Genomic DNA, 72089 nt, shown 5'->3' on the forward strand with positions numbered 1-72089 from the left:
TTGTGTTGTTCAAGGGTCAACTGTGTTACTGAGTGGAAGAAACAAATTCAGTTTTTTCTACCGTGCACTCACAACATGTTTCTGACACCAGATGGACCTTGGGGGGCATTTCTCACACATCGAGCAAGTAATCATTTCTGCTGCAGACACCAGATGTGTGTCCTCTAATTCAGCCCAATTCTGCCACTATCTACCTGGAAATAGCGTCAGATCCCATAGGTCGAGGGCTCAGTCTCACAACACTGCTCCCTAATTTTGGTGCCAATAGCAAGCTCCAGGGTTTTTTCACCTGTGCTTCTGGCCTAGGAGCTGTAAATCAGGGTTCCCAGGACCTCCTCCTTGGGTTCAATTAATTTGCTAGAGCTGCTCACAGAGCTTAGAAAAACACTTTCTGTTTACTGTAAAGGATGTTACAAAAGAGAGATATGAAGACGTGTTTAAGGTGAGGTCAGGGGAGAGGCTTGTGGAGCTTCCATGCTCTCCCTGGGTGTGTCACCCTCCAGAAACCTTCACATGTTCAGCTTTCTGGAAGCTCCTAAACTCTGTTCTTTTGGGATTACATGGAGGTTTCATTACATAGACATAATTGATTCAATCATTGACCACCGGCAACCAACTTAACCTTCAGCACTAGTGATGGGTGGTGAGGCCTCAACCCTCAAATCATGCCTTGGTCTTTCCAGTGACCAGCCCCCATCTTGAAGCCATCTAGGAGCTGACAGCCACTAGCCAACTCATTAGCATACAAAAAAGCAGTTAACATTTTGGAGACTGCAAGGATTTTAAAAGTTGTATGCAGGGAGACGGGGATGCAGAACAAATATATATTTCACAATATCACAATTACCTAAAGTGTTCAGTTTTCAGCATAAAATGTGAGGCATACAGAGAAACAGGAAAGCATAACCTGTACACCAGGAGAAAAAGCAAACAAATAGCCTGTGAGAGGGCCCAGATTTCAGATTTAATAGCAAAGACTTCCAAGCAGCCATTATCAATTTGTTCAGTTTACTAGAGGAAAACATGTTTAAAGAAGTACAGGAAGGTCTGATGACAATGTCTCATCCAATAGAGAAATATCAATGCAGAGATAAAAGAGAATCATATGGAAATCATGGAGGTGAAAATATAATAGCCCAAATGAAAAATTTAGTTTTTTGACACTAAATTTGAACTAAAGAATCAGAGTTTGAAGAGAGATCAATACAGATCATATGATCTGGAAAAAGAAAAAGAATGAATGAAAAGAAGCAGAGCCACAGACAAATGCTAGATTCACTAAGTACACCAGTATGTGTAGTGGGAGTAGCAGAAGAAGAGAGGAAAAAGAGATGAAAAAGTATTTGAAGATAAATGGCTGAAAACTTCTTAAATGTGCTGAAAACATGAATCTACACTTTCAAGAAATTCATCAAACTCCATGAAGTACATACGCAAAGAGATCCATAACCAGATGTGTCATGGCAAAGATGCTAAGAGCCAAAAACAAAGAGAAAATATGGAATACAGCACAAGAAAAATGACCCAGGACTTTTGACAAGCTAGCAACTCTGTACAGAGCATCCCTCATCCAGTGGACATCCTGGCTTCCTCAGACACTTCCCTGACACCCACCACCTACCCAAGATTAGATGAACTCCTTTAATGCCATCAAAGCTCCACCTTTTATAACACTCCCTTCACTTGTTGTCAGGATTGGCTGCATAACTCATGGGGGCCCATGCAAAATAAAAATGAGGGCTCCCTCTTTAAAAATTATTAAAAATTTCAAGATGATGTTCTCAGAGCACTAAAGTCAGGCTCAGGGACTAGCTGAGTGAGAGGCTCTGTGTGACTGGACAAGTCACATGATGTCCATGAAGTTGCCCTGAGCACAGTTTCTCATTAAAACCATCCAGGCAGGGGACAAGCCTCATGTTCCTTGCTCTCTGCTAATCTGGTGTCTCTTTCATGGTGCCTAACACAGTAGCCACTGAATGAGTTTGTCAGTGTATGGAAGCTCCTTAATCTAAACTACTTACAGTAAGTCCTCACTTAACATTGTATATAGGTATTTGGAAACTGTGACTTTAAGCAAAACAAGGTAACACAAAACCAATTTCACTGTAGGTAAATTAATAAAAACAGCAGTTAAGTTCCTAGGGTATATTTCTGGTCACGAAAACACCACTAAATCTCTAAAGACCGCAAACACTTCTAATACTAAACATTTCAATAAATGTGATCTATACATACATCTAAGATTAACAAAAACCATTTAAAGTAATTATATACCCAATGATTCTGGTTCAGGGTTGCGAGTGGCTGGAGCCCATGCCAGCAGCTCAGGGCACAAGGTGGAATCAACCCCATTCTATGGCAGGGCACACTCACACACACACACTCACACTCTCACACTCACACAATTGAGACACACCAGTTAACCTGGCATGAATGTCTTTGGGTTGTGGGAGGAAACCAGAGTCCCCTGAGAAAACCCACACAGACATGGGGAGAAAGTGCACACCCCACAGACAGCAGCCCCAGCTGGGAATCAATTTTTCTTCCTCATTAATATTATAACAAAATGACATTGAAGGAAACAATGTTATGTGTGGACCTGCTATATTTTGCTTGGTCGTAAAAACAATAGCTAGTTTTTGTTCCACTCTATGGTACCGATTGCATTGTTTCATTCACAAATACTTCATCTTTCACTATGTTTCAGCATGTTGATCTTTCCAGAAGTAAAAAATAGAGACAGCTTAAGCCCAATTAAATTATTTTATGTGTCTATTGCAGTTCTTACATAATTTCACCATATTTATTGTCTTAGTCCATCTGGGCTGTTATAACAAAATAACATAAAGTAGGTGGCTTCTAAACAACACACATTTATTGCTCACAGTTCTGGAGGCTGGGAAGTCCAAGATGAAGGTGCTGGCAGACTCTGTGTCTGCTGTGGGCCTGTTTCCTAGTGTATATATAGCAACTTCTCACTGTGTCCTCACATGGTGTAAGGGGAAAACAGGTTCTTTCAGGCCTCTTTTAAAACGGCATTAACCCCATTCATGAGAATTCATGGTCTAATCACCACCCACCTCTTAATTCCAAAACTTTGAGGGTTAGGATTTCAACATAGGAATTTTGAGGGACATATTCAGAACATGGCATTTATGAACCTATTGAACGGATTACCTCATTTCTCTGAGTTGATCTATCAGATATGCATATTTTACTCCTTTCTATTGCATTTTACACTTACTTAGTAAGTTTTCCATTGTATAAACTGTTGTTAGCTAATATAGTGTTTCATTTTTAAATAAGTACTGTGAAAGTTAATAATACAAATTGGGTAATTCTTGCCATACATACTCAATTAAATCAGAGTTGAGGGGCCAGGGAGGAAAACACACTTGGGGGACATAGCACCTACTCCACGAATTTATTTTCTACAAGCACAGTGGCTGAAATGGCCTGCTGTCACCCCAGGGCCAGTTTTACCCAGTAGCTGCTGAAGCAACCAGTTGTGACTCTAAGACTTGTTTGACTCCTGCCGTCACTCACCAACCAGAGCTTGCCAGAGTCCAAAAGCTTCTCTAGTGCCAATGAGCTTTGTTTCAAAACAGTATGTAACAATTCTCTAATAAAACTCCCAACTGACTCTTTGTTCTTTGGACATACTGAAGATTGCCTGGTCTGTGTGTATGCCCTGAATTGCAATTCTTGCTTCCTAAATAAAACATTTCAAATTTCAGTATTCATCTCTATATCTTATTTGACTTCAACAGTACTCATACATTTTTAGATTTCTTAACTTTTTGATGAGAGAGAAACTGCCTTAGCTTTAGATAACATTTACAAAGCTCATTCGCAAGTTGTCCTCATCTTCTACACCATGCTTACAACTATTAACCACAGGTATGAACAGGCAGATGGTGATCATTTGACTCAGACTGGGTCTTTAGAAATTTACCAAACCTTTCTGTGTCTGTTTCATATCTAATGAAATAGGAGTAGTGTTACTTATCTCATTTTTGCTTGTTTGTTGGTTTGTTTGCGTTTTTGTTTTGAGGCAAAGTCTCGCTCTGTCACCAGGCTGGAGTGCAGTGGCGCGATCCCGGATCACTGCAACCGCCACTTCCCAGGTTCAAGCGATTCTTCTGCCTCAGACTCCTGAGTAACTGGGATTACAGGCACACGCCATCACGCCAGGCTAATTTTTTCCATTTTTAAGAGAGATGGGGTTTCACCACGTTGGCCAGGATGGACTCAATCTCTTGACTTCTCGATCCACCCGCCTCGGCCTCCCAAAGTGCTGGGATTACAGGCGTGAGCCAGTGTGCCCGGCCTTATCTCACAATTTTTAATAAAGATAATTACAGGAGGTGTCTTCTATAGCCATCTAGGAGGGTTCCCCATACTTAGCAGATATTCAATGCATGTTACGTTTCGCTCCCTCCCATATGGTGGGGTAATGCTATGATCTGCACGAAGTCCTGTGATCTGCTTTCCTCATTCACTCAAGCTTTTATCACTTAGTAAGAATTTCTACATGTTAGGTGGTGTTCGAAATTCTTGATTTAAATATAAAAGTAAACAATAAAATCAGCATGTCTCATTAATCACTGAGAATTTTTTCACATCCTAATTTCACTGTGCAAAAGTGTGTCTTCTGAAAAGCTGCACTTGCAAAAGGCTCACCGTGAAATACAACCTTTCAATGCATATGTAAACCAAAAAAATTTTAAATAAAACATTTCATTCTACCTTTTTTGATGTATTTAATTGAATGACTCATTTAGTGATTTTCAATCTAATAAATTTAGCAGGTTAATACCTGGCTTATTAAACAATAATCTTTATTAACATAATTTTTCTTATTGAATACAAAATAAACCATTGCAAACTATAGTCACAATAATCAGATGATCAAAGCTACTGAGCAAATAGACCAGCTATAAAAGTTTATTAAAAAAATAGACAACATATGTAAACATATTTTTCAGTCACAAGGCTTCATAATACAGCACATTAGGCCCAGGCCTTAAATCTCTGCAGTGGGAGCACCTTAATTTTTTACTAACAGTAATTGGCTTATCTTTCAGTGAACATTAAGCCTACGCAAAAATAAATAACCAGATTCTGCTAAGTTTACTAACACAGAAAATTGCAAATGTACAATAGATTGCAGCAAAAGTGAACTATCTGCAGTAACATGAGAGATTGAATTGTTATACTGCAATTATTTTAATACAGCTTCATTTTGAAATTCATCATAACGTAGAGTTGACTAAAATAAAGCTAAAGAGGAATGACAGAGATAAACACCCAGATCACATACACTCCCCAACACACACGTGCAAATACACATTTACTAATATGCACACACATCCAAACACACATGCACACACATACAGGAGATATTTTGGTAGAAGCAAAACTGAGGACATAGTTTCTATCCTTTTTCTTTCATGTATTGATCATTTTAGGTATATATTTCCTCTACCCTTGAGCTGGAAGCTACGTGCTCCAAAAGGACTGAATACAAAGCAATCATAGTTTCAAACGTGATAACATGTTGGGAAAACCAAATCTCTGTTACATAATTCAATAACCACCCAAAGTGAAGCCGAATCATAGAATGGTTGATAAAATAAGAAAATGTATTAAGTACCTGAAACTTTACTGCAAGAATCCAGAATGCTACGTAGTTTTGCTAGGGGCAAAACTCACCATGTTAATACAATCCTTTCATACTGTTTCTCGTCTGCTGGATATACCTGTTAGGCAACCACAATGCTTCAAAATTGCCAACTAATATGATTTTCCTTTTCTTCTATTATAGGTGATATTTTATCACATATGATTGAATTTATTTTAAATTGCTGACATATCAGTTATTCAGTAAACCTTTAGCAAGGTGTAAGTTTGAATGAAACATCAAGCGATGTTTTTAATTTAGTTTTTCATTGTTTGGAAAAACTTAAATATCGATTGTCCGTCTTCTAAAGAGCCATATTCTAGAGGCAGAAGGGAAGCACAATACATTTAACGTAAGAAACCCAGGCAAATTTACCGAGCCCTTGGCTAGCCATTTCTGCACCAGTAACTCCAGGTTTGTGTCATATATGTATGACCATAAAAGTGATTCATAAATAATTTTATTATTTAAATCCTAATCTGCTATTCAAAGGTCCATTTCTGAAAATAATTCATAATATAGTTGCCATTTCCACCATATAAGCTTATTTCAACAGATGTCTAACATTTATCAACAATGAAATGAAATGTGAAATAACAACAACATATTTAACTTCTAACAGTACTGTACTGCTATTCCTTGAGTTGTCAGTGTCTTTGGGATTATTAGGATAATTATGCATTTAATAGAGAAAAATAAAATTAAAACACACGACTGTTTACAATACATGATATCTGTGAAGAGCTAGGTATCTGTAACAATTTTTAAAAGTCCTACTGGAGAATGAAAAAGCTTTCCACTTCTGAATGTCAAATAAATGGCTACGGATGAAGGAAAAATGTTTTCTATAGGAAAAATGGAAAGATTAGCCTCGCTCAGGGGCACACCATGTGGTCTCAGCCAAATGGCAAGGATTGAACTTTGAACATCTATTTTGGAGTTCTAATGAATAAAATATTTATAACTTAAATTCAGTAAAGCTTTTATAAGTTACATTCCATATCATTTCCTCAGGGAGAAATATCATTGCATAATGTAAGTTAGAACTGGACATATTTATGCATTGTCGGCCCACAGCCAAGGTTAGGTAGTTTAAACAGGACTCTATACCTATTCCAGTCATCAGACTTTTAAAAACCTTTACTTACTAATATCACATTATTCTTACCAAGAAACTAAAGCTCTTTCTTGGCTTTTTGTTGCACAAATGACAATTAAGAAAAGAAACTAAAAGAAAAGAAAAAAACAAGAAACAAGACACGAAAAAGGAAAGAAAGGGAAAAAGAAAAAAAGGAAGGAAAGAAGCAACAATAGTGAAGCTCATTACAATTTCTGTTGTGTACAAACGGACAAAGACACAAATGAGAACAAAAACATTAACATTGTGCTGAAGGTAATTCCACCCAGCATAGTTTTCACTGGTGCACATCTCTTGTTTTACACTTTTGTATATTCCAAGTTATAAGAAAAGAATCCAGAGGAAAAACAATAGACATGGCTAACAGCAATCATATACATTTTTTGAGAAGTTGGATATACCTTATTAATTTAGTAACATGGCCACAGCTTTTGAAAACACAGCAGCATGAAACAGTTCAAAGGTAGATACATTGTGTTCATTTGATCACCTTAAAAAAAATGCTTAAACAACAGTAAGGCACTCAATTTAAGACAGGAATTCTTTCTCCAGTTCATATATAGATGGCCGGCTGGTTTTGCTCCTCATTCTGCACAGAGGTACAGTGTGGTCCCTGCTCTGACCTTCCACGTCAGCATCCAGTAATGAAGGCACATGGGATTTAGTCCTCTCCTTGGTAGCAAGGAACTGGGTGGGATGTGGTCCTGGGCAACCCACTACACAGGCAGCCTGTGCCAGCTGAGACACTGCTGCCTGTGGGTGAGCCTGAGGCAGATCTGAGCAGCTTCTCAGGGAGGCAGGGCGAGGCTGAGGCACGATATGGACAGTGCTGTGCTTCTTGGGTGAGACCTCCCTTGGCAGGTGACTGTGAGGAGCAGGTGAGGGGCACAGTGGCAGTGCAGAGGCTCCAGTGATTGAGATAATAGCTGCACCAGCTGGTTGAGAAAGCCAAGACAGTATGCAGTTAGAAAGAAACTTGATCGTCAACATGATTATAAACTTCACTGTAGATTATGATTTGACAAAACTGATGAAAATGGAAAAGTGGTTGGACTTTTACATGTTGCCTCTTTTCTTGTTTGTACTGAAGAACTGACTAATGTCATTACCACTTTAGCAAATAATTATTGGCTTATAAGTTAGAGAAAAATACGCTTTCATATGGGATTACTGTGCTAGAATTTTTCCTTGTGCAATTATAAATTACCAATACTTACCGACCTACAGAAAGATAATAAACCAATTTATCTAAAGGTGATGAACAATAATATGGCAAACATAATATCCAGATGTAATAATATTTAAAAAGAAGAGAACAATAAAAAGAATGGAAGCAGTTTGTCTTAATATAGCTTTATAACCAATGCTAGCATAGCATTTTAAAATTTAAAAAGCATTTTTTGTATATATTACCTCACTTAATATTCATGACAAGTATATAAGGTTATTGTAATTATGTTCACCTACAAAATAAATAATACTCAAGCTCTACAGAGCACTTAGTGTGCCATTTGACTTTTACCACAATCTCAATTGTAGAGATTAGGTAAGTATAGTATTAGATAGATACATTGTTGTTATTGTCCCCATTTTATAAATGAAGAAACTGAGGCACAAAATGTTTAAGTGATTTGACCAAATTCACTCAGCATATAAGTGGCAGAGCAGAGATCTGAGCCCAGATAGCTTCCATACCATTAACCATGGCACTACAAAGTTTTTTAAGACATTCAAACAAGAAAGCAGCCTACATAACTTTCCCAGCATCACAAACTTACCAAATGGTACAACTAGAACTTGAACCTTTGTCCTATGACTCAAAATCCCACATTCTTCCAAAGTACCCATATTATCTCCTCAAATGTCGTGTTTAAGTGCCACTTAACCCCAGAAATCTCAAAGCTGAATACGTTCTAGCACACGATGGCATGATCCAGTCACGTCAATACTCAATGAATTTTAGGAATGGAAAAAACAGTGCATTGAGGAGGAGTGAGACACTGTGATACAGCAGAAAGACCCCGGGTTTAAATTCTGACACCACTACTTCCTAATTGTGTGATCTTGAATAACATTAATTTTCCATAAGTTTGAATTCTCTTGCATATAATAGAGTTGCCATAAAAACTAAGAGACAATTTATGTCCAAGGGCTTTAACATCTATAAAGTGCTGTGGAAATACCACTGGTTGCCTTCTGCCCAAGCCCCTCTTGTTGAATAGACTAAAAAAACTATTTAAAAATTTGATTTTCTTTTCTTTCAGAGCTTCCATATCTGGACATACACCTCATGGAACTGTCTGGTGTAACATACATCAACAGGGTAATACTTGCTGTCATGGGGTGAACTGTGTCCCCACAAAATTCCTAAGCAGAAGCCCTAACCCTTAGTCCCTCAGATGTGACTGTATGTGGAATAGGGTCTGTACAGAGGTGATTAAGGTAAAATGAGGTCATTAGAGTGGACCTTAATCCAGTGTGACTGATGTCCTAAGAAGAGATTAGGACACAGATGCACTCAGAGTGAAGACTGTGTGAGAACACAGGGAGAAGATGGCTGTCTAGAAGTCAAGAAGCCAGGCTGAGCTCAGAAGGAACCAACCTTGCAGACACCTTGATATGACTTCCAGCCTGCAGAACTATTGGACAATGAGTTTCTGCTGAACATCCCCCCAGGCTGTGGTACTCTGTTGTGGCAGCCCTAGCAAGCTGATACACCTGTTACGCGCAGTTCCAACAGAAACCGAGCGATGATGTGTGCAGCAGTGGAGCAGACAAGGCCTGTGGGAGGCGAGAGGCCAGTTTCAGTTCCAGCCCTCCCACTCACCCGTGGTTCTAACGGGGGCAGCTGGCTTGTCTTTTTCGTAATGCAAGGGGGCTGGGTGCTTATTCTCCATGTGCTCTTTCTGCTTTGATATGCTATTATAGGTTTCAGTTACTGAACTTCAATTATACTTTTCCCAGAATCCAAATCACAGTTAAATTAAAATCAAATAAGAGACGGGTAAGATTCTAAGATCTACATGAACAGTAAAAACAAATTATTAAATGTCATCCCCAGGAAAAGATAAAAATCATAAATCCATGCTGTTTCACATACTCATCTCTACAGCAGTGTTTTATGCTTTTACCTAATTCATGCAACCTACTTGGGGTCGGATTCCCATCAGACATGGTCCGTCTGTGATGTGATGGTCTATCTTTTGAAGAAGCCCAGTAAGGTACATTCCCACATGTCTGCTCTAGGAAGGAAGTGGGCAAGTTTCCTGATACACTACGAGTAGTGTCAAGTCTTGGCATGAGGGCTGGCTCACGACTACTTCCTGGAGCAGTGGGAGAAAAATCCGGAGTGAGCATCTCAGAGTCACAAGTGACAGGTGTACCGCCCCCCAGTGGATCTTCACTGTCTATCCGCAGCAGGCACTTTGTGGAGAGAGACGGCGTGGAGAGGATGCCCAGGGCACTTGTCCGTGGCAGGGACAGTGGGCTGCTGGCTTCCCTACCAGTGGGCGGCAGCCTTGTGGGAGGACTGGCGCTTCTGCGGGACTTGGAAGCCCGCTGGAAGATTCCCTCTCGTTTCTTCTTCTCTTCCTTGGGCAATGGTTCTTCAGCAGCCTGTGCTTTATGAAGCTCTCTGAGGTCCAGTCCCAGAGCCACTGATGCCAGCAGGACGGTGCACCCGTACAGAGCCAACTCCGTTTTCTTTCTCTGGGGGGATCTACTCAGATTATTCATAGGAGTCACCTCAGTGGAGACTGTGGCAGCATTCGCAGAGGCTGCCTCCTCCCAGCTTTCAGCTTCTGAAGGATTCTCTCTCTGAGCATCTTTCCCAAGAGGTAGATCAATGTAGGCCTGACTGGGCAATTTTATTTGCTTCGGTTTTCTGTGTTCTAATCCATCAGGGGAAAGTTTTGGCTCTTCACAGGACCCTAAATTAAGGTATAAGTACACACACTGTAGTATCATTTTACTGTAAAAGTCATTTAAACAAGATTGTAAAGTAAAGCTAAAATATAATAAATACAAATTTTAAATCAAAACACATGCAGCCCTTTTCATTTTTGCAAATGATTTATCTAGGAGGGCTCCACGGAACAAGTCTCCAGGGCCCTACAACTTAAGGTTCCCTGCAGAGGAACCAGCAAGCTAGCCATCTCCTGTTTCCTGTGCTTCGAGAAGCTGTTCTTCATCATTATCAATATTAGACACTATCGTAGAAACAGTCATCAAAACACAAAAATGCACAACCATAGGCACGTAATCACTAAATATGTCACCAAATGTGCTCTTTTCCTCACTTCACCTAAATACATGTGTCAGGCTCCATTATCTACAGCTTTCCTGCGTGTAAACTAACGGTTCTGTAGCAGATCGGCGGTTCTCAAAGTGTGTGGCCTGGACTGGCAGCATCTGCATCCCCTGGGAATTTGTAGAAATGTAAATCATTGGCCCACCCCAGACTATGGAATCAGAAATTCTGGAGAGTGGAGTCCAGCGGTCTGTGTTTCAGCAAGACTTTACTGAAGTTTGGGGACCATTAAAATAGAAGATTCTCCCAAGAAGTTACACAATCCCAAAGGTTACAAATTATACCCGCTTAAGAGGAAGCCAACATTCTTATCACATATGTGCTTAACAGTGCATAATTAAACAACAAACTCATTAATCTGATTTCCAAATAACATCTGTAATTTTTTCCAACATTACATCCTAGTATATCTAAACGTGCCTGATGATCTAGACCAGGGGTCCCTGAACCCCAGGCCATGGACTGATACCATGGCCTGTTAGGAACCAGACTGCACAGCAGGAAGTGAGCAGCAGGTGAGCGAGTGAAGCTTCTTCTGTGTTGACAGCCAATGCCTATTGCTCACATGACCACCTGAGCTCCACCCCATGTCAGTTCAGCAGTGGCATTAGAACCTCACAGGGCATGAACCCCACTGTGAACGGCACATACGAGGGATCTAGGTTGCTCCTTATGGGAATCTAGCGTCTGAAGATCTGTCGCCATCTCCCATCACTCCCAGATAGGACCATCTAGTTGCAGGAAAACAAGCTCAGGCCTCCCACTGATTCTACATTATGGAGAGTGGTAGAATTATTTAATTATGAATTACAATGTAATAATAATAGAAATAAAGTGCACAATAAATGTAATGCGCTTGAATCATCCTGAAACCGTCCCCACCCCACTGGTCCCTGGGAAAACTGTCTTCCACGAAACTGGTCTCTGGTGCCATAAAGGCTGGGGACTGCTGATCTAAACAATTTGAGATGCCAGCTTTCTTTCTCCAAAGAACCCTGTGCTCTTCCCTGTGGTACCTTTTGTTTGGGGTGCCCTCTTTTTCCTCCATTCCTACTCCTTCCACTCCCTGACGTTGCTGACCCAAGCTCCCTTTTCCTTCATAAAGGAGAACCTTCAGAAGGAGAAGCTGAACCCAGGTAGCGAGTGCAAAGGTGCTTCTGAAATTGAGCACAGTACCAATAACAAATTCAAGAAATTTACATTGTGTCTTGCTAAAGCATCCTTACTTTGATCAAAGTACCAAAGAGTCTGCCTAAATGATCAAGTATAAAGACCAATTTTATTTTCCGTGTTAGTAACTGTGCTTGAAGTTTTTCAATGATTTCCGTCCCTTCAATCTTTTTTTTTTTTTTTTTTTTTTTTTTGAGACGGAGTCTCGCTCTGTCGCCCAGGCTGGAGTGCAGTGGCCGGATCTCAGCTCGCTGCAAGCTCCGCCTCCCGGGTTTACGCCATTCTCCTGCCTCAGCCTCCTGAGTAGCTGGGACTACAGGCGCCCGCCACCTCGCCTGGCTAGTTTTTTGTATTTTTTAGTAGAGACGGGGTTTCACCGTGTTAGCCAGGATGGTCTCGATCTCCTGACCTCGTGATCTGCCCATCTCGGCCTCCCAAAGTGCTGGGATTACAGGCTTGAGACACCGCACCCGGCCCATCTCTTCAATCTTTTAATACTGAATACTGAATACAAATATTGAATATCGAAAGTAAATCATTATGATTCATTTAAATTAAATAGAAATTCCAATGTAAAACTCTCCAAGCAGTCGTTTTTCTTATATATTTATTTATTTATTTAGAGATGGAATCTCATTCACTCTATCACCCAGGCTGGTGTGCAGCGGTGCAATCTTAGCTCACTGCCACCTCTGGCTCCCAGGTGCAAATGATTCTCCTGCCTCAGCCTCCTGAGTAGCTGGGATTACAAGCAAGCACCACCATGCCGGCTAGTTTTTGTGAGTTTTTCATAGTTAACCTGCTTCATTGGATTTCATCATGTCAACAGGTGGCACTATAGTAAGGAGTGATACCCCTTAATCTCAGCAGAACTTTCACGGGGGGTCTGTATTTTTACATCTAATATTTCCTATACTAAATTAATTTGGTTTTACATAATTAATTATGATAATAACGTTTCTGGTAAGGAAGAGGAGTTACAAATTCCCAAAACCACGTGAAGCCTAATTGCTTCCTGCCATAAAGACTTGATGGAAAATAACTTCTGAATTTAAGTAAAGCTGTAAGAAATGCCATTACTTGCTAATCTCCCCTCTGCTACTTTAATGACCACATAAGACTATAAAAGCAAAGCTTCAGCGCAATCAGATGCCAAGGACGGCTCAAGCAAATCCTACCTCCTGAAACACATTTACCTGGCTGGTCCACAAACAATGAAGCCAAGGGCATGGGTTTCTGATTTTTTATTAAGATAGTTGACCAAGGACTGTTGCCGTCGGAGAGAGGTCTTATCCTACAAGAGAAAAATGTTTCTTTTCGTAAGACAGAAGCACACAGCACACCAATTAGGTTTTGGGGGATACAGGCCAACAATATTTTTAAGGTAGCAAAGAGAACACATTTGTACTCAGTTTTGAAGGGCTGACAAAGTACAAATAATACCTGAAAGTGAGACAGGAAAAAAAAATCTCAGAAATATTCTAACTGCTTAACTAAATACTAGTTAATGTGGCATGATAAATTCATCCTAGAAAATTAAGTTGATATTTGTAAATCTCTGTATTAATTTACTTGCTTTTTGAAAGTCTGGCTGATGTGATATTAACACAGGAATGGATTTGTCACATTATACAATGAATACCACCAGATACCACACACCCACCTTTCTTTGCAATCTGCTCTTTCTTTCATTTGAATGGAATTTGGTCCCCAGGTACAACCTTTTTTCTTAAAATTCCTTTTTACGTCCTCAAATTCTTCTTGTCGAAAGACTGTGTTCCTTCCCCAAGTTTTATTGCTTTCATCTGAAGTCACTAAAGAGAACATTATTAACAATATTAACCACAACTATCATATTAACCAATATTGGCTTTGTTAAAAAAGCTAAATTAATCATATCAGTTGTGAAACTACCTTACTCAAAACACGAAAACAATGAGAAATTATTTATTTCACGCAATCTCTGGTAAGTTTCTTTCTCTGATCATAAAAACACCAAGAAAAGTAGAGTAAGTTAACAGAAAAGATACAAATTCGAGATAAATTAGCAGCAAAGATTTGATTACCTTTTAATCTATTTATTTAGCATTTTGCAACAATTAGGATTTCATTGTAATGGGGGAGGCGACACCAAACTAAACGTGTAACTTAAAATGAACTTAGTACTCTAATTTTTTAACCAAATCAGTTAAAGTTTGGAACTAGAGACACAAACATCATATATTTTTAAATTGTAATTTCAACTAATTTTTCATTGGTCGTCACAATTTATTTATTTATTTTTTGGTCTTCACAATTCCACTCAGTCATGACAACACTTTGGTTACAGTTGTCTTTTAAAACTTGAAAATATTTAAGTTTTCCATGTCTTGCTTTTTTCACTACCTCACAGGATGATGTATATTCATTTTTAATATCCACATTTTACTAAACACTTACATACCACCCCTCTAATTTAAGTGCACTTGAAAGCAATTTGCAGTCGGGCACTGTGGCTCATACTTGTAATCCCAGCAGTTTGGGAGGCCAAGGCGGGCGAATCACAAGGTCAGGACTTCAAGACCAGCCTGGCCAACATGGTGAAACCCCGTCTCTACCACAAATACAAAAAATTAGCTGGGCGTGGTGGTGGGCACCTGTAATCCCAGCTACTCAGGAGGCTGAGGCAGGAGAATTGCTTGAACCCGGGCGGCAGAGGTTGCAGTGAGCCGAGATTGCACCATTGCACTCCAGCCCAGGGGCAGTGCCAGGCTCCGTTTCAAAAAAAAAAAAAAAAGTGATTTGGAAATCACTGGGGAAAATTGCTGTTATTACCACACACTTACGGGAAAAATATCTGAAACACACTAGATGTTCTAAAAACAGTTTGAAATATTTTGATATACAGTGGAATACTCTGTGACTATAATAAAAATGAGGTACAGATAATGATATATAATGTTTATATTATATTTAATATTACCTATAATCCACTTTCATTAAAAATTATGTGTTTATGGATGCCTGTATATACACACATACATACACAGAGGAGAAATTACTAAACACAGATACCAAACTTACTAAAGTATTTAAATTTAATAGAGAGGATTGCTATGTAGAGGGAAATTTAGCTCCTTTATATCACTTTGTAAAATTGGACACATTGTGGATGATGTTTGGTTACTTATGTGTGTTTCTATATTTTCCAAATTTTAAAATATACATATATGTGTGTATATACAAGTGTCTGTGCATATAAATGTGCTTAGGCCAGGCGCGGTGGCTCACGCCTGTAATCCCAGCACTTCAGGAGGCCGAGGCAGGTGGATCACCAGGTCAGGAGTTCAAGACCAGCCTGGCCAAGGTGGTGAAACCCTGTCTCTACTAAAAGTACAAAAATTAGCTGCGCGTAGTGGCAGGCACCTGTAATCCCAGCTACTCGGGAGGCTGAGGCAGGAGAATTGCTTGAACTCGGGAGGCAGAGGTTGCAGTGAGCCGAGATGGCACCACTCCAGCCTGGGTGACAGAGTGAGACTCCATCTCAAAGAAAAAAAAAAACGTGGATGCATGCCTAAATGTATATGTGTGTGTGTAACAATCTTGAATCAGTTGTTCATTCTTTTTATTAAAATAGTTTTACAGTAGAATGAGCGATAAACAGATGAGCAGTTTTCATTTAAGTGAAGGCAGCAGAACCGGAAAAGCTTTCAGCCGGGGGTTATTAGACCGGAGCTCATCTCAGCTGTAGGACTGACTGACCGATCTACGCTCCCAGAGCTATCTACACTCTCAGCTTTAGCCTCCTCACCTTCCTCCCACTTCCTATTTTCCTTCCCCTCTTGATTTGCTCCTCGTTTCTCTTTTGTTTCCATATTGATTGAACTTTTCCTGTACTAAGAGGCCGGAAATGTAGTAGCTACCAACTTGGGCCAGTTTAGTGGTAACTTCTATGTCCCTTATTTGGGGATCATAAAAGGGTCCACTCGATGAGGCTGTCAGAATTGAATGGGGGTGTGCACAGACACGAAGACAGTCCCAGTGAAGACGAGCAGCATCCGGGCTGGAGAACTTGAGCCAACGGCTGCCACACACAGAGCTGGTCCTGTGTGGAAGGCTGGATTAGAACCTTTCCACCATGTGACTTCTGAGAAGGAGCACCTAGGATGCACCTCCCTAAGCTGGCTGCATTTCAACTTTAGAGGATTGGAATTCATTTGAAATCCCGAATTATTTGCTTTAACTGGTACACATCTTGGGCCCAGCCTGGCCTGCCCAGTACCACTTCCTGGCTTCTGTGAGGTGGTTTTCCCCAGAGCAGGTGAAGACACAGGAAAGAGGGCAGAGGAGTGGCCACGCAAAAGCGGGGTTGGCACAGTGTCCCATCTGCTCGTCCCTTTGTGGAGCTGGGAGAACAGCCTGGGAGCCCTTTCTGCCTCCGTTAATTAGGCCTTTGCCTAGGCAAAGGCAAGGTTTGAGGTATGGCTTTATGCAAAATGCATTCTCAGAGAAACAAATCAGTTATAATAAATGACAGTCCTTTAAGTTCTAAAACTACAGCCTCATTTAGATCCTGTTTCTCTGTGGGGATCCTGGTGTCCAGGAACTTGCAAAAGAAATCTCTGCCAGTGCCAAGGTTTTCATTATCAAAAGAGGAAAAAAAAAAATGAGATTCCACGCAAGCCTCATTAGACAAAATTTTCTTTTGGATTTTTTTTCTCCAAATAAGGATGGGTAAACAGCAGGGAATTAAGTCTGGTGGAGAAAAGAGAGGATCTAAATGCATGGTTTAACACAAACTTAGGCTAATTACCACATTACTTACAGACACACGCATTAATCACATTCTTCTTTTGCTTAGCCTACTTTCAGGGGTTTATTTGGACTCACCTTTGAAAAAAATTAGTGATTTTATTTCATCCACTAAACTCTGATTCATAGCCTCACTGAAACTCTCACAATGCAAAGGTGCCAAGCACATCAGCTGTCTGTACTCTCCCCTCCAGGATGAATGCCTGTTCTAAAACCAAAATACTACCAGGAATTTTTAAGTATTAGGTTGGTCAAACCTAAAGTGAATTAAAGTTGAATCCTGAAAGGCAACAATTTTTTCCCCTCACAAAACAAAGAAAGAAATGGAAGTAATCCTGAAGTCCTGATTTCATTTTTCAAAGTATCCTGACACAAATGGCTGGTGATATAATCAGGCTATGCTAACGCTGCATGCAAGTATTTAACAAAATGTCTCGAGATGTGGTGTTTCACTTTCTACTCCAGGGCCAGGTCGCATCACCAACTGCCTAGCATCTAAAATTCATTTGTTGTGAGTAGAAATTAGACTAAGGAACCTATGCTCAAACTTGGTTTCTCTAATAGTCGTGGCACCTATGAAATGTCCCACGCTCATTTACAACCTGCTATGAAAACACATCTGCTCAATTTGAATCCAAGTCAAGTCAAAGGAGAGAAATCAACACAGGAGCCCCCGTGGCAGTGCAGAAAGCTTACACTGTATGGCTCGGAGCCGGGGCATCATTGTAGGACTGCTCGGGGGACTGGAACTGCTGCTGTTCAGGCTCCGCCGTTTGTCCAAGTTGGGAGAGGCCTGCACGGTTATCTTGTGCTGGAAATCTGTTGGATGCAAAAAGGGAAAACTGATATTTCATGGTTTTCCATTATCTTCATAGCCATGTCTTTGGCGCACAGCAATCAAAACAAAAATGGTCAGACCCTAACTGCAAAATATATTGCAGAATCGATTTCTTATTTTGGTTTCTTACTTCTCGGGATTTAAGTAATAAATAATGATTCAGAACTTATGTGTTGGGTATAGTCACACACACACAAACACACACACACAAACATAGGAAAATATGAAAGTCACGAATCATTGAAGAATTTATAACCTGGGAAAAAAGAGTTATCTGCATTCAGTCTGAGATAGTTAAAAATAAAATTAAGGCTGAGCGTGGTGGCTCACACCTGAAATCCCAATACTTTGGGAGGCTGAGGTGGGCAGATCACTTGAGGCTAGGAGTTTGAGACCAGTCTGTTCAACACGGCAAAACCCCATGTCTACTAAAACCACAAAAATTAGTCAGGCATGTTGGCACACACCTGTAATCCCAGCTACTCGGGAGGCTGAGACAGAAGAATCACTTGAACCTGGGAGATGGACATTGCAGTGAGCTGAGATCGCACCACTGCACTCCAGCCTGGGCAACAGAGCGAGACTCTGTCTCAAATAAATACATAAATAAATAAATTAAATTAAATTGAAATGGCCCTGGATTTAAATGAGTCCTGGTTCTCATAATATAACAAGCTATGGACCTCAAACCAGTAAGCAACTGCCCTGAGCCTGTTTCTTCACCTGCTAAAGTGAGCAACGATATTTCACATGGTTGTGGTGGTGGTGAATAAAACAGAAAATGTAAATTAAAAGCATTTTGTACTCTAGGCATTCTACAAATGCTGACTCTTATTATCTAGCTGTAGTACGGTAGAGATAGACCAAGATCTATAGGTTCATATGGAAGAGAAAGCAATATTGCCAGAGGAAAGAGGGGTGTGTCAGGGAAAACTTTATAAACTATCAGGAAAATCATTAACAACTTGGAAGGAGGTAAATGACATTACTGGATATTCTTTCAGTGCAGAGCTGAGCTTAACCTTTGATTGATTGTTTTTCTATTGACTGAGTTATTTTTATAACTAGGTGAGAGCAGAGGTTAACTTGTAGATTTTGTCTGGTGATGATGCAAATAACTTCTGTCTGGAGAAAAAGACAATCCCAAATGGTTTATTGCCATATTAGACCTCAGCCAGGTTTGCTTTTAACCCAGCAATCGAATCCTGCATTCCTCTATTAATTTGCCCATAAATACCTCACTCTTCAAATTCTCATTTGAATTGGTTTTACCTGGTTCCTCAATGATTAATGAGTTTAATAAAAATCTTTGACATATGCCCATTGCATATTTGCAAGAGACCTGTAACTTACCTTTTTGGAAGTTATACTTTAAAGAACTTTAATGCACGAAATGCTATTTGAGATGAAGAGGATTCGGAAGTTGGTAAGCAAAGACAGCTATCCAGTTATTCATACTAGAAATCTGAATACTTTTCTTGGTATTATCTTTTCCGTTACCCCACATATCCACCAAGCACAAAATATCAGGTAAATTCTGTGCTATATATTTTTCTTGTAGTAGAGGAATTTATATTCCAGGTTATGGAGTTAGCAAACGTGGATCTGAATCTCATTTCTACCACAGCCATATGAATTTTGAGAAAGTAACTGAAGGTCTTGAAGTCTCAGTATCTTTACTGACAAAAATGGAAAAGAACCAATTATTACTATTTCACAGGACTGGTATGAAAAATTCAGTGCAAAGAAGTATAAAAAGTACTTACCACAGGGCTTGGGACATAATAAATGCTAAATAAATGGTTTTTTTTTTTTTTCCTCTTCATCTGCACGGCCATCACCATGTCATGCCTAGCCTGCTACAATGCCTTGTGTCCATCTTCCTGCATCCACATTTGGCCCCCCAAGTCCACCTCACAGCAGCCAGATGCATTTTTAATATGCCTAACCGTCATTCCCCTGCTTAAAATCCTTCGAAGGCATCTCATGATTCTTAAGTTATAGATTAAAATTATAACACATTCTGTAAGTCCCTGCAAACCTGAGTCTGAGTTCTTCTTTCTGCTCCAGCCTCATCTTGCCCTTTTCTCCTCTCACTCGTCATGGTCTAGAAGAGGGGTCAGCACACTCCTTCTGCAAAATGCCCCATTTTAGGCTCTGTGAGCTGCACAGTCTCTGTAACAACTGCCTGACTCCGCCGACGTGAGGGAAAGCAGGCACAGTCAACACAAAGATGAATGTGTCCCAGTAAAACGATCTTTATGGATATTGAAATTTCATATCAGTTTCATATCACGTCAGGTACAATGATGTATTCTTCTTCCTCTTTGATTTTTTTCAAGCATTTAAAAGTGTAAAACCCATTCTGAGCTCATGGCTGTACAAAGCAGGTAGAGGTGGGATTGGGTCCATAGGGCAGTGTGCTGAGCCCTGTTCAAACTACACTGAACTTTTTTCAATTCCTGGAAGAAACCAAGTTTCTTCCACATGTGCTCTCAGCCTATTCTCTTTCTTCATGTTCTGTATTTGGTAAATTCCCGTATCGAGTCTCAATTTAAATGTTACTTCTTCTTTTGGAGATGGAGTCTTGCTCTGTCGCCCAAGCTGGAGTGCAATGGCACAGTCTAGGCACACTGCAACCTCCACCTCTCGGGTTCAAGCAATCCTCCTGCCTCAACCTCCTGAGTAGCTGAGATTACAGGCGCACACTGCCACATCTGGCTAATTTTTGTGTGTGTGTGTATTTTACTAGAGACAGGGTTTCACTGTGTTGCCCAGGCTGGTTTTCAACTCCGTTAGGAAGCCTTCTGTGATCACCTTAGACCAGGTTACATCTGCACTAATCACTGTCATGTGACTTTTCCCTCACAGCAGCTAATATTATAGAAAGCAAACAAGTATTTAATTATTAGCTTAAGTTCTGCCCCCTCCCTCAATGTAAGGTAAGTGCTCTATGGGCAGAGACCATGACGGTCTCCGTGACTTCAGACTGGCACGGTGCCTTGCACATTACAGGTACTTAGCAAACTTTGCTGAATGAATACTTTCTCTGTGAGAGACATGAGTGCAGAGACTGCATATATATTTTATCATCACCCCTAGTATTGGGGACACAGCAGATCCTCAAGTGTTTGTTGATGGAGAAAGTTATGCAGGGTTCATCTGCAGGATCACGCTGGTGCTTGAAGTGAGTTGCTGAGGAATACACAGCAGGATAGGGGAGATTTGGAAGACAAACCAAACAGAAAGGAAAGCCCAAATGGAAGGCTCCTCCATCTGCTGAGCCATACTTGTTTTTTTTAAGACAAGATTTCACTCTGTTGTCCAGACTGGAGGGCAGTGGTGCAATCTCAGTCCACTGCAGCCTTGACCTCCCCTGGATCAAGCAATTTCCCTGCCTCAGCCTTCTGAGTAGCTGGTCCTACAGGCACGCACCACCATTCCCAGCTAATTTTGGTATATTTTTGTACAAATGGGGTTTCACCTTGTTGCCCAGGCTGGTCTTGAACTCCTGGGCTCAAGCAATCCACCTGCCTTGGCCTCCCAAAGTGCTGGGGATGATAGGCGTGAGTCACTGCACCTGGCCCCGAGTCATTCCTTTTGAAAGATGTGACCAGGGCAGAGCAGTTGAGGTAAAGAATTGACTTGACTAGACTATGTGGTGGTAGTTAGGGGAAAGAGGTTGACAAAGAAAAAGATATTCTTAACCATAGAAAGGAAACAGTTTAGACTACAGTCATTTATAAATGTTCATCTAGCCACCTGATTGCTATAACACGATAGAAACAAATGCTGAGAACTTTTATAGCAAGAGGAGCCCTCCTGCCAATAGCAGAAGAAAAGCCAAGAACCAAGCCACAAGATTTGACTGACAAGTTATTTGGAACAAATGATGGCACAATAAATGCTAAGTACAGATCAGGAAATCAACATGGAACACGTGGAAAGCCACAAGTGAGCAGTAAAGATAAAAGGCTGCATTTTAACAACGCCTAACATTCAGAGTGCTTCCGAGCTTCCAAAAACACCTGAATACTTCCACTTAAAAAGCATGCTTTATGTTGTAACCAAAAAGAAAAAATTCTTTGTTGTTGTTGTTGTTGTTGTTGAGACAGAGTCTTGCTCTTGTCACCCAGGCTGGAGTGCAGTTGCGAGATCTTAGCTCACTGCAACCTCGCCTCCTGGGTTCAAGCAATTCTTCTGCCTCAGCCTCCTGAGTAGCTGGGATTACAGGTGTGAGCCACCACGCCCAGTCAACATTCTTTACCATAAACCTCCTTGTCCCTTTGAAGCAGGGAAAGGTTGAGTCTGTGCCAGCTACATTTAGGAAAACTAAAGCTGAATTGTTAAAATGCCTGTGGCCCATGCTCAGATTTTCTTTGTACTCACTAGAATAATGGTTCTAAAGGTGCCTGGTCATAGCAGCTATAGTTCAATCACAGGTTTGAGTAAAACCTATCCTAGTATTTTTGCTGGCAATATGAACATTTCACTAACAAAGCTAATACTGCCTCAGTGGGAGGCTTCCATTTGCAGATGAAAAGCAGTGTATTCTCTAAAGAATCCAGGTGAGGTTATATGCTCGCTCCCATCCACCCTTCTACTCACTCGCATACCTGTGAGGTGGATGGTTTTTGCAGGCTTTGGGCACTTCTGAAGCAAAGTTAGAATGCCACTGCTTTAGCGACATACCAACTTTTGGAGGCTTTAAAGTTTTGTCTTGTATTAACGTGTCCAAAAAACACAACTTCAGTTAAAAATAAATATAAACAGAAGAAGCAATCGATATAGAGTACTCACAAAATAAAAAGAGCCACTGTGACCATGCTTTTTTCTCTTGCAAATTCCAAGAAAAATACTACATAATCACAAAGTATTGTTTTAAAATTATTATCCTAGATTATTACTGTCTAACTTTTTAAGCATTAATCCTCCTTATTTGGTAGCTAGCCATGAAGAAATTCCAGGAGGAAAAAAAATCAAATTTGAGGTTTCCATCACTAAGTCACCATAGCTATAAATACCCATAAGATTAAAAATAATCAGCAGTAATTCTCAAGGACAAGGTTACAAGAGAACGTAATTATTCATATTTAATACCAAATTTGTGAAAGAGCTGCAGGCACAAATATTAAAGGTCAGCTTGGAGGACTCTTGAATATGTTTCGGAGAAATTCTCTAAGCTTGTTATGCAAAGGGAAAAATCCTGCAAAAGGGGTTCAAGAAGTTGGTAACTCCATGAAAGGACAGCATCGCTGTTCCATTTACCACTTATCAGATGTTTCTCCCTGAACAGTGTGCCATTTAACAGTATTAGAATTTGTTTCTCTTCGTCTTTTTGTTGACCCATAAAAATTATACATATTTATGGGGTACAGAGTGATACTTTGGTACTTGTTCACAACATATAATGATCAAGTCAGGGTAATTAGCATATGTATCACTTTGGGTATTGATCATTTCTTTGTGTTGTGAACATTCAATATCCTCTCTTCTGGCTTTTTGAAAATATACAATAAATTATAGTTAACTGTATTCACCCTACAAAGTTGCAGAATACCAGAACTCATTCCTCCTACCTAGCTGTAATTTGGTATCCATTAACTAACCTCTCTCCAACCTCCCCTCCCCTCAAGCCCTTCCCACCCCTAACAACCACAATTCTACTGTCTATTTCCATGGGCTCCATTTTTTTTCACTCCCACATATATGTGAGAACATGCAGTATTTATTTTCTTGTGCCTGACTTACTTCACTTAACATAATGTCATCCAGGCTCATCCATGTTGCCACAAAAGATAGAATTTGATTCTTTTTTATGGCTGAATAGTGTTCCATCAGATAAACACACCACATTTTCTTAATTCGTTCATCCACTGATGGACACCTAGGTTGATTCCTTGTCTTCGCCTTTGTGAACAGTGTTGCCATAAACATGGGATTGCAGATATTCCTTTGATATACAGATTTCCTCTCTTTTGAGGAAATACCTGGTAGTGGCATTCCTGAATCACACAGTAGTTCTATTTTTAGGGTTTTTTTGAGACCTCCATGCTGTTTTCCACAATGGCTGTACTAATTTACACTTCCAATAGCTATAAATAGCCATAAGATTTAAAATGATGAGTGACAACTCTCAAGGAAAAAATTACAAGAGAATGTGTATAGGAGTTCCCTTTTCTCCACATCCTCATGAACAATTAACTATTTTTCATCTTTTTGATAATAGCCATTCTAACTAAGGTGAAATAGCTCATTGTGATTTTCATTAACATTTCCCTGAAGATTAGTGATGCTAAGCATTTTTTCATATGCTTGCTGGCCATTTTTATGTCTTCTTTTGAGAAATGTCTATTCAGTTCCTTTGCCCAATTTTAAATCAAATTATTTGTGGTTTTGCCATTGAGTTATTCAAGTTCTTTGTATATTCTGCGCTAGTCCCTTGTCAGATGAATAATTTGCTAATATCTTCTCCCATTCTACAGGTTGTCTCTTCACTCTGTTGATTGTCTCCTTTGCTATGCAGAAGCTTTTGGGTTTAATATAGTCCCAATTGTCTATTTTTGTTTTTTGTTGCCTGAGCTTTTGAAGTCTTAGTCATAAAATTTTCGCCTAGGCCCATGTCCTGAATTGTTTGCCCTATTAAACAATACTAACTTAAAGAATTTTCTAGCAGATAATATTGAATGCAACTAACTCCGTTGATTTTAAGTTACATATGTTTGCTTTCTCTTCTATACTAAGGGGAATTCTTCAAGAAAAAAAATAATTATTTTTATAGTTATCATTTCCCTTTTTTGATATCTGTCCCATTCTAGGATATTGTACAGGTAAATATGTGTGCATGTGTGTGTGTTTAGGGTTGGAGCATTCTAAGGAAAGTTTCCATATTGGTACTAGTATTATTATTAAGATGAAATGTAGTGCCATCTTGTGGGCAGAAGAGGTAACTGTCATGCTAAAAATTCCAGAAACCAAATTTCATTCCTTTGTGTTGGGTCAGAATTATAGCAGATTTCTTGGTTATGTTTTAACTGGGAATCTTTCATTAAATGCCAAAAAGTAAATAAATGTGTAACTAAAGTTTCCCCTCTCTTCTCAGAAAAAGAAAAGCTAGATTTTACTAGATTTTTTAAAAATCTAGTAAAAATAGTCATATAATATTCAGTCTGCTTTGAATAATCCCAGGGTATTTGCCAAGGAACATTTGAGAAGAAAAGCAAGAGTGAAAATCTGACCTCAGAAATGCTAAGATTTTGATTTAATCATTTTACCACTGAAGAGTAAAGAATCACTGGAATGATTTTCATTTTTTCTTCCAAATTTACTTCCCTTTCCACCAGATTCTTAATCCTTTCCACCTCCCCCAAAGTTTCCCAAGGGAAACAATAAATATTAATTTTGATAACATAATCAAATCACAGCTAGAAGAAAACTGACATAGCTGAAAAATGGAGAAGAAAACTCACATCTAGCGCACCTATGGATTTTTCTTTCATCTATTGTGAAGGCGGAAGCCTCATCATAAATAAATAGTCTGTTCTCTAATTATGGCTGACTGACACATAAGACAGACCAGTCAGTGACCCTGCCAGCAACCCTCCAGCTAAGAGAAAACATCAGAAGACAGCCTGAAAAAGGACCTTCCCCGACCCCCAACCCCAAAGAGGTTGAAGGTAAAAGTGATAAGGATCCACAGTCTATTCTCACCTCATCAAACCAAATAATCAATAACATATACTGGATTCTCATCATGACCACCTCATACTAGCAATTTTCTTTCTTTCTTTTTTTCTTTTTTTTTTTTTTTTGAGACAGAGTCTCACTCTGTTGCCCAGACTGGAGTGCAATGGCACAATTTTGGCTTACCGCAACTTCCAGCTCTTGGGTTCAGGAGATTCCCCTGCCTCACCTCCCAAGTAGCTGGGATTACAGGCACCCGCCCCCACACCCAGCTAACTTTTTTTTTTTTTTTTTTTTTTTTTTTTTTGTATTTTAGTAGAGACAGGGTTTTACCATGTTGCCCAGTTTGGTTTCGAACTCCAGAGCTCAGGCAACCCGCCCCTTTAGGCCTCCCAAAGTGTTAGGATTACAGGTGTGAGCCACTACGCCCAGCCTTCTTTCTTTCTTTCTTTTTTTTTTTTTTTTTGAGACAGAGTTTCGCTCTCGTCACCCAGGCTGGAGTGCAATGGCGTGATCTCGGCTCACTGCAACTTCCATCTCCCAGGTTCAAGCGATTCTCCCGCCTCAGCCTCCCGAGTAGCTGGGACTACAGGCACCCACCACCATGTCCGACTAATTTTTGTATTTTTAGTAGAAATGGAGGGGGTTTCACCATGTTGGCCAGGCTAGTCTCCAACTCCTGACCTCAGGTGATCCACCCACCTCGGCCCCCCCAAAGTCCCGGGATTACAGGCGTGAGCCACTGCACCCAGCCATCTTACTAGCAATTTTCTGATCAACTGAGGACACCTGCAATAACCTAAATGAGTCACAGGATGCTGCAAGGTTTCCAGTGTTTCATAATATATATTTTATAAGACAATTTAAATCAAATTACCATGCCATTAACAAACATCTGAGGAAATGTTGTACTTTAAATCAAATTACCATGCCATTAACAAACATCTGAGGAAAACACTAGAATCCATCCGAGCACTCTAATACATAATACATATACCCATAGACAGGTATAGACATTGACATAGAGATATTTCATACAGATTCTATAAAAGTGAAATCTGCATTGCTCGGTCATCATCCCGCTCTGGCACTAGAAAGAATCACTAAATACCGTGGAGGTATTTGTTTTTTCCTTACAACAAGTAGGCTACATAATATTAAAGAACTTAATTTAGTGAATCAATATATGTCTGCTATTATTAATTGATATATTTTGATTATCAGTCAATATCCATATGTATTGATCGACATATTGATTGATTTTCTATTCCCTTTAGTTTCTCCTAACACATTACTAAAATGATTTAGTCATCCTTGTATGTTGTTATCACAATGTTTTAAAAAGCTTCCCTAGATTTACTGGGTGATTTTTGTGCCTGACGGATTTTAAACCTTCATGGGAAAGTATCTCAGGGGACTTGATACATTTTATTGAAAGTGCTGATAACAATATCAGTGTCCCAGATAGCGGATGACATCATAGATCCTTGTGGAAGCAATGAACTTAACGATGAAATATTAACAGTTTTGTTGTTTTGGATCTTCACAATGCCACGTGATGTTGGTTCAGGACGCTCAGCTAAAATATGACTCTGCCTCAATTTCAAAAGGAGTCAATCAGTTAATCCATCAATAAAGTACGCTGAGAGTTAGATCCTTGTGTGCTGTGACTACGATGTGCTCTTAACGTTGTTTTCTACATGGACTGTCATTAGGCCATTACATTAGAACCATGAATCTAAGCCCACAACTGAAGATACTCATTCATTCACTGTTTTACAAAGTTACTTCCCCATCTCTTTCCTGGTTCTGATAAACAAAGAAAACTGATTAACAAACCATCATTCTGAGCAAACTATCGCCAAAGGACAGAAAACCAAACACCGCATGTTCTCACTCATAGGTGGGAATTGAACAGTGAGAACACTCAGACACAGGGTGGGGAACATCACGCACCAGGGCCTGTTGTGGGATGGGGGGAAGGGGGAGGGATAGCATTAGGAGAAATGCCTAATGTAAATGACGAGCTAATGGGTGCAGCACACCAACAGGGCACATGTATACATACGTAACAAACCTGCACGTTGTGCACATGTACCCTAGAACTTAAAGTGTAATAAAAAAAAAAAAGAAAAAAGAAAAGGACACACAAAAATCTTTCAAAAACATGAAAACAAGATCATACCTGAAGGTAAACTGATTCGATGTCCATCTTTGAGCTTTAAACGACTTCTCTTAAACTTCCCCTTCCTCTTCTTCACTTTGGGCTTCTCCTGGTTCAGCTGGAATATCAGAATGTTAAGTTCCCGCTCCAGCACGTCGATCTCGCGCTCTGCCAGCTGCTGCTCACGCCGCTTTAGCAGCTCCTCCTGAGACTTCTGCTGCAGAGCCGCCCGAGTCAGCTCCTCTTCCCGGGATCGCAGCTCCTGCGACAAAGATTCACACCCATCGGACTCATTCCCAGTAGGAAGAATGGAATTCCGTCTATGACACTACACCGGCAACCCCTCGGCCACGGGCACCCCTATGCACAAGGAGAAGCTGAAATTCCCTCTTCCTCTGCTCAAGCCCTTGTCACTCAGGTCCTCATGGCAGGAAGGTCTTTGCAGTCAGGACAATCCCAGCTGAAACCTTTTCAGCGGATTATTCACTTAAATGAAAGCCCAAGCCTCTGCGCAAACGCCATCCTCCTCTGTTAGTTTTATGATCCTAAAAGAGGCATCATAAATGTTCTACACTTGGTTTTTAACATTTCTCCCTCTCCATCTCTCACCTGACCCACAAAATAGACATTAACAAAGGGCAACAAAGTGCAGATGTGAATGACCCATTTCAAAATAAAGCCAAAAGTTCAAGCTCAATTAACTAAAGCATAATTATTTTAGTTACACAAGACTGCAGTTCAGACAACTTAGAACTTCCTTAGGGTATTTACAACTTTGCTTAGGGAATAAAACATCTTGGTGGAGAATTCAAGCTAAGGTGTTAGGAGTCTGTTGAAGGCCTGTTGGAAATGAAAATGAAGCTACCTCTAAAATTGCAAGCCAGAGGAAAATATATTCCGTATACAAAGAACTTTTCAGATCCCACTGATACATGGAAATTATCACTTTATTACAGATCTCAGGAGTTAGCTAATAAAAGTTCCTCTCTTATGATACCGATTAAAGTTAGACCTCCTCTTGGTTTTGGTTTTTGAAGTATTGAACTTCTGAGAAAGAGAAAATCGAAGAACTAAAAATACTTTTATTCCTATTAGGAAAACTTATTACACAGTAAAACTGAGAACTCTACAAAGTTTTAAAATCATATCTCCATTTTGATTTCATTTCTATGAAGTGTTCTGTTCTTTACCAGAGACATAAATATTCTTTGTAGTGCTGACCTACTTTTTATTCTAAATTACTCTGCTAAGAAATCAAGCACTCACATAAAAATCAAAGCATCTGCAAGCTTTTATTTCCACTGCTCCAGACAAATTTAATCTGAGAATACCCTAATACCATAATCTTTGTTAGAAACTGCAGAGGCCTTCTCAGGTGGAGCTTTGGGCTGTGAGCTTTAAGAGCTATGAGTACTGTGCAAACATTTCGTACTTTACATAAACAGGCCACACTTTAAATAGGCCCACCTCAACAATGCTGATCCATGAAAAACACAGTAAGATTGGGGCTCCTGGAAGAAACTAGACCCAAACCAAGGGACTAGAATGCAACTCAAATCTACTAATGATTTGGACTTTTTACAGACGGACTCAAGGAGTAATCTGAGCCTATCAGTACAATTATCATAAAGAAAATAAACATGGAAGACCATCCTCCCACAAATAAATGAGACAATATCACGAAGAGACTGGGGAGTGCTAATAATAAAGAAATGTATTTATTCAGATCAAACTGATTATGAATTTGGGGTAATTCTACCAAAGTGGACTGAAATTCAGTCCTGAAACTTTCTTTAAATTTATTTTTTCAAACAAATTTCGCAAGCAAAACTGCAGGATAAATGATTTATTTTAGACCACATGGTGTTTAAATCACTTCAGCTAATATGTATCAGTTGGTTTTTATTTATACAGCAGATGAGTACTTCTTCATTACACTGTGTCAGATATAAATTATTATTTACTACTTGAAAAAAAGGGGAAAATGTTACATGTTAAAAAATCTGCAATCCATTTTTTAACTAGTGACTTCTGTTTAACTAGTTTGTCCAAACTGGACATTTTACTATAGTGTATTTGGAGGCAGAGGACAATTTCCAGTCACTTTTCAATTTCTAACTCATTAAAACTTTTTGTTAAGATATTACTTTTCACTGGTGTTGATACCATTCCAATTAGCTATTGTTAAATGAGATGGCATGAGAAAGCAATCAGAACAGCAAATCCAATTAGGTTGTGTGTTGCTACGATAGTAATTGAATAAAAAACCAATTTTAATTCCAGGTACCAAGTGAAATCATGAATCCCTGTGAACAACTTTGTAAATAATAAACAAGAAATCACTTGCCTAAGACTTCAGAAGACAAAAAAATAAGATTGAAGAGAAAGCAGCAAAAGTACTCTTCCTTCTGAATACATTTTAACACATTCAAAAGTAAATTTTAAAACTGGGGTATGAGAACCCTTTGACTACTTCGAAAGTATGAAGCACAGAAACATTCTTTCAGTTGATGAGATTACTAGCAGTAATATTTGTTGAATTGCTTGGCACAGGCCACTCTGGTAATGGCAAATCCAGGTCCCTGGCAGTGGCTGTTAATCATTAACGGTGGCATGCCTCCATGTGGGGGGGTCACAGACAGGTGCATGCACAAAATGCACAAATACAGACACACAGAGATAAGGAGCCAGGAGTTTAGGGAGGGCCCAGTATCTATGGAGGCTACGGCTTACTGAATAACACAGACCACAGTCAAGTTACTGACCATTAATTCCAAGTCTCATGCCTCCTACCTTAAGCAATCCGCGGACAAGAAAGGCAGATAGGGCACGTACACTATGCTTTCTACTTCTTCAAAAAAGATGCAGCTGGAAACTTTTAAGCCAAAAAAAAAAAGTATTATATATTCTTTAATTGTAAATCCAAAGGCTTACAGGATACCATAAATGCTGTATTTCAAGGGGCAATGCACAAAGATAAAATACAAAGTAAAAACAGACACCACTACATGATAGCTCAAAAATCAACCAAAAAATAAATTACTATAAATCCCAAAGTAGAGAAAGAGCTGACATCCACCCTGGAAGCATGCTTTTATTTTAATACAACATATAATTAAGAACTCACTGAAGATGCCTGTATCTTCCAGTTTTATAAACAGTTGTCAATAATTAAAATAGGTTAAAATAAGGCCGGGCCTGGTGGCTCATGCCTGTAATCCCAGCACTTTGGGAGGCCAATGCGGGAGGATCACCTGAGATCTGGAGTTTGAGACCAGCCTGGCCAACATGGTGAAACCCCTTCTCTACTAAAAATACAAAAAAAAAAAAAAAAAAAACTGGTTGTGGTGGTGGGTGCCTGTAATCCCAGCTACTCGGGAGGCTGAGGCAGGAGAATCACTTGAACTCGGGAGGTGGAGGTTGCAGTGAACCAAGACCGCACCACTGCACTGCAGCCTGGGTGACAGAGTGAGACTCTGTCTCCAGATAATAACAATAATAATAATTTTTTTTTTTTTTTTTGAGACAGGGTCTTGCTCTGTCACCCAGGCTGGAGTGCAGCAGTGTAGTCATAGCTCACTACAGCCTCAACTTACCAGGTTCAAGCAGTCCTCTCACCTCGGCCCTAAACAAAGTGCTGGGACTGCAGCTGCAAGCCATCACACCTAGCCAGTAACTAATTGTGAGTAATGTCACTTCCAAATTTTAGATTCTAGGATTTGAAGCTTTATTTCTTTCTCAAAGTCTTCTCCTGCTCTTCAAAATCTTTTTCATTTTTGTAATTAAACACCTAATTTTAGAGTTCCTGAAAACAATTTGGGGACGTCTTAAAAAAAAAAAAAAGAGTCTTTCCTGTATCATTTTAAGTCAACAAAGTACATAAAAGTTTCCAAGAAACATGTCAATGATATCATTGGTAGTAATATTTCAAAGAACTGCAGGATGTCAAACCTATTCCAGTCAGTGGTGTTCCAGCCAGTTTTCCAAGAACGCCTGGGCTAGGGAAACTCAGCTTCTGTGAAATGTCACCACTTTCTTTTTTGTTTTCTGAGACTGATACTTATTTAGCACTTACTAAGAGGCAGGGCTCTGGCGGTTTTGCATACAGGACTCACTTAAGCCCCGCCCCAGCCCTGAAGGACACAGCGTTGCAGTGATGGCCCCAGTGATGAGGAGGTACAGAGTAACAAAGTCAAAGGCCTCAAAACCATCAGGCCCAAGAGCCCGAATGCCAACGGGGCTGTCTGGCTCAGAGTTCCTGGTCTTTACCACTACACTAGGCTGCTATTCTGGCATTCACAAAAGACTTAATATTTTTAAAAAGGGTTGGTGGTGGCTGGCAGGGGGTGGGGGGGCCTATCATATTTTTCAGAATCCCATAGAGACTTCCCATTCAGTCCCGTCCTGGAGAAGGGAAACAGGCGGTCATCCAAGCAGTCTATTTCTCCACCAGCCAGCTCCAAGGGCTAGCAAGTCGTTGACTTGGAGACCAGATTGCCATCCCTGCAGCATTCACCCAGAAGTCCTACTGAGCCCCTCTGGAATAACATGCAACTGGTGTCTTCTTTCCCTACTTGAAAGTCCTCCCCACACATGGGCAGCCCCAGCGGTCCCCACCCCCTTGTGTGCTGCGTGTCCTTCCTGGGCTTAGACTCCCAGGCTTCCCCATCCTCTCCCGTGCCACGCCAGGAGGCTCCTTAAGACTTGATGCTTGCAGTCAGACGTCACTCTGGGGGTCTGAGCAGAACAGGGCAGATGGGATTGGTGTTTCTCCTTGATGAACTCCAAGTACTCATTAGTGGTGTCACTGTCTTGGGTTGCATTTACCTGTTGTGCATTTTTCAGTGTAACCAAATACTGAAAAATCTCAGGGACAGAGTGAATTATCTGTATGTCTACTTAAAAAATGACTTTAAAAGAAATTGATTAGAAGAAGGCTGGTCTCAAACTCCTGACCTCAGGTGATCCACCCGCCTCGACCTCCCAAGGCACTGGGATTACAGGCGTGAACCACCACGCCTGGCCATTAGTCTTTCTGAAATGTTATGTATAGCTCACATTTGTTTCAATGTTTAATATTAGAAGGGCTTTGTTCTTTAATTCGAAGTTTGGAAATGTGTTTGCAACCAGAAATACGCCGTGGGAACTTAACTCTTTTCTATCAATCAGCCTATGGTAAAATTGGTTTCATTATACATCATTTCATTTATAGTCACAGTTTCCTAGAGCCTATCCACAACATTGAGTGAGGACTTACTGAACTATACATTTTCCCATTGCATAAGAATACAATAGTTTAGGCATCTATTCCCCTGTTAATGGATATCTGGGTTGTTTTAAGCTTTGCAGTATTACAAATGATGCCTAAGTGAACAACTTTAAGCATGTTTCCTTGAGCACATGTGTGAGTTTCTGAAGAATCTATAAGCGGAAGTGGAACGGCTGAGTCACATGCCTCTATTACGGCATAAGATTCATAACAGGAATATGTATACACTTTAAAATTCATTGCTCGGCCGGGCGCGGTGGCTCAAGCCTGTAATCCCAGCACTTTGGGAGGCCGAGACGGGCGGATCACGAGGTCGGGAGATCGAGACCATCCTGGCTAACATGGTGAAACCCCGTCTCTACTAAAAAATACAAAAAACTAGCTGGGCGAGGTGGCGGGTGCCTGTAGTCCCAGCTACTGGGGAGGCTGAGGCAGGAGAATGGCGTAAACCCGGGAGGCGGAGCTTGCAGTGAGCTGAGATCCGGCCACTGCACTCCAGCCTGGGCGACAGAGCGAGACTCCGTCTCAAAAAAAAAAAAAAAAAAAAAATTCATTGCTCGCTTTCAACAACAATGACGACAATAATAATAATTGCTCATTAAAACAGTAATAATTGCCACTATCTCAATGATCAAATTAGATATCAGGAGTATATTAACAAATTGTACTTAGGTTCATTTAATACCTGCCATGTGCTGAGTCCTGTGTTCAATGCTGTGTATGCAAATGAACAAGAATGTAAAAGCATAGTTCATGAATTTATTATCTTATTATCTAGCAGAAAGGACAGACCAAGAACAATTACATCAGCAAGTATTAATACAGTATGACTTATGCCATGATAAGCGAAGCACAAGACACTCCGATCACCCACAGTTTACCCGGTGGAGTAGAGTAGGGGAGGGAGCTATCAGGGACTGAGAACGGAGGGGCCACCACTCATGAAGTGGGCACAGAAGCTAGGGAGGAAACAGGATCTTCAGCAGAGGAAAGAACACGTGCCAAGGTTACAGGCCAGGAGCAAGACATCATGGGGACTGGAAGAAATTCAGTACGGCTGGGGACAGAGGCAGTGGAAATTTAAGGCAAAATATGTAAAGAGGAAGGGAGTGAACGTGGCAAAAAAAAGTGGGCAATGGAAGCAAGGCTGATCAGATTTGCATTTTAGAAGGAGAAGGGGGCAGATGAGGGAAGCAAGGCTGGACAGGGAGTGCCCAGTAAGGATGCTCCAGCAGCCGTGCTGGTGATGAGTGGGGTTGGCAGGGATTAGGGCAGAAAATTGCCCCTGAGGGTCTTTGTCACACAGAAAACCACGGGAACATTGTAAAAAGACCCTTGAGACTGGGTACCTGGGAGAACAGTGATCCCATTATCACAAATAAGGGAAAGAAGGAGAGAAGGCACGGGGAAGTGGGAGGAGCTTCTACTTCAATGTCTGGCTTCAAGAGATTACATGGAGCCCCTTTTGAAAACTTGTCAACAAGGTCCAAATCACTAGCCTGGCATTCAAAGGATCATTCAAGGGTACAAACGCCATATCCATCTCCGAGTCCTAGGACTGTGGCACTATTCTAGCCTGTAGTAAGAAAGACAGCCTAACACTGAAACTCAAAACAATCTCCCACAGATGGGTTCTGAAATCACATTTTTAAGAAAATATTCTGCATTTCAGGGAATGCCTATGACACACCTGTTATTAATTTCTATGCCAGCATGCCAAGAGATAATGGGGAAGGGAGACAAATAAAATGATAAAATAATGACAAAAAATGAAGTTGATTAATGCCTACAAAGTGTCTCTTATGCTATTCGCTCTCTCTCTCTTTTTTACTTTGAAAATTCCTCTAATAAAAGGGTATTTTCCCCAATTATACATATTGAGTACACTTCTGTTTTGTTTTTGTTTTATTTTTAACCTGAAAGTGAGAATCAACAAATATTGATATCTAAAAATATTTTAGATAATGCTAACAGTGCTTCTCGCCTCATATTTTCCACAATTTTCATAAATTTGAGTACATTATGCTATTTAAAAATTTCTCTCACCTTTTCCTTTGTTCTCAACTCATTAAACATTTGCTGAATTTCTAGTTTCCAGTCATCTTGCATGGAATGAAAAGATTCTTGAGGCATTTCAGTCATCACTGCCCCTTCAATAGCAGTCAGCTGTTCAAGAATTAAGGCAAATGATGGACGAATATGAGGGTCTTGTTCCCAGCATTCTAAAATAAACAAGAATCACATTAATTCCATCTCTCAACACAGTTCAGATTATCCCCAAGACATCAGAGTTGCTAAGAAATGTTTTACATGGAAGTGTATTTCAACTTAACAATTTGTCATTCCAAACTGGAAGCCTTCATTTATAGTACCTGCTCCTGGAGATATTAAGAATCCATTGGTAATAGTTTGAATAGTTTATTTTACACAGTGTTCATGTCATAGGCATGCAGAATAATGACTATTAGAGGAGGCTGTTGCTGTCTATATGATACCACATTTAATAAATGGATGTGTGCTTCCCATGCTTTACTACGGATACCATGTTTCGGGGGTTAAGCCACCACAACCAGATGATTTACTGATATGGAGTCATGTAACTCAAAGTCTCTAAAATGTTGTATCCATATGAGAAGTTCTAAAAAATAGCCTAACAATGAAGGAAGGTAACTTGAGGCTTACAAAAAGAGTTAGTTAACAATTTCTAAAAGATAAGGATCAAATAGACATGGTCCTGGCAAAATCATACCTGTTAAGACCATAAGGCATTTCTGTTCACAAAGTCAAATTTAAAATAGGAGATTTGGGGCCAATTCAATACTGTATTTGAACTCTACTCATGTACTTAGTGAAAACATTTTTACTATTCACTTGAGTTTTATACATTAAATAAGTCACTGATAAAACTGGATTGTATTTAAGCTACTTAGTTCATTAAAACTTTACCAGACATTCTAGATCAAAGACTAGGTTTCTAATTCTTTTTTTTTTTTTTTGGACAGAATTTCATCACTCTTGTCACTCAGGCTGGAGTGCAGTGGCATGATCTCGGCTCACAGCAACCTCCACCTCCCAGGTTCAAGCGATTCTCCTGCCTCAGCGTCCCAAGTAGCTGGGATTACAGGTGTACGCCACCATGCCCGGCTAATTTTTGTATTTTTAATAGAGACGGGGTTTCGCCATGTTGGCCAGGCTGGTCTCGAACTCCTGACCTCAGGTGATCCGCCCACCTCGGCCTCCCACAGTGCTGGGATTACAGGCATGAGCCACTGTGCCAGGCCTCTACTTCGAAAATTAGAGTCACAGAAATTGCTTTTTTTACTTTTATTTTTATTATTTATTATTTTATTTATTTATTTATTTATTTATTTATTTATTTTTTAGAAGGAGTCTCGCTCTGTCGCCCAGGCTGGGGTGCAATGGCGCGATCTCGGCTCACTGCAAGCTCCGCCTCCCGGGTTCAGGCCATTCTCCTGCCTCAGCATCCGGAGTAGCTGGGACTACAGGCGCCCACCACCACACTGGGCTAATTTTTTTTTTTTTTTTTTTTTTTTTTTTGTATTTTTGTATTTTTAGCAGAGACGGTGTTTCACCGTGTTAGCCAGGATGGTCTCCATCTTCTGACCTCGTGATCCGCCCGCCTCGGCCTCCCAAAGTGCTGGGATTACAAGCATGAGCCACTGCGCCCAGCCTTGTTTTTTTTTTTTTTTTTTTTTTTAAAGATATTCCAATGAGAAATTCTTGCCCCCACAAAGACACACACACAGAAAATACCTTTCATAAGCTTGGCAAATGGCTCAGGGCAGGTGGATGGAATGGGCAAAGTGAGTTTATTGACTGCTACCCCATAAGCCACCGCGAGGCCATCAATGCCCCGATAGGGCACTTCTCCCGTGAGCAGTTCCCACAGCAGCACTCCATAGCTAGAAAGCAAGAATTTCATATGTTCAGTGGGCTAGATGGTGTCTTTTCCTTATGACACACTTAGTGAGATAAACACTTCGGTACCTTCATCCACTCCTAATAGGACACTCTTTTCCAGAAAAGCCTCTAAGTGGCTGACATCCCAAAGTGGGAGGTGGATTCTTCCCGTCAACAATTCAAACACATGCAAATACATTCCATCCCAGAAATCAAGTATGCATTCATTCTAGGAATTTAAACTACTTAATGAATAGAAAAGCGTAACAGTAGTACACAATTGAATTAAACAGGGTCCAGAACCAGGTCACACTTTAGGAGTAAGGTGGCTATTTTGCTGTTTCTCTTTCTATCTCATTTTTTCCACACTTAAATAAAACCTCTTGAGGATTATTAGGACACCGAAGAGCACAGCCCCACAGAGATCTCATGGTGCATGTCACAGGGCTGACACGGAATCATGTTGATTAACTATTTTTAAATAGTTTTTTGAAACTGTTTATCTTCCTGCCTCTCTCTTTATATTTAGGTGTGTTACTAATGTTTCTATCATATTGCTGAACAGTGAAGAACAGAAAGACATCAGTGTGGGCCGCCTTGCACCTGCTGGCAGGACATACGTCTCTTTTTTGTAATAGAGGAAGCCAGGGTGAAATGGAAATAAAAAGCAAGGCACAACTACAGTCCCTGAGTTCTCCAAAGCATCATCACATGGGATGCAGATGCAGCCACAAACAAGAACAAGCAAAGGCACAGAAGAGGATTTCTAAATGAATGTTTACCATGAAGGGCTGAATTTCACTACACTTCCATACCACAGACTGAGATACCCCAAATTCAATTTAGTACACAGGGACATAGGAATGAGCCTTCTGCATTGTATATATTTATTCTCTTCTGCTATCCAAGTCAGTACCTTGATTTTCCCTTATTCTTCCTCAAAACATAAAGTACACACAGATATCTTTTTTTAAGTAAATTTAAAGAATGAGAGTCACTCCATATGATGCGCTTGACTTCAAATTGAAACACATAACCATATAAGTAACACTGTCTTGTCAAAAGACACAAAATTGCCGGGCACAGTGGCTCACACCTGTAATCCCAGCACTTTGGGAGGCCAAGGCAGGTGAATCACCATAGGTCAGGAGTACAAGACCAGCTTGGCCAGCATGGTGAAACCCTGTTTCTACTAAAATTACAAAAATGAGCCAGGTGTGGTGGCGTGTGCGCCTGTAGTCCCAACAACTCAGGAGGCTGAGGCAGGAGAATCGCTTGAACCTCAGAGGCAGTGGTTGCAGTGAGCTGAGATCATGCCATTGCACTCCAGCCTGGGTGATAGAGCAAGACTCAAAAAAAAAAAAAAAAAAAGTAAAAGAAAAGACACAAAATTACAGCCAGATAATAGGAATAAGTACCTAAGTACCCCTGTTTTAACGCACTGTAGAATGGCTACAGTTAGCAATAATATATAGTTTCAGATAGCTAGAAAAGAGGATGTTCCTAACACAAACAAATGATAAATGTTTGAGATGAAGGATATGCTAATTACCTTGATCTGATCACCATACATTGTATGTATTGGAACATCACTATGTACCCCATGAATATGTATGATTATGTCATTTGAAAAATAAAAATAGCTGGGCATGGCAGGTCACACCTGTAATTCTAGCATTTGGGGAGGGTGAGGCAGGCAGAATGCTTGAGCCCAGGAGTTCAAGACCAGCCGGGGCAACATGGCAAAACTCATCTCTAAAAAAATACAAAAATTAGCTGGGCATAGTGGCAGGTGCTTATAGTCCCAGCTACTCAGAAGACTGAGGTGGGAAAATCACTTAGGCCCAGGTAGATGAGGCTGCAGTGAACTGTGATGGCACTGCTGCACTCTAGCATGGGCAGCAGAGCAAGACCCTGTTCACCCAATAAATAAAATAAAAATTAATTAAAAGGAACAGTCATATTTGGTTTCCTTTTAAATTCTGCTAATAGAACTAGTGAAGCTCTATTCACTTTCCTAATCTTTTAAAACCTTGTTAGCTTTAACTTTTTTAAAAATGTGAAATTTAGAGGCCACTGAATTATTTCATATGTGTTGGTTACATATAACCTTTTTTTTTTTTTTTTAGATGGAGTCTCACTCTGTCGCCCAGGCTGCAGTGCAGTAGCACAATCTCAGCTCACTGTAACCTCCGCCACCTCCCAGGTTCAAGTGATTCTCCTGCCACAGCATCCCAAGTAGCTGGGACTACAGGCGTCCACCACCATGCCCAACTAATTTTTGTATTTTTATTAGAGATGGGATTTCACCATATTGGCCAGGCTGGTCTTGAACTCCTGACCTTGTGATCCACCCGCCTCGGCCTCCGAAAGTGCTGGTATTACTACTCACTAGCTATTTCTCCACTCACAAGGCCCTTAAAACTGATCTTCAGTGAACTCTTCTATCAAATAATAGTGAGATCCGCTCTACCATCTCAAAATATTGTTTTATTTCAAAAAGGAAATATATAATATAATATATATAATGCACTACTTGTAAATTATACAATGCTATAACTGTTAGCTAAAGTTAAAATCATTATTTTCCAAAGCTTATGTGTTTCCTTTTGATAATTTTCTTAAAAATTATCTATATTATAGTTCATTACAGGAGACACCTTCATAATTTCAAAAATAAGTAAACTTAACTCATAGATCATTCAACAAAAACAAAAACAAAAATCTTACATAGAATAACTAAAATTATCTAAATTCAAAGAAATTCCTATTAAAAAAATAACAAAACTAAAAGAATAGCAATATAACTTTGCTTCTTGGAAGTTTCAGGAAATGGATAATCTAGGATGGATCATTTTTCCAGAGAGAGAAGGGCTTATACCATGAAAAACCAGTGTGAAAAAAAATGTAACTATTTCAAAGAACTACTTCTAAAGTATAGTACACATTTTTCTGTTCTCTTAAACTGGGTAGAATACAGTATAATGAAGCCCTCTCCTGAGAACTCAAGAAGTGTAATGACTCAGGGCTGTGGTGTCGGGAGTCGCGGATCTCAGTCCTGGACCTAAAATCTGCTTCTTAGTTTTACAACTCTAAGCAAATTTCTTAACTTTCCTGTGCCTCGGCTACTTAACCTGCCAAACCAGGATAATAAGAGCTGTAAAAATTAGATGATAATATCTAAGTGCATAAGACAGTTACTCTGTAGTATAGTAACTGTTAGAAGGAAAGGAAAGGAGAAGAAAATCAAGAAATATCAAATCACCAATCCCTAGCATTGCATAGGTAAAGCCATGCTTTTTGAATGAAACTTTTTTTATGGAAATATCATCAAAAGAGACTTCCCAGCAATGGTATCTATAATTCAAAGAGATGACCTGCCCTGCTCTTGCCCATCCTGATGTCCTACAATGTGCTTTTGTACATGAATGGAGATATGCAAGGATGTTTGACCCTACAACTAAGCAGCTCCAAGAATGGGTAGTTTCTCAGTTTTTTTCATAATACAGTCAACTCTCAACATCCGCAGATTCAAGCAACCACGTATGGAAAATATTCAGAAAAAATCCAACAATAAGAAATAACAATATAACACACACACACACACACACACACACACACACACACATTAGCCAGGCACGGTAGTGCACACCTGTGGTCCTAGCTACGCAGGAAGCTGAGGCGGGAAGATCACTTGAGCCTGGGAGGTTGAGGCTACAATGAGCCATGATTGCATCACAGAAAACTCACTTTAATTTACTGGCACATCCTACAAAATCTTGGGCATTTGGTGTTAATTCAAATTATAACTAGTTTTAACTAAACTTGTGACTTAACAAGAAAGTTCTCCTCTGAAATGCAGTCATATGACAATACAAACATCAAATTATCTGTTCTGTTGTCATTACAATTATTTTGATCAAAACCATAAAATTTATTCAAAAATGCCTAGACTATTTATGCTGAGAATTACTGAATACTTTGGGACTCACTGAAATAAAGCATAGCAAGCAGTTTCTGCAGATGTTTGCAAAAGGAAAAGCTCACCTCCAGATGTCACTTCCCTTAGAAAACAAGGAAGACTTGATCACTTCAGGGGCCATCCAGGCATAGGTGCCTGCTGCGCTCATTTTGGTCGTCCTGTGCCATTCCCTCGCCAACCCAAAATCTGTAATCTTCAATGTTTTATTGCAGATGTCATCATGCTCTATCTTCTCAAGTAGCAAAACTAAAGAAAAATCAAAAGTGAGAGACATTTGCACATTCTTTTAATTTTTCTGTCACAATTTTTCTATGGCATGTAAAACACAATCTTCACTGCAGTTGGCAGAATAAACAAGAATAAACTGGTATTTTACCATTTTACTTACAGCACACCTATTATAGTCTTTAGTGGGTTATTTGTGCCTGAAGTTACAAGTTATTTTAAGATACAATTTAATGCTCTTTATGAGTAGTTCTCTTTCTGAGAAAGTAAATGATTTCTAAGAGCAAGAAACATTTCCTGAGATATTACAAGTAGGATCAGCAGTCTGTACAAATTTACCTGATATGAAAAAAATATATTATTTTCTGACCTAAGTACAGAATCTTTTCTACAGAAATGGAGAATACTGAAATTAGATGATATATTACCATAGCTCATTATTATCAAACATTATCTTACATTAAATTTGGAAAGGGCTTACAGATTCTTTAACTAATAAAGATAATGTAGGAGATATAATTGCTTTACTGGAGCTCAAAATATAGCAAAAAGTAAACACAGCGGTCATCCAGTTGCTGGTTTTCCCAATGCCAGCCTCCTGCCAATGTAGAGGATGCACAAGGGCAACTCCCAGGAGTGAAGCTGATGCCAGCATCTGTCCCTGAGCTCTTGTGTAGCTCTGCAGCTGCAATAAATGTGCTTTCTTTTTTTTTATTATTATTATTATACTTTAAGTTCTAGGGTACATGTGCACAACATGCAGGTTTGATACATAGGTACACATGTGCCATGTTGGTTTGCTGCACCCATTAACTTGTCATTTACATTAGGTATTTCTCCTAATGCTATCCCTCCCCCTGCCCCCCACCCCATGACAGGCCCCTGTTTGTGATGTTCCCCACCCTATGTCCAATTCTTCTCATTGTTCAATTCCCACCTATGAGTGAGAACATGCAGTGTTTGGTTTTCTGTCCTTGTAATAGTTTGCTCAGAGTGATGGTTTCCAGCTTCATCCATGTCCCTGCAAAGGACATGAACTCATCCTTTTTTATGGCTGCATAGTATTCCATGTTGTATACGTGCCATGTTTTCTTAATCCAGTCTATCGTTGATGGACATTTGGGTTGGTTCCAAGTTTTCGTGATTGTGAATAGTGCTGCAATAAACATACGTGTGCATGTGTCTTTACAGCAGCATGATTTATAATCCTTTGGGTATATGCCCAGTAATGCGGTGTTCCTATTTCTCCACATCCTCTCCAGCATCTGTTGTTTCCTGACTTTTTAATGGTCACCATTCTAACTGGTGTGAGATGGTATCTCATTGTGGTTTTGATTTGCATTTCTCTGATGACCAGTGATGATGAGCATTTTTTCATGTGTCTGTTGGCTGCAAAAATGTCTTCTTTTGGGAAGTGTCTGTTCACATCCTTTGCCCACTTTTTGATGGGGTTGTTTGATTTTTTCTTGTAAATTTGTTTAATTTCTTTGTAGATTCTGGATATTAGCCCTTTGTCACATGGGTAGATTGCAAAAATTTTCTCCCATTCTGTAGGTTGCCTGTTTCCAGTACCATGCTGTTTTGGTTACTGTAGGCTTGTAGTATAGTTTTGAAGTCAGGTAGTGTGATGCCTCCAGCTTTGTTCTTTTTGCTTAGGATTGTCTTGGCAATGTGGGCTCTTTTGTGGTTCCATATGAACTTTAAAGTAGTTTTTTCCAATTCTGTGAAGAAAGTCATTGGTAGCTTGATGGGGATGGCATTGAATCTATAAATTACTTTGGGCAGTATCGCCATTTTCACGATATTGATTCTTCGTATCCACGAGCATTTCATTCACACCTCACCTGCACCCTCCTCCCTGGCCCTTCCCAGCACCTTCAGCTTCTCTCCCTTTTGCTGATCTGCCTCTGCCTAGACCCATGCAGAAATGTTCCCTAGGTTTTCCACGAGGCTCTAATGTAGCTGGAGGCTGCCACTCTCTCCTCTAGCTAATCCCTTCTATAGAGACAGGAGAGGGTATCTGATTTGTAGAACATAATCATAAAGAGGCTCATTTTTTTTTTCAAATGTTAGTTTTAGTAAAAACTAACACTTCTGAGTATATTCTACTTGTCAGGTGAGGTTATAGGTATTTTAATTACATAACCCATACAACAGTGCTATAGGTTGATACTATTATCTCCACTGTATACATAAAGACACCGAGGAACAGAGATGTTGAGTAATCTGTCCAGGGTCACAGAGCTAAGGAGCAGTGAAGTTCAACTAGTCTGACTCCAGAGCCTATGGTCCTAACCACTGTGTACACATTTAGTTGATAGCTTTTACTAATTTTTCACAAGATCTTTCTTTATCCGTTGGAAATCTCTCTCTACTCAGGTGCCCATTCTCCTCCCTTTTGATTTCCTGTCATTGGTCAATTATTAACTGATCTAAACAGAGGCGGTGTAGAGTGGCGATGAACTGCAAGCCCTCTAGGGCCACCTGCTTGGATCCCATGTGCTTCTGCTTCCTTGCCTGTCTTGTGAATTACGATAGTACCTATATCATAAGATTGTAGGGATGAGTAAATGAATACATATAAAGTGCTCAGAACAGTGGCTGAGACACAGTAAGCAATCTGTAAGAATTTCACACACACACACACTTTCATCAATGGGTTTGAAAGTGTTTTTAGCAAGTCTTCAAAATCAATTTCATGAACTTCAGGAAATCCTGCCTCTTTTTCAAGGCTTGAGATTTCCCAGTGGATGTGCATTTTGATTGGATTGGATTGTCGAACATTTACAATATCAGGCAGTCATAGGAGCTAAGGTAATTGGAGGGAACCCAATTGGCGGAAACCAACACTAGGTTTAAATGTGGAGGGTTATTTGAGTAAGGGCTTATTAGATAAACAATCAATACTGAATAAATACTGTTATGTTATAACTTTTTTCTCCGTGTCATCTTGTAACTGAAATTTAGAGAGCAAGAACCATCTGTTCTATTCTTATTTCCATTATAGATATGAAGAATCCGATTTAGGATGGCTATATGCCCACGGCTATACAGTGGTTAAACAGTAAGGTCAACATGCTACCATTCCTACTCTTAATGCTGTACTACATAGGGATAGATGGAGAAAAGGAGGGTGAGAGAGGCAGGGAGGAGAGAAATCAGAGACCCACTTCCATTTGAAATAGCCTTTCATTCTTCCTATCCATCTATACTGTCCTGATTTTCAAGGACCAGCTTCCTTAGAAAAACCCCCTAAACATCGCACAAAATTGTGAATGATTTTATCTTCCCTATCATTTATTACTCACATATGACATTATTTTGTCAGTTATCTTTTTACCTAAGACTTCTCTACCTGTTATGTACAAGCTACTTAATCTCAGGAACTGTATTTTATAGCATTCTGTGAATCATCCATATCGCCTAACATAGTGCCTTGTATATCACAATGTTCAATGGAATATCTTTTGCTAATGATAATTATCACTGATTCAAATAATAAGAATATTGCCCACCATTTACCAACTCTTGGCTATGCAGAGTTGTTTCCACACATTTAATATTTCACTTGATCGTGACACTAGTCTATGAGGCAGGAATATAATCTCCAGCTCAGAGCCTAGAAATGTTATCCAAGATCAAAGAGCTAAAACACAGAGCTGGAGTTCATCCCCAGCCCTCTTCTGTGCTGCTCAGAAGCTATTGGTTATAAGAAGAGGGCAAAGCAACCAGAAATCTCATTTTGCGAGATTAATTTTTGAATGTTCCATCCACATCAGCTAAAGGCATATTTGTTTCTTGGTCCTTATTCCCTATGAGTATAAAGAAAAAAAAATACCTACAGAAAAAGAGATTTAGGTCCCCAATCCTTTAAACCCATGTACTTAAACCACAGAAAGAAGCTGAAACAATAACAAAAGAATACAGGGGAATTAATTAGCTTTTTTTTCATCAGCTGCATTATCTTTTCCTTCTAGAAATACCATTAATTTCACCTTTAAACAATAATTGTTCCTGCCACCAAAAGACCCCAAATTAACGATCAAAATGGCTTGCAGTTCTAAAAAACTTTGTTTGTCAAAGCACTTTTGTACACATTATCTCCCCATTCTTACAAACCTCCAGACAGGCAGACATGAGAAAGGACTGATGAAAATAGGCTTCAAAACACTTCCTTGCCTCCTGGTCCACACCCCAGACCCCAAGTAAGGGCTGGCAGCCCTTGCGATGCAAAGGTCAAAGAAAGTCTACTCTAAATAATGAAAACAGCATCAAAAGTGAGAACTAAAAACCAAACACTAACAAACTTCATTCCCAAATAAATGTGATGGCAGCGTATGATATTAGCAGGCTTGGTTCTGACAGTTTCAGAACAGCAGCCCCTATTCCTCGGTCCAAAGTTTCCACAGGAGCCAGGCACCTCCACACTGTGGGCTCACAGAAAAGAAGTTCAAATCACACTCCAAATGTCAACCCTTTAGGGTTCCATGAAAGGCCCATTGTTCTGGATTCCATTTCAGAGGTGTTCAGCAGAATTCCTGGAATGCCATATCTTTTGGGCAATGTGACTGAAACCAAAAATAGCCCGTCCCACAACAGGTAACATAATGGGGCACACTGCCAGGTTTCAGCCTAAAGACACGTGGTTGGCAGCCAACTTCCGCTTCCTGTCATTCACGCAGGCAGAACCACGGTGCACTAGCTGGTCACCACTGATTTTAATGTACAAACCAGGCAAACCAACTTTTTTGGCCACTGAAATGGTAAATTCTTGTAAGTATCCAAGCAACAACTGTTTGAGCACCCTTTCCTGTGACTTCAGTCAAGATTTTTGACCCTCGTTAGCCCCATTCTTTAACAACTGGCCTTTACAACCTTGTACTTAGCCTACTTATTCAACCATGAGGCACTGAATTTTTTTCAGCTCCTTTGAAGTTTCACATTGGTATTTTCAGAATTATAGTATATAACATATATTTTTTTAAAAAGCAATTACTATGTACACCATGTTCTCAACGTTGATGGGATCACTGTGTCCAAATTCCATTTAATGAGTCAAATGAGTTTTGATTAATCTTTAACTGGAAATGTATTATCCAAAAAAATGTCATAAGCAAGAAAACAAGTTGAGAAAAGCAATAATGTGAAAGAATATATTAACAAAAAACTTTACCAAACTTTATAAATTTCAACTTTGAGGACAATCCACAATTTATATGGAATGAATGATAATTTTCTAAATTTACATATAGCATAGAATGTTTCTCATATTTCTTTCTACCCATTCTCCAGCGGCACCAGTTCCCCTTCACTCCAGCACCATCTGCCTCCCCACTTCCCCCGACTCCCACTCCAGACACATATCCCCCACTCACTATCCAGCCTATGGAATAAAGCCCACACTTTCATTTTGGCCTCCATCCCTTCTCAATCTCATTCTATAAAACTTTGTTTCTCAAAGCACTTTTATACACATTATCTCCCCATTCTTACAAACCTCCAGACAGGCAGACATGGGAAAGGACTGATGAAAATAGGCTTCAAAACACTTCCTTGCCTCCTGATTCACACCCCAGACCCCAAGTAATCTTCCCAGCTCTCTTTTGTACTCTCCCAAATGAACCCGATATTCTAACAATTCCGTGTGCCATTTCCCAAAACTACAGCATTGCCTTTTTCTGTCTCCCCACCTCCATGTGCCTCCTTACAGCATGGAATGCCTTCCTCTTCTGCCCTCTATAAAATTCACACTTCCTACTGGACCTTCCACTCAATCAGGGCACCAGCACTGAGCTCTTAGTCCAGACCTCCATGGCATTAACTGTGAAGCCACTTACAAGTCCATTGGCCTTTGGAATCGCAACACTTCCTGCTCCAATATTAGATGAGTCTTTAAGCAACATCTTCCCATTGCCTTTTGCCTAACCTCAGCTACTTCTCTGCATTCTAATACATTTAGACTGTACCTTGCCCATTACACTTAAATCCTGTCTTGTCTTCCTTGTTATAATCTCATCTTATTAAATTGTAAGCAGCTTGAGGATAGAACTTGTGCCTAATTAATCTTTTTTCAATACTGCACAGCAACTGGCATTTTAACAAGCTCAAGTGTTTGTTGAATGAATGAGGAAATTAATAATGAATACTCTTAGGGGAAGAATGAATATGAAGAAGACAAATTATTATAAGCTTTTCCTTTCATGCTAAGTCAGCTGCTAATTACAAAAAATCGATTCACCTCTAACCTCCTAAAGAAGTATTAGGATCCTGGACATTAAGAAATGAAGACTGTTGGCCAGATGCGGTGGCTCAGGCCTGTAATTCCAGCACTTTGGGAGGCTAAGGTGGGAAGATTACTTGAGCCCAGGAGTTCAAGACCAATCTGGGCAATACAGTGAGACCTCCTACAAAAGAATTTAAAAATTGGCTGGGCATCATGGCACTCGCCTTTATAGTCTCAGCTATTTGGGTGGTTGAGGTAGGAGTATGACTTGAGCCCAGGAGGTTAAGGCTGTCCTGGACTGTGATAGCACTGCTGCACTCCAGCCTGGACAACAGAGCAAGACCCTGTCTCAAAAAAAAGAAGAAGAAAGAAGAAAGAAGGAAGAAGGAAGAAGGAAGAAGGAGGAGAAGAAGGAGAAGGAGAAGGAGAAGAAGAAGAAGAAGAAGAAGAAGAAGAAGAAGAAGAAGAAGAAGAAGAAGAAGAAGAAGAAGAAGAAGAAGAAGAAGAAGAAGAAGGAGAAGAAGAAAGGAAGATTGTTTTAAAAATAATTATAGCAAAACAGTTATTTGAATATTGATCTATCAGTGGCATTTGACATAGCTGATCATTCTTCCCTGATACACTTTCTTCACTGGTCTCCACACTCCTGATTTTCCCCTTTACTTCTAGCTATTCCTGGGTCCTCCCTATCTCCCTGACCTCTAAAGACTGGAGACTACTAGGACTCAGTCCTTGGACCTCTGTCTAGTTTTTTCTTATTTACTCTCACTCCCTAGATAATCTCAGTCAATCTCAGGGCTTCACATACCTTCTCATGCTGATGACTCTCACATTCATATTTCTAACCTGGTTCCCCTTCATCTAATTTCAAAACTGCTGCCAGTATAGTCCTGTTAATATGTAAATCAGACCACAGCTCTCCTCTGTTCAAAACTCTCTCGTGTCATAGTAAAAGTCAAAGACCCTGTAGGCCCCGAGGACTGCATAGTCTGAGGGATCCCTGCTTCTCCCTCATGTCCTGCTGTTCTGCCCACCTTCACTTTTCTCCCAGCACACTGGCCTCCTGTTTTAGAAATCTTGCAATTTCTGTTCCCTGTAACAAGCATGTTCTTTCCCAGATGACCCACTTCCTCACTTACTTAGATTCTACTGAAAATCCATCTTTTCTGCAAGACTTGGCTTAGACACGCAATCTTTGACTGCTTAACCCAACATTTCCATCCTTCTTTGCAACTTTAATTTTTATACTGAGCACCTACCACTCTGCAAGATACCACACATTTTATTATTTATTTTGCTTAATGTCTGTCTCAATCACTAGAATGCAAGATCCTTAAGGGAGGAATTTGTGTCTGCTTTGTTCACTACTCAATACCAAGCGCCTAGGAGAGCTCTGTACATAGTATATGATCAACAGGTAACTATTGTATAAATGAATGAGCTAGCATACTGAATACAAGAAGAAAGGCTTCTGTAAAGAAAAAACAGATGTGGTAAGCTAAAACAGAACTTCACATTGCTCGTATACTGAAATAAAATCCATCTTTCATGGGACAAGCCTTTTCATGGACACATAGTATACACAGTTTTAATGAGAAAATCACTTACATTTCATTGTATGTAAAGTCTAGCTCTAAATATCTATCATGTTAGCATTTTAATAGTCAAGGTACATAATAAAGCAAACTGAGGCAAAAATCTTCCATAATATTCTACATTAAGATATTAGTAAGAACGTAACATATTTAATACAACCGATGCATTATTTACAGAAAACCTGAAACAAAATAAACCACTTAAAATCACGTGAAGCCAGATCTTCAGAAGTAATAATTCAAACATCCTATATGCCATCAAGATACTTTCCAAAATGGAATATGATTTGCTCTTTTTCCAATAGCTTAAAAAATGCACAAACCAGTAATGAACCCTGGTAGTGAAACAGTTACAAGAGCAATTTAATACTTTATGCCTTCACCTTGACCCAACTTATCAACCCAAGTCACAAGCAGGCCTGCCAAAGTGTACAGATCTCAGCGCACCTGCAGGGAACAAGGCTCTGAACTGTTTCCTCATACTGCAGGCTGCCTGGAATCACCCAAGTTAGCCAAATTAAAAAGACTCTCATCTCCAACTAAAATGAACAAATACCTGATTAAGCGACACCTGATTTTGCAGAATGAATAAAAATAATAATGTTATTAGGCTGCAAAGAGTTGTAGAAAATGTTTAGGTATCAATGAGTTCACATACACACATTAGGAAATATTTAAAGCATAAATATTTTAAATGTAAAACACTTTGAAGTGTTTCTAAGTAAAACATTAAAATGAATATAGTCGACAGCTTGCATTTACATTTTGTCTTACAGTTTACCAAATTCTGTGACATTTATGAGGAATTGGCAAACTAGAGCCCACAGGCTAAATCCAGCACAATGCCTCTTTTGTAAATAAAGTTTTATTGGAACACTGCCACACTCATTTGTTTACATATTGTCAAGGATGTTTTTGGCTACAACAGCAGAATTACATAGTTGCAAACAGAGACCATATGGGCTGCAAAATCAAAAAGATTTACTATCTGGCCCTATACAGGAGAAATTTGCCAACCCTAGACTTACACTATCTCACTTAATCGTCACGTCACCCTATTCAGAAAGCTAGTGGAGTCAGACAGAGCTCAAACCTTCTACCACAACAACACTATTTGTCCTCAAATGTGAAAAGAACAAATGCTCTGAGATGTACCTTTTCTCAGAGTCATAACAGCAGAATATATCAGGCATACTGTCACCTGGCTCCTGCTACGACTCACCATACACTTATCAGCAGACAGTTACTTGATTTGGATATAGTCTATAGCCAATGGAAGAATTTCTATATCAACCCAGATAACATATAAGAAGGAATCCACAAATCTGGTCCTCAGAACTGCAGCTTTCAAACTTTACTCTATATCTGAATCATCTGGAATCGTCAAAGAAAAATTATTGTCTCATCAGAAAGTAACATAGATTAATGGATGCCTAAGGGTTAAATCTATGTTAAAGCAAATTAGTAAAATGTTAATGGTAGAATCTAGGCAGTGGGATTATAAGTGAAATAATTTTTGTAAGTGAATAATTTTAAGGGAATTATTTTATTTATTTATTTATTTATTGACAGCATCTGGCTCTATCACCCAGGCTGGAGTACAACGGCACGATTTCAGCTCACTGCAACCTCCACCTCCTCAGTTCAAGCAGTTCTCCTGCTTAGCCTCCCAAGTAGCTGAGATTACAGGCATCCACCACCACGTCTGGCTAATTTCTGTATTTTTAGTAGAGACAGGGTTTCACCATGTTGGCCAGGCTGGTCTCGAACTCCTGACCTCAAGTGATCCACCCACCTCAGCCTCTCAAAGTACTGGAATTACAGTGTGAACCACTGTACCCAGCCTTAAGTAAAATTTTAATTTTCACTTAAAATGATTTCGGTTCTATATATTCCAAGATTTTCAAAATAAAATATTAGGGAAAAAAAATGCATTGCTTATTCCTAAGGTTCACTGAAGCAGAATATCCCAAAATGAGACAGAACATGTGATTTTTGAAAAGTTCTCAGGGAGATTCTGATGCCACAATAGGTGTGGGAACTACTGCTAAAGAGTGTCAGTCTGTATCAACAGAACTAATCATTTAGCCTATAGGTTCTCAAAGGATGGTCTAGGGATCCCCAGGGTTCCCTAAGATGGCAACAGTGTGAATGCAGAAGCAGATATGAACATCCGTCTGTCTTCTCTCACAGTCTGGCATGAAAGTGAACTCCACAAGTGCAAAGAAATGCCACCATCCTCATTAAATTTGTTTTGGAAAATATGGGAGTTTTCCCATTACAAATGCCATGTTAAGATGTAATGGAGTCTACGTTATATTCATATTATTAAACATTTTTAAAATGTATCATTTTAAATTTCTAATATGATAAATATCAATTGATATAAAGCAAAGCTCTTTGGGAGTCCTGAAAGCAAATATACGAGAACTGTTAATCCAGGCAATATACAGAGACAATAAAACACAAGTTCCAGGATCAGAGGTCCCAGATTCAATTCTTAGTTCTACCCTTTGATGGGCTGAATGACTTTGATCAAGTCAACTAATCATTGAGTTCAGTTTTTTTTTTTTTTAACCTGTAAGTTGGGGATAATTAGAGTGTCACCTCAAAAGGTTGTAGTGACAAATAAATGAGGATAAATTGTGAGTAGTGCTCAGCATCTAGTATGCCCTAAATAAATGTTGACAACTAATCTTGTTACTATTAGGTTGGTGCACAGGTAATTGTGGTTTTTGCAATGATTAATACTATCATTTAGTTAAAAGCACTCAACATGAAGCAATATTTGGAGAAGATGAATTTTAAAAACTAAATTTACATAGCCTAGCAGTCAACTGTACAAATTTAAGTTTCAGGCTCCAAAATAAAGCCATCACAGCTCTCCCAGGTCCCCCACAAAACCTTCTGCCTGTTAAAATTCCTTCATTGGGGTGCTTTTACTTTTCGGGAGCCCTGGTTTACCTCAGAGGGTTTGGGGAGCCTCAGAGGGTTTGGGGACAGTCATTAACATTTGGAGTTAAGATCATCGGCCTGACATGGTAAAGCTAGAGAATATTTTCTAATTTTGGAGGGAGTTAGAAATCAGAGAGAAAATGTGGTCTAAATTAATTCAGTAAACAAACTGCGATGCTAAAAAGTAGGCTTGGATTGTAAATGATAAACGATGTGGTCAAACCAATGTCTAAGTAAATTATTTTAGTTTTTATTATTGCCATTCTGACAATCTATGATAGTACAGTCATAAAGCAAATGACACCAAGCTTATGTTTCTCTGTCTGTAGATTTGTCTTCTCGCAGCAGACCATACTACACTACTCCTCAATAACCATCAATGGCTCTCCCTTGTCTCTTAAATAGTCCATACATCTTAGCATGGCATCCATGACACTCATTGCCTGACCACATGCTAAATGCCTGTTTCCTTCCCCCACAAAAAACCCTTTCTCCACTTTTCATTCTAGTTACACTTAACGACTCATTGTTCCCTGAAAAAGCCATATGTTTTCATGCCAGTATTTACCTAATTGCCTCTAATGGGTTAGGAAACATTAAACAGATTTTTCCTACAGGACTTCTGACAAATCTCCCAAGAAACGAATACAGTATCAAAAATCAAGACAATCAGGCTCAATGAAGTTATATAACTTGCTCAAGGTCACACAGCTAGTAAATGAGGATACTGATATTCAAATCCAGATCTGACTGATTTTAAAGGCAATGCTAGATAGAGCCAGAGGTGGTGGCTCTTACATGTAATCCCAGCACTTTGGGAGGCTGAGGAGGAAGGATGATGGCTTGAGTCCAGGAGTTTGAGACCAGCCTGGGCTACATAGCAAGACTTTTTATTACCAAAAAAAAAAAAAAAAAAAAAAAAAAAGCCAATGCTCTTTCCCTTAGCTGCACTATTCTGGTAAGTTTAGCACTTAAATGCTAGTGTGAGAAAGCAGGGCTTACAAATGACCTTCTTAAATGGGTAGAGTAGATAAAATACTTTCCTGTCTCCTTTACCCTGCTTTGATATACTTGCCAATGATTACAAAACTGATCAAATATGGATAGTTTGCATAATTCAGAACTAACTAGCTATACCCCTCACAACTACAAAAAATAAGGCATTGCCTATTTTTTAAAACATTTTAAAATTTGTAGTCCAGGGTGTCACTATGTTCCCCAAACTGGTCTCGAACTCCTGGGCTCAAGCAATCCTCCCACCTTGGCCTCCCAAAGTGCCAGGATTATAGATAGGTATGAGCCACCACACCTGGCCAGCTACTTACTTTTTAATATGCAAGCATGAAAATGATGGGGGAAGATGTGGTGACTCTTCTGTGATTGCTATTCTTCTAAAAGTCTAACCTTTTGCTAACTTTGTTTCAAAAGCAGATATAGATCTCAGTTACGATTGGGACATCCGGACTGACTTCTCTGTGCCTCCTGGAACAGGAAGCAGCTATAGCATGAAGCTACGTGTCCTGAGTATAACAACAGAAGAGAGAAGGGGACTTATGTCTTATAACTGATAATAGTGAAATTAATAGCTTCCCCAAATCACCCTGATGAGCTATTTAAACATCTTACTTGGAGATTACATTTTCTCAGATAGTTCTTTTATTTACACAGTACTAATGAAAAAAAGCTAAAGCAAAATTTATATTCCTTTTGCAGTTTGTCATAGTAAGAGCTCCAAATGGCATTTCATAATAAATACAACTATTGTAGATGTAGTTGTAGTTGTAAATAATACTGTAGATAGATAATAATTATTCCCGAAAGACTAAAAACATTGAGATAATAAATACTTAATCATTGAAATAAAAAGTATAAAAGTAAGTAGCTACCATAATTTGTGGCTCAGTTCCCCATGGAAAGCTTATTTCCTCTCAAGAAAAAAGAAAATAGAACACAATAAGCAATATCACAAAAGAAAAAGGAAACCATAAATGATACCACATAATCTTTTTTTTTTTTTTTTTTTTTGAGACAGTCTCACTCTGTCGCCCAGGCTGGCGTGCAGTGGTGTGGTCTCGGCTCACTGCAACCTCCGCCTTCTGGGTTCAAGCAATTCTCTGCCTCAGCCTCCCAAGTAGCTGGGATTACAGGCACCTGCCACCACACCCGGCTAACTTTTTGTATTTTAGGTAGAGACGGGGTTTCACCATCTTGGCCAGGCTGGTCTCGAACTCCTGACCTCGTGATCCACCCGCCTCGGCTCGTGAATGATGCCACACAATCCTATTTCAATCCTGCACTTCTGCAGTTTTTGTTTAAAACTCTTAAATGAAATTCTAATATTTCAAACCATCCTTAGTAATTCTTATATTGCAGATTTTATCTTCACTGCCCCCTGGGAACCTCTCTGCAAAATAATCCCCTTGCTACCACTCTGGGCAGAGTCGGTGCCCCTCTCATACAGACAACCTTGAAAGCCATCACTTGAGCCCACTGCAGTCCCTTCTCCACAGAGGCCAGTACCGTCACTCAGAGTGAAACCTCCATGTGCACAGCAGAGGGAGGCCTGCCAGGCCCGCCCCACGCGTGCCTTTCCTCATCAGCCTTCTCCTCACACCTCCAATACGGAAGGCTCATTTTTGCTTCCTCTTTCCTTTGCCTGGGTCTTTGCTTGACTAGTTCGTGGACCCTCCTCGGAGTGCCTTCCCTGGAGAGCCACTGTGTGAAACAGCACCCCCATCCTCCACGCTACCACTCTCCACCCCTTACCATGCTTAATTTTCTTGACGGCACTTACTAATCTATTTGTGATTACGTGACTGCCATCTATCTTCCCCATTAGACTAAGCTCTATGATGGCAGATTTGTTGTCATTGATGTCTGGCTTGCCATGTGTTCCTGAGGCCCAGAAGTGACTGGCACAGGGTGGGCATTCCAAAAGTGTTAAATGAGTTCCAGCTCTCCACAATGTTTTTCTCTTCTGCAAATGCATATAACACCGATGATTTTCACAATAACCTGAAGTTGCTTTCTATTGTTCTCTGGGGAATGCATATAGGTATACTTATATAAAGTATTTTCCACTTATTTTCCACTTATTTTCCACTTATTTTGCATCCAGGAGGGAGTTACAGGGCCTAGTATTTATTTAAAACATAAATGATGCTTAAAGCTTGCTAACTTGGCACAACTTTCAATCTGTTGCTACCTGTTAGAAAAAGGACAAAGTTGTTTATATCATTCACAACATATCAGCTATTATCTAGACATAGATATTCCCCCACAAGATATGATAAAACTTAAGAAGATCTACTAGAAAAGATAAAAGAAAATCTGTCAAGAATAACATATTCTCCAGACAAATTTAAAAGTTTGTTTAAAACAGTGATTTCCGGCCTGGCCCGGTGGCTCACGCCTGTAATCCCAGCACTTTGGGAGACCGAGGTGGGCGGATCACGAGGTCAGGAGATCGAGACCATCCTGGCTAACACAGTGAAACCCCATCTCTACTAAAAAAAAATACAAAAAACTAGCCGGGCGTGGTGGCAGGCGCCTGTTGTCCTAGCTACTTGGGAGGCTGAGCCAGAATGGCGTGAACCTGGGAGACGAAGCTTGCAGTGAGCAGAGATTGTGCCACTGTACTCCAGCCTGGGCGACAGAGCAAGACTCCGTCTCAAAAAAAAAAAAAAAAAAAAAAGTGATTTCCACTGAATTTGGCTCCAAGTAGTCTTCTATTAGCTCTTTGGTACATGAGTATACTTTGGAGTGAAAATGAAATTCAATATTGATTTTTAAAACCTTGTTTACGTTATCACTAACTCACTACCACCATTAGCAAATATCCAATAAAGTCAAACAAAACATGCTGAAATTGAGTATCTGTTATACTCAAAAGTCATATAACTTTTATATGACTTTTTTTTTGTATGACTTGTTTTTATATAAACAAGAAGTTAGAGCTTCATATACAGCAGAGAATGTCAACTCTGCATTTATTCATTGAACAAATAAAATCAGACATTCAGGATAAAGACCATGTGTGAGGTACCATGGTTTGCACATTCTAGACCCTAGTCACACTTTTCACTTTATAGTAATTGAATAACTATGATAATGGTCATATTGTAACAAATACTTGGCCAGGCTAGTGACTAGCTAATTAAGTCTTTTATAAGAGTGCAACAATTTAAAGCAAAGGGAATCTTGCCTGACAATTATAGAAATTAAAATACTCCACGAAGTTTGGCAATTTATTCTGAGACTGAAAAGTCTTTCAAAAACTAAGTAGCAGCATGTAATCACCTTCAAAAGTAATATCTACTGAATATAGAGTAGTCTATACTCCACTATACAAGTTTTTCTGGTGTCAGTAAAGACTGTTTGGCCATAGTTATTGTTCCAGGGTCATGTTAGTTCTTTTTACCATTTAATAATATTAGGAGTTCTTTAAACATTTATCTTTTATAGAACTTTATAAAAATTTACTATTTGCATTAATTGCTATGGATTGTTGTTTGATCCATAAATCCTATGGATTGTTAATCCATAGGAATGGATCAACATTTTTTAAAACATGCTTTAAAAACACTAGCAAACATTCTTTACCCTGTGTTGTGTGAACTTCGAAAAGTATTGCAACCAAACAAAACTAAGTACAATGTAAAAGTTAAAGGGCCTATGCCCTTTAACTTTTTAGCCTAAGGACCAGTACCACCCAAGTGTGTGTTTGTGTTGATGATTTGGATACATTTGTAAAATGTTGGGTTCTGTGTTGTTACAGAGTTGCTGCAACTACCAAGAGGCAGGGTATGAATGGTGCTGTTGATGTCCTTAAAATACCTGGTTCTGCAGAAAACTCCCAGCAGTCACAGGCTTTCAGGACACCACTGGAAAGAGGGCGTATGGGACACGTGGACAAGTCACCCATTCTATGGCAGCACCTGGTCAGACATCTCTTTTATTGAAAAAAATTACATTATTGAAAGAAAAGTGTATTTTAGGAAATTGCACTCTGTTTTTACTATAACATAGTTCAAAAGCAAGCAATGCTATAGTCCTTCACGTGGTCTGTCAAAGTACTAAGAATACACCACTACCACCACCACTACCACTACCACTAATAACATATTTTGTTAGACTTTGCTCTCATCGCCTAAGCAGATGCAATCTAAGTTATAGAGAGACTTGGGGGGAAGGAGGATCATGAAATAATGCCTAATGCTTATGCTTAGCTATAATATTCCAATTATTTACAATTCCCAGAGAAAATGCCACATTAGTAATTTTCAAGTAAATTTCTTCTTGTCACTCTTCTTTAGGGACAATGTTTTCACTTGAGCTAGCTCCTGTCCTAGCAGGTTTCACAGGATTGAAAGACTCCAGCTATTGTAGGCCAATGCCAGTTCTGGCTGCATCCTTAAACCTTTCAAGGGATTTCATCTCATTCTAAGAATATGAAGTGATCTTCAATATTAAAGAACCAACATCAAACAGCTATTCTATAAAGTTCTTTTATACAGCAAAGTTTCATAGGATTTGCATTTAAGTCATTTGTCAGTTCTTTACTGACATCTGGAAAATCCACCCTGATTTATAAATAAAATCAATGACACTGGCCAGGTCTTCAGGGTTTCAAGTACCTGTGCAAGGACAATGCACTTGTTATTAACCCGAAAGTGTATTACGGTGCACACCATGCCTCTTGTCTGGAGAAAAGAAGTCATTGAACCAATAACAAAATCATATTTCACGTAGAGACACTTTTTTTTTTTTTTTTTTTTTTTTTTTTTTTTTTTTTTTTTTTTTTTTTTTTTTTTTGAGACAGAGTCTCACTCTATCTCCTAGGCTGGAGTGCAATGGCGCGATCTTGGCTCACTGCCACTTCCGCCTCCCGGGTTCAAGTGATTCTCATGCCTCAGCCTCCCAAGTAGCTGGGATTACAGGCGACTGCCACTACGCTGGGCTAATTTTTGTACTTTTAGTAGAGAAAGGGTTTCGCCATGTTGGCCAGGCTGGTCTCAAACTCCTGACCTCAGGTGATTTGCCCGCCTTGGCCTCCCAAAGTGCTGGGATTACAGGTATGAGCCACGCGCCCGGTCCATAGAGAGACATTTGCATGAAAAAAGTCTTTGGAAAAGGTAAGAGACATAAAGTCATATTTTGGACAGGCAAACAGCAACCTCAATACAGCACTTGTAAAGTTGACGTCCCCGAGTGCATTCGAGGACTTTGATGAAGGCCACTGGGCGAGGACCGTCATGGGTTCCATATAATCTGCAGAAGGCCTCGGTTTGCAAAGTCCTACCCAGATGAATCACCCCTGGTATTGAAAGGCCTGACTGCCCCCTGAGGTTTCTAGTAGATCCAGGTATTTTACAAATGTTTCATCTACAAGCAAGTCTGGTCTGAGCTTCTATAAAAAGCACCCAAAGGCAAGTCAAGGTTAAGCGTGTCACCAGCCCCAAAGCAAATAACCAAGGACTAGCTGGACCTCCAAGCCCTGAAGGCCTGGACATGAGCTGCTGCTGGCGCCCTAAGGCTGACTCCCGCCTCTTTCCATCTGGTACTATGTCCTGTGGAGCCCGCCCTAGGCTGGCACGAAGGTAGTCTTCCCCCACCTCCCCCTAGCCCCACTTACTGTTGCTGGACTTGAGGTCCCGGTGCAGGATGGGCACGAAGGCCTCTTCGTGCAGGTAAAGCATGCCCCGCGCTATCTGCACGGCCCAGTTGACCAGCACGTGCGGAGGGATGCGGCGCGCGCGGCGGGGGCCGGGCGCGCGCGGGTCCGGGGCGGCGTTGGCAGCGGCCAGGGCACGGTTGAGCGCTCCGCCGCGGGCGAACTCCAGCACCAGGCAGAGGTGCGGCTGCTGCAGGCACACGCCGCGCAGCTCGATGATGTTTGGGTGCCGCAGCATGGCGAAGAGCCGAGCCTCGCGCCGCACGCTCTCGGCTGCCGCCGCAGCGTCCTGCTCCGGGTCCCGGCGCGCCGCCTTCACCGCCACCTCTTGGCCCTGCCAGGTGGCGCGGTACACCTGCCCGAAGCCCCCCGCGCCGATGAGCTCCTTCAGCTCCAGTCGCTCGAAGGCGACGTGCACCGGGGAGCTGGGCCGCGGGGGCGGCGGCGCAGGCGGCGGCGCGGGGCTGGCTGCCGGGCGGCAGGGAGCCACGTAGTTGGCGGGGAAGATGCCGAGGCGCCGCTGCACCTGGCCTGCCCACCAGCCCTCGTCGCCCGACACGGCGGCGTCCTGCGACAGCACCTCCACCAGCTGGCCGCGCCGCAGGCTCAGCTCGTCCTCGCCGCGAGCCTCGTAGTCATAGAGAGCGGCCCACAGCCCCGCGCCAGCCGAGGCCGAGCCTCCCGAGGAGGTGGACGACGAGGACGCTGAGCCGCCTGGGGCTCCCCGGGCCGAGGACACCGGGGTGTCGGCCGCGCACTCTGCGCCCGGCAAAGCCATGGGGGTAGCAGTGCGGGGAAGGCGGAGCGGGAGGCTGGGCTCAGCCTCCCGGGCGGCCCCGGGCGCGCATCGTCCGGCGGGGTGGCAGTCGGCGCCCGGGGAAGGCGAGGGGGAAGGAATCGCGATCGGTGACGGCAGCGATCACGGGCTTGCTGCCCAAAGGGCCCGGCCTCGGCCCGCCCTCCTGCCCAGCCGCCTCTCCTTCCGCAGAGGTCCTCGCAGCCGCAGGCGATGTCCCACCATGGTCGTGCCCAGGGCCTGCGGCCCGCCCGCCGCGCGCTCCTTAGCCCGATCCCAGGACGCCCCACCCTACCCTAGCCGCGCCAGGGCCGCCCCGCCCCCTCTGGGTCCATTCCGCGCTGCCCCCCTCCCGGGCCCGCCCCCTGGGCCTGTCCCCAGGGCCTTCCCGCCCCTCCCCCAGCCGCCCCGCCCTCTCCAGGTTCATTCCGCCCTCCTTGACCCGTCCCGGGCGCTCAGTCTGCGCCCGCCCTATGGGCCCGCCTTCCTGGGTTCGCCCCACCTTTCCCCACCAACTGCACCAGCCCGCCCCGCCCTCGCCAGGTTCACTTCCCTTTTCTGTGCCAGTCCCCAGAGCCTCGTCCCGCCCCTGGCGCCCGGGCCCGTCCCCCACCACCTTGGGCGGGTCCCGCCCCCTGGGCCTGCCTGGCTGGTCCCGCTCCGCCCCCGCCGCAGGTGCCCCGGAGCAATGGTGAGCCGCGCCCACGTGGCCTGGGAGGCGGGGTCGGCCGTCATCCGCTATACATTTTCGGGAGAGTTTAAATTAAGCCAAAGTAAGACTGAGGGAGTGGACGCTTCTCCAAGAAGCGGTGGGAGAGGGTCGAGAAGATGTGGGTCTTTAGGGTGTGGCGGGGAGAGGGAGAGTTGCAGTTCTGGGAGAGTGACAGGGAATCTCAGAACGGGCTGCAGAAGAAATTGTAGCGCAGTGCCAGATCGGGGCCAGTGCGTGTGGTAAGTCACCAAGCTAAGCGCGTTTGAGCCACCGTGCATCTCAGAACTGACTAGGTTACAGATTGCAGCGCAGAGTGACCCCTGGTCAGTATAGTCCCAGAAGCTCCATGATGGTCAATCCCTTGCTTATCTGTACTGTCTACTCAGATGGAAAATGCCCCAGTCTCCCTGGAAACCCACAGTTTTGGGTTTAGGAGGCATTGGCAATGGTTGGGTGCCAGAGGTTGACAGGTTACTGTGGCAGGTGATGAGGTTAAAAAGAAGCGTTTTATTATTAAAATTCTAAGATATTAGATTATCCTGTAGTAGGCCACAATTTCCTAACTTGTGGATCTTGTACTTCCAATAACAGGAGGGACAATTTGAGATATTACGAGGATACAGTAACATTCTGAGTTACATAAAGAGAGATTTATTGCCTTTTCAGTTTTCTTTCAGTCTCTCAGATCAAACTATTTATTGGCTGTGTGACCTTGAGCAAGTTTCTTTATTTCTCTGTGACTCAGTTTTCTCATCTATAAAATGGGAATAATAAAAAATAGTACCTACTTTATAGGGTTTTTAGGAAGACTAAATGAATTAATAGTTTTACAGTTGGTCTTCTGCATCCGCAGAATCAACCAACAGCTAGTCAAAAATGTTTTTTAAAAAACCAACAAATAGCAATACAATACAAATAATACAAATAAAATGCAGCATAACAACTATTTACATAGCATTTGCATTATAGTAGGTATTATTATTTTCTATTATGTTAGGTATATTAAGTAATCTAAGTATTTAAAGTATGGGCATGCTTTGGAGATATTGCAAGCTTGGTTCCAGATCGCTGCAATAAAGCAAGTGACATGAATTTTTTGATTTCCCAGTGCATATAAAAGTTATGTTTCCAGTATACTGTAATTATAAGTGTGCAATAGCATTGTGTCTAACGAATGCTTATACCTTAACTTTAAGTACTTTATAGGTAAAGTGTGCTAATGATCATCTGAACCTTCAGCAAGTCATAATCTTTTAGCTGGCGGAGGGTCTTGCCTCTATGTTGATAGCTGCTGACTGATCAAGGCAGTGGTTGCATAAAAGTTGGAGTGGCTGTGGCAAACTCTTAAGGCAACAATGAAGTTTGTCACATGGATTGACTTTACCTTTCTCAAAAGACTTCTCCGTAGCATGGGAAGCTGTTTGATACCATTTTAACAACAGTAGAACTTCTTTGGAACTTGGAGTGATCCTTCTCAAACCCTGCTGCTATTTTACCAACCAAGTTTGTGATATTCAAAATCCTTTTTGTCATTTCAAAGTGTTCATAGCATCTCCTCTGGGAGTAGATTCCATCTCAAGAAATTTTTTTTTTTTTTTTTTTTTTTTTGCCTATCCATAAGAAGCAACTCTACTCGTCATCTGTTCAAGTTTGATCATGAGATTGTAGCAATTCAGTCACATTTTCAGTCTCCACTTCTAATTCCAGTTCTCTTGCTATTTTGACCACATCTGCAGTTCCTTTCTCCACTGAAGTCGTGAACTTCTCAGTCATTCATGAGGGTTAGAATCAACTTCTTCCAAACTCCTGTTAATGTTGATATTTTGACCTCCTCTCATTAATTATGAGTGGTTTTTTTTTTTTTTTGGAGACAGTTTCGTTCTGTCGCCCAGGCTGGAGTGCAGTGGCCGGATCTCAGCTCACTGCAAGCTCCGCCTCCTGGGTTTACGCCATTCTCCTGCCTCAGCCTCCCAAGTAGCTGGGACTACAGGCGCCCGCCACCTCGCCCGGCTAGTTTTTGTATTTTTTAGTAGAGACGGGGTTTCACTGTGTTAGCCAGGATGGTCTCGATCTCCTGACCTTGTGATCCGCCCATCTTGGCCTCCCAAAGTGCTGGGATTACAGGCTTGAGCCACCATGCCCGGCCGAATTATGAGTGTTTTTAATGGCATCTCGAATGGTGAATCCTATTTTCCTTGCCCATATCCCATAGCAGAGGAATTGCTATCTTTGGCCTTACAAAATGTGTTTCTTTTTTTTTTTTTGAAACGGAGTCTCTCTCTGTCGCCCAGGCTGGAGTGCAGTGGTGCCATCTCAGCTCACTGCAAGCTCTGCCTCCTGGGTTCACACCATTCTCCTGCCTCAGCCTACCAAGTAGCTGGAAATACAGGTGCCCGCCAACACGCCCGGCTAATTTTTTGTATTTTTAGTAAAGACGGGGTCTCACCGTGTTAGCCAGGATGGTCTCAATCTCCTGACCACATGATCCGCCCGCCTCGGCCTCCCAAAGTGCTGGGATTACAGGCGTGAGCCACCGTGCCCGGCCAAAATGTATTTCTTAAATAATAAGACTTAGAAGTCAAAGTGACTTTGTAATCCATGGGTTACTGAATGGGTGTTGTGTTAGCAGGCATAGAAACAACATTCATCTCCTTGTACATCTCTATCAGAGCTCTTGGGTGACCAGGTGCATTGTCAATGAGTAGTAATATTTTGAAAAGAATCATTTTTTTCTGAGCAATAGGTCTTAGCAGTGGGCTTAAAATATTCAATAAACTGGCCGGGCGTGGTAGCTCACACCTGTAATCCCAGCCCTTTGGGAGGCCGAGGTGGGCAGATCACCTGAGGTCAGGAGTTTAAGACCAGCCTGGCCAACAATCTCTACTAAAAATACAAAAATTGGCCAGGTGTGGTGGTGCACGCCTGTAATCCCAGCTACGCAGGAGGCTGAGTCAGGAGAATCACTTGAACCCGGGAGGTGGAGGTTGCAGTGAGCCGAGATTGCGCCACTGCACTCTAGCATGGGCGACAGAGCAAGACTCCATCTCAAAAAAACAAAACAAAACAAAACAAAAATTCAGTAAACCATCCTGTAAACAGATGTGCTGTCATTGTCATCCAGGCTTTGTTGTGCCATTGATATGGCACAAGCAGAGTAGATTCAGCATAATTCTTAAGGGCCCTAGCATTTTCAGAATGGTAAATAAGCATTGGTTTCAACTTAGTTACTGGCTGCATTAGTCCTTAACAAGAGAGTCAGCCTGTCCTTTAAAGCCAGATCTGGACTTCTCCTCTCTAGTTATGAAAGTCCTAGATGGCATCTTCTTCCAATAGAAGACTGTTTTATCTACACTGAAAATCCATTGTTTAGTGTATCCACCTTCATCAATTATCTTAGCTAGATGTTCTGGATAACTAGTTGTAGCTTCTACATTAGCACTTGCTGCTTTGCCATGCACTTTTACGTTGAGATGACTTCTTTACTTAAACCTCATAATCCAACCTCTACTAGCTTTCCAACTTTCTCACCTCTCTCAGCCTTTCTAGAATTGAAGAGAGTTAAGGCCTTGCTTTGGATTAGGCTTTGGCTTAAGGGAATGTTGTAGCTGGTTTGATCTTCTCTCCAGACTGGTAAAATTTTCTTCATATCAGCAATAAGCTTGTTTGACTTTCTTATTCATGCATTTATTGGAGTAGCACTTTTACTTTTCTTCAAGAACTTTTGCATTCATGACTTGGCTAACTGGCGCAAGAGGCTTAGCTTTCAGCCTATCTTGGCTTTTCACGTGCCTTCCTCACTACTCTTAATAATTTTTAGCTTTTGCTTTAAAGGGAGATAGGTGTGACTTTTCCTTTCACTTGAACACTCAGAGGTCATTGTAGACTTATTAACTGGCCTAATTTCAGTATTGTCCTATCTCAGAATAGGGAGGCCTGAGGAGAAGGGAAAGGGACAGGGAATAGCCAGTCAGTGGAGCCAGCCATTTATCACATTTATTAAGTCCACCGTCTGACATAGCTGTGGTTTGTGGTGCTCCAAAACAATGACAATTAGTAACATCAAAAATCCGCGATCACAGATCACCATAACACATATAATAATAATGAAATTGTTTGAAATGTTGTGATAATTGCCAAAATATGATACAGAGACACAAAGTGAGCAAATGCTGTTGGAAAAGATGGCGCCAAGACACTTGCTCATTGCAGTGTTACCACACACCCTCAATTTGTAAAAAATGCAGTGTCTGCAAACCACGATAATTTGAAGCATGCCTGTATACAGGAGGATGTGCATAGGTTATAGGCAAATACTATACCGGTTTACATATGGGACTTGAGCATCTGATGATTTTAGAATTTGGGGGATTTTAGTATGATAGTACGCAAGTAAACATTAACACTTTCCCCAGTGGGGTATGAGGCAGCACCCTATAGTCAAACACGTTAATATTTCTGCCCTGAAATGTAAGAATAGTCTCAGCAAGTGGAACAAATAAACACCACAAACAGCCTTATGTCATTTCAAGTCAAGTTTTGATGCCAAATGAGTTTTGATGCCACCTTCCAAAAGCAAGTTTTATTTTCAGAGCTTATTGGATTTTAGAATTGTGGATGTTTATGGGAAGTGTTCAAGATAATTCCTCCCAGGTTTTTAGCCTAGGCAACTAGGTGGATAGTAATGATATGAAATGACCCAGAATATTGTTTTAGGGAAAAGGTAATTTATTGATGTGTTGCTCTGAGGCAACTGATTATAAAGATGGAACGGGAGAGAACCAGGAACTCAGAAAGGTGAGGAAGGGTAGAGGAAATCACATTTTGGAAGAAGTGTCCTAAGCAGCATGTCAGGTACTGAAGCAAACTGCACTCTTGAGTCATGCAGAGATCAAGGGGGCGGGGAGTGCTGGGGCAGGGTGGGGGTGCCTTTGACTTAGAACATCCATCTAAAACTATATCAGTTCCATTCATGCTGGCTGACTGTTTGTGCTCTGCCCTTCTGCTGCCTGCCAAAACAAAGCTCATCAAGTTCCAGAGGAATCCAGTCTGCAGAATCTTCTAGCTTATGTAGACTTCATCCCTCTCTTGAGTCACACACCTGGTACTAGGAGGAGTGCCAAGTGTCTATAACCCTCCACACCACGACTCAGACTCCTCCTTCTTAATCAGGGACCAGTGTGATTCTCTGGGACCTGTTCCCCATCTGGTACCTCTGAGCAGGAAGCTGTCCCAGATGAGAGTCTGTCTTGGGCTTGATTATCCTAAAATGTATCATTTGTTGCTTCAGTGCCATTATGTAACCCCCCAAATCTGACATTTGGAGAAAAGCATTGGTGTCGTGCCCTACTCATAGGCATGTACTGTAACCACATCTGCTCTTTCGAGCCCAGCACCAAGGACGTCTATTGCAACACAAGAACAGAGAGCTAAGACAGAAATTGGGTGGCAAATGTGTATTTAAACAGATGGTGGCAAGAATGAGAACCAAGGAAATAGTTTAAAAGAATCAGACAAAGAGGACAAAAGGTTAGTGTTCAGGAAAGAAGGAATGGCTGTATGGGGTTGCTGTCTTTATACATGTATTTGAATTCTCCAATGCTGGTCTTGAAAGGAGAATCAACCCTTAAGAATCACCTTCTCTTTGGGAATCTTTAATTACTACTGCACTTATTATCTTAGCTCAGCAGTTCTCAGTGTGGTCAGAGGCCCCTGAGAGACCCCTGAGATCTTTTCAGGGGGTCTACAAGGTCAAAATTGTTTTCCTAATTCTAGGAAAATGTTATTTGCTTTCATTCACTCTGTTGACATTTGTACTGATGACGCAAAAAGCAAGGATGAGTTGCACAAACCAAGGCAGTGGCTTCAAACTGTAGTATTCTTCAGTGTCACGCACATGCAATATAAGAAAAATGCCAGGTTCACTTTAAAATGTCCTTGACAAAGTGGTAAAAAATACCAATTTTATTTACTCTCAAATCTTCAGTACAGGTGATTAATATTCTATATGACAAATGAGAAATGCATGTAAAGCAATTCTGCACACCCAAGTATGATGACATTTTAAAGAAAAAGCACTTGACTGGGTGTGGTGGCTCAGGCCGGCAATCCCAGCACGTTGGGAGGCTGGGGTGGGCGGATCACTTGAGGTCAGGAGTTTGAGACCAGCCTGGACAACATGGTGAAACCCCGTCTCTACTAAAAATACAAAAATTAGTCAGGCATCGTGGCTCCAGCCTGTAATCCCAGCTACTCAGGAGGTTGACGCAGGAGAATCACTTGAACCTGGGAGGCAGAGGTTGCAGTGGCCTGAGATCGCGTCACTGCACTCCAGCCTGGGTGAAAGAGTGAGACGCCCTCTCAAAAAAAAAAAAGAAAAACAAGAAAGAAGGAAGGAAGGAAGGAAGGAGAAAGGAAGGAAAGGGAAGGGAAGGGAAGGGAAGGGAAGGAAAGGGAAGGAAAGAGCACTTGGGTGATTCTTTGAGTTGTACATTGATCTCATCCTCCCCTTTTTTTTTTTTCTTTTTTTTTTTGAGACGGAGTCTCACTCTGTCGCCCAGGCTGGAGTGCAGTGGCCGGATCTCAGCTCACTGCAAGCTCCGCCTCCCGGGTTCACGCCATTCTCCTGCCTCAGCCTCCCGAGTAGCTGGGACTACAGGCGCCTGCCACCTCGCCCGGCTAGTTTTTTGTATGGAACACCATTTTTACTTGAAAGAATGATTGATAGACTAATTATAATTTTTCAGACTTGGATACTAAGAAGATATTTTCTTGAAAATGAACAAAGTAAATCTCTTATTCCATGGAAAACCACTGGCAGTATTTGTTATCAGTGTTAAAATTTGAGCTTCCAAGCAACAACCAGGATTTTAAAAAGCTTTTAGCTGCTAATGTGAGCTCAACAACTTTTCAAATACTTAAAAGGCTTTCTTGATAAGGTTGGTAGTGATGTCAATTAATGAGATTTTTGATATTGGATAATGAGATGTGGCAACATTTGGAAAATCTAAATAGCTCAGAGAACCAATATGTTTCAAAAGACCAATGTCATTTTGGTATCTCCAAAGTGTGCAAAAAGATCCATTCAAAGTGTATTAAAGAAAAGTTCATTGACAATGGTTTCACATTCCACATTGCAACTAATCTTTAAGCGACTACCACTTTTTTTAGCTTTGGTATGGTATCAAAGAATATCCATGGTTACCGAAAAGGCTATTAAAGATACATCTGCCTTAGAAAAGATTAGTGGTTATCAGGAGTTAGAGAGGTGGGGAAGGAGAAAGGGAGAAAGGGAACAGGTATAAAAACAGTAGCATGAGAGACCTGTGGGATGGAACTGTACTGTGTCTTGACCATATGTGATAAAATCACACAGAACTAAATATATACACACACACATACACACAAGTTAATGTATGTAGGACTGGTGGAATCTGAATAAAGTCATCGGATTTTATCAATATTGACTTCTTAGTTGTGATATTGTACAGTAATTATGTATGATTATTGCATAATTGTTGCATAATAATTATGCATAATTCCATTGGAGAAAATCAGGTGAAGGGTTTTAGGATTCCTCTGTATTATTTCTTACAATTGCATGTAAATCTACAGTTCCATCCAAACAAAAAGTTTAAAAAATGCTTTGCCTTTTGCAAATACACATCTGTGTGAGGCCAGAATTTCTCCATATACTTCAGCCAGAACAATATATTGCAACATGTTGAATGCAGACACATATAAGACAATGCAGCTGTCTTCTATTAACCCAGGCATAAAGAAAATTTATAAACATATGAAACAGTACCAGTCAAATTACCTATATGTTTTAGTTTGGGGAAAATGATTATTTCTAAAAATGTATTTAATGTTACCATGTAATGGATTTATTGATGTTATCTTTAAAATAAAGCTATAAATAAATATTTTACACATGTCTCTTTTAATTTCCAATATAGAAATGGTTGATAGTTATGAAGCACATACACAAAAACTCTTTGAGGTTTTTAATAATTTTTTAAGCATGTTAAGAGGTCCTGAGATCAAAAAAATTTGAGAATTGTCCACAAAGGGAAATAAACTCTGCCGATAAAGCATTTGTTCAAGTGAGGGCATAGGACCCTTTGTTCAATACCTTGTGATAACAAGGGCAGTACAGACAAAGCTGGGGCGTTTAAGCAAGATGTTACCAAAGGTAAATGAGACTACAAAATGGAATTCAGCCCTCACATTAACCCAGAACACCTGGCTTTCTCTCTTGGGTTCCACTTAGACCTGAGGACCATAAGCTCAGAGCGTGATTATGCTTTTCCTCTCCTGTTGCACCTGCTTTGACTTCAGTTTCCTGTCTGAAAGGCGCCTCAAGTAGCTAATACTAGAAAAGATCATCCCTTTCATAGGAGATCTAATCTGCCTGCAGGAGCAGTCATGACCCTAGAGAGGAAGAAGAGGAAAAAGTTGCCACGGGAATTGGTGGTGAAGAAACCTCTGACGTTTAAAAATTCAGCTTCGGTAGTACAAAACAGGGGGTGTGGTTTACAGTGAAAAAATGAGGGATGAGGAAGTGGAGATGGTGGACATTAATCCAGAGCTGTCCTTTCCATTGAGGGTCTTACAGAGTCAAGATAAGCCAGTATAAGGAGATAGCAACCCGAGAGAGGGACAGGCTTTGTGGAATGGATGGAGTTGTGGAGCAACTGAAAGACGGTGGGTATCAGTGAGGAGGGTTGTGTGAGGTGACCAAATGTCCTGGATTCCTGGCCACAGGACATTCAGTCCTGAAGTCTTGGGATGGCTGGTCACCCTCAGTAAGAGAGAGTCTTGCAGATGAAACGTAAGTGGGGACTTTCTGGGTGGGTAGGAGTAGGTCAGTGAAAAGGGATGAGATTGGCTGAGCGCAGTGGCTAATGCCTGTAATCCCAGCACTTTGGGAGGCTGAGGTGGGCAGATCGTCACTTGAGGTCAGGAGTTTGAGACCAGCCTGGCCAACATGGTGAAACCCCATCTCTACTAAAAATACAAAACTTAGCCAGGCATGATGGCAGGCACCTGTAATCTCAGATGCTCAGGAGGCTGAAGCAGGAGAATCGCTTGAACCTGGATGGGGCGGAGGTTGCAGTGAGCTGAGATCACATTACTGCACTCTAGCCTGGGCAACAGAGTGAGACTCTGTCTCAAAAAAAAAAAAAAAAAAAAAAAAGGGGGTGGCAGGAGAGTGGTGGGATCATGAGGAGATGGAAGAAGAAAGTATTCATAGAGACACAGAACAATGATTATGGGTTCATCAGCCATTGAGGTCACTCAAGTAGAGAAAAGGATGTTTTCTTGGAAGGAGCTGAGAAAGGAAATCAGATTAGAAAGGACTTAAAAATGGACTGAGATATCTGGATATGAGGAGAGATGAAAAACTCTGCAGTGGTTAGAGGGAGGGGTGAGGAAAAATACTCCCTCAGAAACTGTATGTGAATGCTTTAAAAAAGGGAAAACTTTTTGAGATATAAAATGTTTTCCCCAAGTTTTAGTTATTTTCCCCCAAACCTTTCCATTTCTAGATGTAAAATGCACAATTTTAGAGATTATTAATAGCTCAATAGGATTGCCCGTATTGGGTCCCGTGCCAAACATCTTGAGACAAAAAGCATCTGGATTGGTATCCTGAAACTTTGGAAATGCCAGCTGTCATACTTACGGTGGATTACATTTTGGAGATAGGGCATGTGTGTATGTATGTGTGTTTTACCTGGGTGGTATAATCTGGTATAGCCCACCATCAATTGCTGAGCAATACAAGGGAATATAACACTGCGATTAACAGCAAGCATATGCAGGAAGACATAGATTCCAACCCTTGCTTTGCCTTTGTTACTTGAAACCTCCTCTTTATTCCCCTTCGTAAAATGGTGGAACAATAGTATCTGCCCTGTGGTGTTGTTTTGAGGATTCATTGAGCTAATGCATTAAAACATAGCATTTAACTAGTGCTAATACATGTTAGCTGTTATTTTAATATTAGATACTGTTTATGAAGGACTTATTAAAACAGAAAATTCAATAGAAGGCATATTTATTCCTTCTCCCCCTACCCCACATTTGGTATGTTTTCCTATGCCAAAGATCAATTTCACTGGGCCAAAAAAATTTAAACAATTTCCTTAGGATAATCAGAATTAAAAGATGGACTAGTAACTTCCAAGACTCTTGAGTATATCACATCTAAAAACATAATGCTTTCTGAGCAAACCAAATTATACGTATAAGAGATTAATTGTAACCTTTATCCTGTTGTCATCATTTTTGTTTGTTTGTTTGTTTGTTTTTGAGATGGAATCTCACTCTGTTGCCCAGGCTGGTGTACAGTTGCACGATCTCAGTTCACTGCAACTTTTGCCTCCCAGGTTCAAGCAATTCTCCTGCCTCAGCCTCCGGAGTAGCTGGAATTACAGGCACCCACCACCACGCCCAGCTAATTTTTGCATTTTTAGTAGAGACAGGATTTCACCATGTTGGCCAGGCTGGTCTTGAACTCCTGACCTCAGGTGATTCGCCTGCCTCAGCCTCCCAAAGTGCTGGGATTACAAGTTTGAGCCTTTGTGCCCAGCCCTGTTGTCATCAGTATTCTGACTTACTCATCATGAACAACGCTGCAGTAAATCCAAGTAATAAGTATATTCATTTGGTTTGTAAAACAGATTGGACAAAATATACAGAAAGAATAGATTCATCATTTGATACCTATTTTTGTGAACGTCAAGCGTTAATCTAGTTATTTGGAATATAATGGTGAATAAAACAAAGTTGCCTGTTACCATCGACCTTATATTTTAGCAGGATTAAGTGAAAAATAGACAGGATAAATAAGTAAATTATGTAGTATATTAGAATTTGATAACTTCTGTATAAAAAGTAAAAGGAGTGTAAGAAAAGATGGGTAAGATGGGCCAGGAATGGGGACGGGAGGTGGCCTGGTATTCAGTAGGGAGGACAGGGTAGCCTCATTGAGAAGATAAGATTTGAGCGAAGACTTGAGGGACAAGAGGGGTTTGGCAAGCAATTATCTGGAGAAAGTTTAAGTGAACAAATACTACAAGGGAGTGTCTCGACTTTCACATTCTCTGAAGGCCCAGTTCATTACATCAGTATTACAGTTGAGTAATTATAAATGAAGGAGGTGTTAGTAAAAAGTAGCATGAAGTTCTTTTTGAAGGTCTTGTGAACTTGTAAATTAGCTTTTTTCCCTTGAGTCTGGTTCTCTGGTTCATTTTCATGCATTTAAAGATGTGGGGTCTTGAGCTTCAGTTTAGTGACAAGTTAAAACAAACAAGTAAAAAAAAAAAAAAGATGTGCAGTTAAACAAGTAAGAATAATGACCACAATGCTGATGGTGCTGATGATACAGGAACAGTAATAAGTTAACATTTATTGGCATCTGTTGTTAGTGTCAAAGCTTTGAATTCAGCCTGTGTTAGGTTACTCTCTATTCTCACAGCTTTAGCTGCCTTTCAGCTATTTAAACAGAGTAATTGTGATTTTTTAGAATTTCTGTAACTTTAATCAGTGGACAGGACTGGAGCCCTGCCTGTTCATGCTTAGAGTGACAGATTATAGCAAGCGCTGCTGAAATGGACAATGAGCTACTTCATTCAATAATGCAACAATGTAAAAACCTGAGTGGTTCCAGAAAGCCCAGGTCTTTTGTAAACCCTTGAAGATATCCTTTCTGAAGTAAACTATCAAGCTCCTGACCTTGAACCGGAGATAGGAAGGCTGCCATTCTACCCTGAGTTGCCGTTTTTGTACATTTGTCTGATGAAAATTGGTTTCATTGTATTTACAATTCACTGGACTCTTTTCAAACATAATGAGTAATTCTTCACAACCTGCTAGAAATATTAAACAAAGGACACAGAGGACACAGATTATTTTTTTTAAAAAGGCTAGTCATCCTTCTAAGGTCACAGAGAATAAA

General features: G+C 40.7%; 1 protein-coding gene across 1 annotated transcript; it reads right to left on the reverse strand.

Moving 5' to 3' along the window:
• Positions 1-4823: 4823 nt before the first annotated feature.
• Positions 4824-59698, reverse strand: MAP3K21 (mitogen-activated protein kinase kinase kinase 21). Its single transcript, XM_011711789.3, has 10 exons — positions 58581-59698; positions 41014-41194; positions 36820-36968; positions 35092-35267; positions 27798-28038; positions 17788-17910; positions 13964-14114; positions 13497-13594; positions 9971-10750; positions 4824-7756 (listed from the first exon to the last, which is right to left on the reverse strand). The coding sequence occupies exons 1-10, from the start codon at positions 59395-59397 to the stop codon at positions 7350-7352; spliced, it is 3123 nt and encodes a 1040-aa protein (XP_011710091.2). The 5' UTR covers positions 59398-59698; the 3' UTR covers positions 4824-7349.
• Between the last annotated feature and the right edge of the window lie 12391 nt (positions 59699-72089).

This window comes from Macaca nemestrina, chromosome 1 (assembly GCF_043159975.1).
Source record: "Macaca nemestrina isolate mMacNem1 chromosome 1, mMacNem.hap1, whole genome shotgun sequence".
NCBI classification, from domain to species: Eukaryota; Metazoa; Chordata; class Mammalia; order Primates; family Cercopithecidae; genus Macaca; species Macaca nemestrina.

Bases quoted from the DNA above. Each gene is read 5' to 3' on its own strand.
- MAP3K21 (XM_011711789.3), bottom strand. From the start codon at position 59,397: ATGGCTTTGCCGGGCGCAGAGTGCGCGGCCGACACCCCGGTGTCCTCG. The intron at 28,039-35,091 runs GTGAGAGAAATT...TCTTTGTCGCAG, and splicing joins AGTTGAGAACAAAGGAAAAG to GAGCTGCGATCCCGGGAAGA. The intron at 13,595-13,963 runs GTGGGTGTGTGG...TTTCTCTTGTAG, and splicing joins AGAGCAGATTGCAAAGAAAG to GATAAGACCTCTCTCCGACG.